General features: G+C 35.8%; 5 protein-coding genes and 1 long non-coding RNA gene across 6 annotated transcripts in view; 2 read left to right on the top strand and 4 right to left on the bottom strand.

The window, feature by feature from the left end:
- LOC145587910 (uncharacterized) overlaps nt 1-420 on the bottom strand; it is a 3140-nt gene extending 2720 nt beyond the window's left edge. Inside the window, exon 1 of the long non-coding RNA XR_014101487.1 lies at nt 86-420. This is a non-coding gene — a long non-coding RNA (uncharacterized LOC145587910). The remainder of the gene's footprint in view (nt 1-85) is intronic.
- A 2049-nt stretch (nt 421-2469) lies between these two features.
- Nucleotides 2470-3093, bottom strand: LOC145588926 (uncharacterized). The gene has a single exon (XM_081645511.1). It carries the CDS (start codon nt 3091-3093, stop codon nt 2470-2472), a length of 624 nt encoding a protein of 207 aa, XP_081501637.1.
- An 11756-nt stretch (nt 3094-14849) lies between these two features.
- On the top strand, nt 14850-19949 carry LOC145589640 (vacuolar protein sorting-associated protein 32 homolog 1-like). The gene is made up of 7 exons (XM_081646301.1): nt 14850-15003; nt 15139-15245; nt 16593-16692; nt 17089-17174; nt 17413-17504; nt 19326-19440; nt 19576-19949. Exons 2-7 carry the CDS (start codon nt 15150-15152, stop codon nt 19762-19764), a joined length of 678 nt encoding a protein of 225 aa, XP_081502427.1. The 5' UTR covers nt 14850-15003; nt 15139-15149; the 3' UTR covers nt 19765-19949.
- Nucleotides 19950-23546: 3597 nt separating this feature from the next.
- Nucleotides 23547-25545, top strand: LOC145587909 (patellin-4-like). The gene is made up of 4 exons (XM_081644565.1): nt 23547-24523; nt 24635-24759; nt 24847-24991; nt 25093-25545. Exons 1-4 carry the CDS (start codon nt 23648-23650, stop codon nt 25348-25350), a joined length of 1404 nt encoding a protein of 467 aa, XP_081500691.1. The 5' UTR covers nt 23547-23647; the 3' UTR covers nt 25351-25545.
- A 1090-nt stretch (nt 25546-26635) lies between these two features.
- Nucleotides 26636-37402, bottom strand: LOC145589639 (putative LRR receptor-like serine/threonine-protein kinase At4g29180). The gene is made up of 13 exons (XM_081646300.1): nt 36689-37402; nt 30936-31482; nt 30069-30544; nt 29837-29975; nt 29682-29753; nt 29518-29589; nt 29262-29342; nt 28994-29152; nt 28676-28892; nt 28458-28584; nt 28050-28106; nt 27752-27941; nt 26636-27328 (listed from the first exon to the last, which is right to left on the bottom strand). Exons 1-13 carry the CDS (start codon nt 36825-36827, stop codon nt 26920-26922), a joined length of 2685 nt encoding a protein of 894 aa, XP_081502426.1. The 5' UTR covers nt 36828-37402; the 3' UTR covers nt 26636-26919.
- A 272-nt stretch (nt 37403-37674) lies between these two features.
- LOC145588924 (putative LRR receptor-like serine/threonine-protein kinase At4g29180) lies at nt 37675-71174 on the bottom strand. The gene is made up of 13 exons (XM_081645510.1): nt 71036-71174; nt 41405-41942; nt 40763-41220; nt 40531-40669; nt 40335-40406; nt 40183-40242; nt 39917-40021; nt 39628-39807; nt 39331-39535; nt 39110-39236; nt 38965-39021; nt 38672-38861; nt 37675-38265 (listed from the first exon to the last, which is right to left on the bottom strand). The coding sequence occupies exons 1-13, from the start codon at nt 71172-71174 to the stop codon at nt 37857-37859; spliced, it is 2679 nt and encodes an 892-aa protein (XP_081501636.1). The 3' UTR covers nt 37675-37856.
- Between the last annotated feature and the right edge of the window lie 543 nt (nt 71175-71717).

The raw sequence follows: 71717 nt of genomic DNA, 5'->3' as shown, positions 1-71717 counted from the left end.
ATCAGAAAAAAAAAAATCAAAATAAAAGATAAGCATTAAAATAAAAAACCTTAAAATCAAAATCTACAGAGAAAGAAGAGAATACCGAAGAACAATTACAGTTTATACCAAATATGATGAAATCAAAGAGCATCTTTTAGTTTAATTTGCTGTGGGTTTGAAATTTTGGAGAACAAATTGATGAGAGAATTTTACAGGACGACGGCTAGGGTTTAGTTATTGGAGAGTAAAGATGACGGTTTTGATGTTTTCCCCCAAATATGTTAAAGTTCGTATTTCGTAAGATATAACATGTGCTTATCACATGATTAATATGCTAGACGCTTTTTTGGGTCAACAATAAGTGAGGACACTGAAAAGCATCGTGAAAACACGGGAATTTAATTTTCCACTGACGCCCTATTGACAGCGTCGAAGACATAGCGTCGAAAAACAATGGGTTTTGTAGTAGTGGTAGCTTTATTACCACTCATGCTGGTAAAAATGGATCTGCCGGTCCTTCTAGTAACGAAGCTGACAAGGAGCCTGGTAAGGCGGCTGAGAAGGTAGCAGAGTTCAAGAAAGACTAGTGGGGCAGGCGATCGCTATCGGTCTATGGGTCATCTATTTTATGTATTAGTTATTGTATCTGTTTTTTTTTTTAAAAACAATATCTTTGCTGTCAGATTAACTTATTTATGCTTTTATCATACGACACTTACTTTCTTGCTGTCGTTATTTATGCTTCACTGTAATCTTTACTTTATCGTGCGCTTTATTTTGCTTTGTTTGTTAATTCTCCAATTTTTATTTGATGGCTATATACCCTATATTGCATTCTCGGTATTTTAGGATTATCCAGTTCCCATACTCCCCGACCTTTTCGGCAAAATTTTTTCCAAATAAATTATGTGGAAAAGCTCTGTAATACTGATATTCGCTATCGGATATAAAGCATACCGAGTTTACATATCCAACCTTTATCAGGCCAAGCAAAGGCAGTAGATCAGACTGTTCTTTCAACTTGCCTTGAGGTCCATTGTCACTTCATTTCTATTCTTTTTCCCTCACTTGAACGACCGAGTCAGCTAGCTAGGCTGTGATCAGATCGTATCGAAAGTAGGTAGAGTGATTTGTATTTCATGGAAACTAAAACAAATTACAATGCTTGTAAGCACGATAGACGTATGCATGACTACATGTCATCTAGATTTATAATACACAAAATAGAACACATTAGACTTTACATGAAATATTTCTTTAGCACACTAGCGTTCCAAACATTCTTCAGGGGAACCCCTTCTAGGGTCATTAGCAGATAAGACCCTTGCCGTAAGGTTTCGTATATTTGATAAGGCCCCTCCCAAGTGGCAGTAAACTTTCCTTCTGCGTTTCCTCTGCCGGTTGCGGCCGTTCTACGCAAAACTAAGTCTCCATCTTCCATGTGTCGATAATTGACGCGCCGATTATAGGCATGACTCATCCGGTTTTTATATGCAGCAGATTTAATGGCAACCGTCAGCCTTATTTCCGGTAGAAAGTCCAGTTGCTGTCCAAGCAGCAAATCATTTTGACTTTCACAAAAATGTTGTACGCGGAATGTAGGTAGTCCCACCTCTACCGGAATCACTACTTCCGAGCCGAAAAAAAGGTTAAAAGGTGATTCCTCCGTAGTCTCCCTTGTTGTCGTACAATTGGCCCACAAAATCTCAGTTATCAGATCTGCCCACAAGCCTTTGGCGTCTTCCACTTTTTTCTTAACTGCCCCAAGTATCTACTTATTAGCGGCCTCGGCTTGCCCGTTTGATTGCGAGTGACACACCGCCGCATACGCAAATTTCACCTTATATATGCTGAGAAAGTTTTGTACCGGGCTGCAGTCAAATTGTGAGCCGTGATCAAACACCATTGCAGTTGGCAACCCGAACCGTGTAAAGATGCTCTTCCAGATGAATTTTTTCACCTCATTCGCTGTAATCTTTTCTACCGGTTCCGCTTCTATCCACTTGGTGAAGTAGTCTATCCCTACAATAAAAAAACTTACGGCCACCCGTTGCTGACGTGAACGGCCTGATAATATCCATTCCCCATTGAGCGAACGGAATTGGGTTAAGAATAGGTGTTAAATCATTCGGGGTTTGATTAATTACCGACCCATACTTCTGGCATTTATCACATTTTTTAACGTACTCCATGGTGTCTGCGTTCATTGTCGGCCAATAGTAACCCCGTTTCATTGCCTCCAAGGACATTGACCGACCCCCTGCATGATTACCGCAATCACCCTCGTGTATTTCTTCTATCAGCCTTGCCGATTCATACGCTGTTATACACCTTCGCAATGGTAGCGAAAACCTCCGTTTATACAATGTGCCCCGAAACATAATAAACCAGACGCTGTCTTTCTTGATCTTTCTAGCCTCAATCTTATCGGTGGGCAGAACGTTGTGTACTTTGTACGCTAAGATTTTGTCATACTATTCTCGACCTTCACTTGTACAAATGTACATCCTTAGGGGGCTGGTCATCAATACTCTTTTCTTTCAAAATTTCCACCATTACCGTCCTCTCCAAATCATTAAAGCTTGAACTTGCGAGTTTAGCCAGCGCGTCTGCCTGCGTGTTCATTGCTCGAGGAACCAACTTTATTTCGAAATATTCCAGATTGGTTGTTATACTTTTGAGTTTTGGCAGATATGTCGTCATGGTCGGCTCTCGAGTTTCGTAAGTGCCATTGAACTGATTTGCCACCAGTTGCGAGTCAGTTGTCATCTCAATACGCTTTGCTTCCGCAGATATGCATAGCTGTATCCCTGCCAAGGCTGCTTCATACTCTGCCTCGTTATTCGAGGCCTTAAATTTGAACTTGACAGCATACTCGAACACATCTCCTTGGGGAGAGATCATAATTACTCCAGCCCCTGAGCCGGTTGAAGCAGATGAGCCGTCAACTGATACCTTCCATGTGTCGGTACCCTCCTCTTCTTCATAATAAGATGTTTCTACAATGAAGTCAGACAAGGCTTGGGCTTTGATTGATACCCTTGGTTTATACGTAATAACGTATTCAGACAATTCAATCTCCCATTTAAGCAGGCGACCAGATATTTCCATCTTCTATAAAGACTTCTCTAACGGCTGATTCGTCAGAATATCAATTGCATGTGCATCAAAGTAAGGCCGTAACTTTCACGCAACCACAACTACTGCGTATGCTATTTTCTCCACTAACGGATACCGTCTCTCGCCAGCGTTTAAGACGTGGCTCACAAAGTAAATTGGCAGTTGGGTTTTTTTTCGTTCTACTAGGAGCACCGCTGCTACCGTCTTTGCTGACGCGGAGATATACAGATATATATAATATTTCTCCCTGTTCCAGTCTTGCGACAGTGGGTAAGGACCTCAAGTGATTCTTCGCGGCCTGTAACGCCTTGGATTGCTCCTTCCCCCATACAAACAGTTTGTTCTGGCGCAAGATCACGAAGAACTGTAAGGCTTTGTCAGCTGACTTGCTGATAAATCTCGTCAATGCAGCCATTCGACCAGTGAGCTTTTGTACATCTTTTATACACTTTGGTTCTGGTAAACTAAGAATTGCCTCGATCTTATCGGGGTTAGCGTCTATCCCCCTTTTGCTTACCATGAACCCGAGAAACTTTCCTGACCGAACGCCGAACACACACTTCTCCGGATTCAACTTCATCCGGTAGCGCCGAAGAGTTTCAAAAGTTTCTCTCAAATCGGCGACGTGATCTGTAACCAAACGACTTTTCACAATCGAATCATTCACATATACTTCTACATTCCTTCCTTTCTGGTTCGCGAATACCTTGTCGACCAGCTTCTAATACGTGGCCCCTGCATTTCTTAACCCAAACGGCATAGCCCTGTAACAGAAAACCCCGGTATCGGTAATGAATGTCGCCTTGGTTCGATCTGGCTCATATAAGCTGACCTGATGATATCCGGAGAAAGCATCCATGAAACTCAATAGCGCGTGACCGGAAGTGGAATCTACAAGTCTGTCTATCCTCGGAAAGGGATAGCAATCTTTCGGGCATGGGAAGCTTGTTATTATCAATCAAATGTTGGATAGCATCCTTTAGCTTCCAACAACTCTCAGTAGTATGACCCCTACCTTGATGGTACTTGCAGTGTTCGTCTGGATTCCAACTAGGCAATCTCTTTTCAGGTGCGGGATCTTGAATAGGTCCAATTGGAGTAATGATTCCTTTGGCATGAAGTCGATCGAAGGCAGTATCATAGCTCATCCCAATGGGGGTGAAGTCTTTCCTTAGTTGCTTCTTAGATCCTTGGTTATCTATGGCTAAAATTTCACTGAGATCAAAGGTACTAACATTGTTACTAGAGTGGGCGTTTTCGGAAGAAGAAGGATTGTCGTTCTTCTTTCCTTTCCAGCCACCGTGGTTACTATTGTTAGTAGCTTTTTGCTTTGCGAGGTCATCTTCGATTTCAATTCCGATGTCATAAACGGCCTTGAAAGTATTCAAATTGTGTTGATATTTTAGGTGCTTCGAATACTTTTCTTGGAGATTCTTGATAAACATCCTCACAGATTCCTTTTCGGTGGGGACTTCAATCAACTTAGCGGAAGTTTCCCTCCACTTATTAAAGAAAGAAGTAAAGCCTTCATTTCCTTTTTGTCTTAGCATCTCAAGTTGTCTATGGTCGGTTTCAACTTGGATATTGCACTTGTACCTATTAACGAAAGCGTTTACTATCGATTCCCAGGTAGAGGTTTTCTCCTTGTCATACCATTGTTGGCAAACGGTTTCAAGAGATAGTGAGAACAGAGAGGGAAAAACCTTCTTATTGTTGGCTAAATTACTTGCATCAAGGAAACAAGAGTACTTCAGGTTGCAGATGGGAGTATGCAACTTTGAATCAAGGGGGTATGTTGGCTAAATTAGTGGAAATTATGCTTCAAAGTTGTTGTTTGACTTTTCTATTTTTAAGCATGAATAAGTTAGTGGGTAGTCATATGCTTAGGATTTCCAGTTTATTTTCCTAAGACTTAGGAGTAAGTATCGTAACGTGGGTAGTTTAACATTCCCACTTTCTTTGCTTTCTTTTAGCTTTAGTCAGTTAAGCAAGCAATATCTTATTATTCTATTAATTTACTCTAATACTTTTATCTCTTATCGATACCCTTTATGTTCATTATAGTTTTGAAAGCTCTTAGATGGAAGTAAGGGTTATCTGTTGCCTTGAATTTAGGGATGTCAGTGGCGTTGAACTTATGTGAAAGAAGTTCCTTGTCCAGCGAGACCCCTTGTGACGTAAGCTCTTGAAACTTGTAGTCGCTAGACAACTTGCTTAAACTCTCTTGCATGAGGTCCATCTGTTGTTGCTTCACGGGATCATCGATCTTGAGTACGAGTAGCTTCAGTGTCTCAGTCACGTTAGTCAATTGACTCCTAAGTTCATTAACTTCCTCTTGAGTTTCCATTATCTTCTTATCCTTCCTCTTTTGACGAATCGGTTTATTAAAAAGTAAGACTTGAACAAAGGTGTTGTCCTTGATTAATCGCCCTTCTCTCCTCGACCAAGTATTGTGGAAAAGGAATTTGGGGATATTCATTGTTAATTATTTGACTCAAACTTTATTCAACATGCAATGGATGGAGTAAATCAAGAAATATTGGAATAGAATGTGAAGAAAAGTGATGAAGATGGAGGGATATGAAGAATTAGGAATAAAATGTACCCCCAACTCAAATGACGGAAAAAAACCGACTCATGCATGAACCTAAGACATGGTCATGGTGATGTGTAAAAAGTGTGTGCTATGACTAGCGAGTGTATGTGACATGTTAAGACTTGTGTCATGACCATGTGGCTAGACTATGTGACTAGACTCAAACAAAGACTAAGTTAAGACTTCACGTATATGCATTAAACTTGTCAGACTGTGGTATTTTAGTCATAACTTTTTATCTGCGACTCTGATTGGGATGAAACCAACGCCAAATTAAAGATAAAACTCGGGGCTACAGATCCATAGGCTGTACGACTCGTATTTCTTTCTAGAACTCCAGCTATGACCAAAACAAGTTGACGTTTGTGCAGTATACGGGAATAAAAATCCGGGTTGACTTAAAGGAACTATGACTCGATTTTATATTTATTTATTAGCTCTAATTAATTAATTAAACAAAGTCCTTAGTCATTAATTAGTTTATTTAGTCTTAACACAAGTCAAACCAAACGGTTAGTTTAGTCACATAATAAGTATGCACAAGTAAGAGATGCACAAGTAGTCAAGTAGTCACAACATGATGCAATGAGTTTGCAACCTAACCATGGCTCTAGTTCTCTAAAGTTCGGGATATGGGTTAGTCAATAGAGGGTCCATGGTTAAATGTTCGGATGCACCGCACGAAAGCCTAACCGTGAAGGGTTGGCGCGAGTGGATGGGACACCGCGAGTTTTAGAAAAAACTCGCTTCCATGGTTTGGTGAATTCAACATCTCGGATGTACCCTTTGTTGCACAGAGCGTTCAATCAGGTAGATGGAGCATGAATTCCCAGAGGGTTATGTCCATATGTAGAACACGTATGAGTTTCAGAAAAGTGAGAAAAAATTCAATCAGGAAGTAGGATCGAGCAAACAATACGAAAAACCGGTCGAAATTAGAACGCATATTTCTGGCTCGGTATTGGGGGAAATTGGCGCCAGCAATCAGAGACTGGCGCCAGATTTTAACTGTAGCGCCTGGCACCAATGCTGGCGTCTGGCGCTACGGCTAAAAAACTGGCGCCAAGCTCTGGCCCCTGACGCTACTTCCCACATGCCTCAGCAGCTTTCTGTGCTCGATAAAATCTTCCAGTTTCGTGCGGTGTTATTTCAGTCCTAGTTGTGAAAGACATTCCTCAAATTTCCTACGTGTAAAATCCTATGTTTTTGACTCATTACGGATGGTCTTTCCAATGAGATCCTTTTTATGAATATGACAATAATGTTAATCAAAATTACGCACATGAAATACTTAGAACTTTTCGAGTCTCATCCACTCATTCTAAATCATTGCCGAAACAAATTCAGGAATTAAAATAGAAATCCTCCCCAGTGGAGTCGCCAAAAACTGTAGGGAATAATTTCAAGCCTTTAAATCCCACTAGCTTGAACCCCACTGTGATCATACACTAAAGTACGGTGGCGTCCAAAAGGGAAGAAGATAGAGCAAAAGAGTCGCCAACAAGTTTTAGGAACTTGTAAACTGTTCACAAGGTGAAGGTTACACCCCTTAATGATCCAAGAGATCGTCAACTCCATAAGGTCTTGAACCAAATAAGGGTTCGGGGATGAAGGTACAAATCCAACCTAAAAGAGATTGAACCTGCCCTAATAATAGGCCTCTACTTTATTCAGATCGTATTCATGTGCGCTTTTTGACTAACATACAATCAATAGGATTAATCCGAAACCTGTTTATCTATGTTGGTTGAATTTAATGCACAAATAAATCTATTATTGGCGATCACTTGAATTTTAATCACATTAACCTTAAACAAGATTATTAATTATCTTATTAAGCGTGATTACAAGTACAGATTCCCTTTAAACATACATAAAAGGTGTGATCAAGCAATAACAATAAATATATCAAGCAACATAATAAATAATCATCATCATAAAATTATAATCATAATCAAAATAAATTATAATTAAAACAATCATTATAATCATAATAATAATCATATTAAAATAATAATAATGATTATAGTAATCATAATCATAATAATAATCATCATAAATAAAATAATCATCATCAAAATAATAATAATAATATTCATAATAACAATTATAATCATAATCATGTTCATGTTAATTTTAAAGCATAATAATAGCAAGATCCTAGGCATGATACTAACAAGATTAATAGGCAACTCTCCTAGTACAACCTATTACATAGACCTTTGCTTTGCAAGTTCCACCACGGACACTTGCCTATATGATAGGACACCTCCTACCAGACCTAAGACACCTCCTAGGACCCTTTTCTCTCTTTACCTAGGACATTTCCTAGGTAACCCAAGACACCTCTCAAGTTCCTTTCACTCACTGTGCACTCACAGCTACCACTCGAATTTTAGAGAATTCAAACTCATACACAAACGTGAATTTAAGAGAATTCACAATCTCACCCCAAAATACAAAACACTCAAAACCCTTTTTCCCATTACAAGATCTCATTGAATATCCCTAAATACATATCTATGAAAAAAGATATAAAACTAATATGTTGGACACTCGAGACCTATCTGGAACTCACTGGACGTATTGTAACCAAAACCTGATAGGAACTTTGACCAGGAGAACTGTGGGGAATAAATTTCAAGCATTACCCCTAGCTTGAACCCCACTGTGATCATACACTAAAGTACGGTGGCGTCCAAAAGGGAAGAAGATAGAGCAAAAGAGTCGCCAACAAGTTTTTTTAGGAACTTGTAAACCGTTCACGAGGTGAAGGTTACACCCCTTAACGATCCAAGAGATCGTCAACTCCATAAGGTCTAGAACCAAATAAGGGTTCGGGGATGAAGGTACAAATCCAACCTAAAAGAGATTGAACCTGCCCTAATAATAGGCCTCTACTTTATTCTGATCGTATTCATGTGCGCTTTTTAATTAACATGCAATCATTAGGATTAACACTAAACCTGTTTATCTATGTTGGTTGAATTTTAATGCACAAATAAACTATTATTGGCGATCACTTGAATTATAATCATATTAACCCTAACAAGATTATTAAATATCTTATTAAGCGTGATTACAAGTATAGATTCCCTTTAAACATGCATAAAAGGTGTGATCAAGCAATAACAATAAATATCAAGCAACATAATAAATAACCAATCATTAGAATAAACATGAATAATAATAATCATCATCAAAATAATAATAATAATAACATTCATAATCATCATAAATTATAACAATTATAATCATAATCATGTTCATGTTAATATTTAAGCATAATAAAAATAGCAAGATCCTAGGCATGATACTAACAAGATTAATAACAAACCCTAGCATGTCACTAAGCAATAAAAATCAAATCTTTAACCCTAACATGATACTAACAATCATAAATATTAGGAAGAGCATATGAAGCATCGCAGGAATCATACTTAATATTAAAGTTACCCTAGACATGATACTAGGAATATCATAATAACAATAAAAACAAGATATCTACATCATAATATCAATTAAAACCATTAAAACACTTTCTTTGATGCCTCGTATCTCTTTTTAATAACAAAATACACACATTAGTAACTTCAAGGAAAATAATAATCAAAACAATTAAATCAAATAATTGAAAGAGAGATTTGGGACCAAACCCTCAGAACTTAAAACCTTTCACTTCTAGGGCGAAGGCAACTTCGAATATGGCTAGGTGTATCTAAGTCTTGCGAATGCGGAATTTTGTATTTGAAAACAAAGTTTAGAAAAGAGAAAGAGAGAGGGAATAATCAAGAAAATCTTGATGAGAGTTGGTGTATGAAAACGGAGTTTTTAATACGATATTTATAGGGAAAATTAGCCAAAAAAGATAATTTAACAAAACAGAGTCTAACGCTCAAGAAACAGAGCTGGCGCCAACCCTGGCTAGCTGGCGCTAGGCACCAATGGCTAGCGCCAGGCGCCAAGGCCTGGGGTTGGACGCCAAGCTTGATTTCGACGCGTTTTCAAAAATCTGATAAATTTACCGTACTAGAGGATAAAATAATATAATTTCTTCGAAAATGCTATTCGATTTTAATTAAAACTCTGAAAAGTCAACAAAGTCAACTTATCAATGCTAATTGAATTAGGAATGAAAAGAACCTTCTAGAAGAATCTAGAAGACTAAAACCAATCCTAATTGTATTAGGAATGATAAATCATATTAGGCCCTCCCCTAGATCATTGGGCCGTACATAAAGCTCAAAACGGGCCCAGTTTAGTAAATTGGCTATAACTTCCTCAATATTCATCGGAATTGGGCTTATAATATATCATTGGAAAGGTCTTTGCAAGCCCCATCCAACTACACCATTATTGGACCCATATCATGGACCAACCAAACTGGATTGACTGTTTTCTTAAAATAAGTTTTCAAAAACAGAGAGAAGAGAAAAGAATTAAAACTATCCGCAGCACTAGACTTTCCACACTTTCGTTTCATTTGATTATGATTCGACGCAAAAGGTACTCATCACTGGATTTGGTTTTGGGGAGACACAAATGGGTTTCTACAACTGGCGTTAAGTATTTTCGGCCAATTCTCATGGCATCAAAAGCTCTAGCAAATAGGATATTGGGGGAGCTTCCGCCATCAACGAGTGCCCGCTTGATATCTGCTCCATTAACCGTCAATACTAGTACCAATGGATCATCATGAGGGAAGACTATTCCCTTAGCATCTGCCTCCGAAAAGGATATCGAAAGCATGGGGGAACGTCGAGGTCGTTCCTCTACGCTCAATGCGTTTACTAGGTGCCGGTATTCCGACAAACTTTTCTTCGCTCCGCTTATGGAACCCCCGTATACTGGTCCGCCGGTAATGACATCGATTGTTATTTTGCGCCCTGTCGGAATACTTCCCTGTCTAGATGTTTCCGCATGATTCTGTCTATAGGTGTCATCTTGCATTGATGAATCTCCCTGCTTTCGGTACTCGGTTTGCCTAGGTTGTGTACTTTGTTGCCGGCTTGGACCTGTTTGAGTATGATACTGAGACAATCGCCCATTCCTTATTAGATCTTCGATGTTCTCTTTCAATTGAACACATTCTTCGGTGTAATGACCGACATCTCTATGAAACATGCAGTATTTCTTCACGTCCCGACCTTTTGTTATCATCGGCGCCAGTCGACTCCAATCTTCTTTATTCTGGTTTACCGAGTATATTGCCGCTCTCGGGGTATTTAACTACGTATAGCTGCTGTAACGGCCCAATCCTCTTGCCGGTCTTCCAGATCTCTGTTGGCTCTGCGGCTGCAACCTGCTTACCCTGCCCGTCTGGGCATTTGGGCTATTATCATTCTGCCTTCTGGAGGGCTCTGCTGACGATATCTGACGGCTCGTTCTCAGCAGCTCCTCACTTTTTATGTATTCGTGAGATTTGGCAAATGCTACCCCTAAATTTGGGAAAGACTTTCGCGACATGTATTTTTTGAAATCGTTGTCACCCAGCCCATTCATCAATGTCATCATGGCAATTTCTTGCTGTAACTTTGGTATGGTATTAGCCTCGTTGTTGAAGCGCCTAATGAAATCTCTGAGCGATTCCTCTTTTCGTTGCTGAATGGCCATGAGCTCACCAAATGTCCTTTGTCTTGCACTATTACTTATGTATTGACCCGTGAACAACTCCACCAGAGTCTCGAAGCAGTCAATTGACCCCGACTCTAAATTGGAAAACCAATCCGAAGCTGCCCCGGTAAGGGTTGTAGGGAAAACTTTGCAGCACACAGCATCGGTGTCGGTATATAGCAACATGTGACTCTCAAAAGCTACTACATACCGCTTAGGGTCCCCCTTATCGTCGTAAGTACAGGATGACATCTTTATTTTCTCCATCTGTTGGTCAAGTATCACTTGTGTGAATGGGGATATCCTGGGCCTGATGATCGCCCTGGCTGTCCGCCTTTCCAATCCGCTGGAAACCTCATGCCGATAAGAACCTGAATCCCCCACTTGGGCGCCCCGTGTGATTTGGCGCTTAGCCGGTATGGTCTCTCGGCCCCGGCTCCTTGACGGGGGTTGCTGTCCTGCCTGATTGAACTGACTCTCAAGGTTCACTATTAGCGGCTTTGGCGGTACATCACCCAATACCTCCCTTGCCGTTAACTCGACTTCCTTTATTTTCTTAGACATAGCCCGCATAACCTTAGTCGTTATCTCCAGTTCCTCCGGGGTAAACCCTTCTAAAGGATCTGGGGTTACTGCTCTATTGTGGTAAGGCGTTATTGGCATGTTTGTTGTGTTGCCTTGAAGGAGATGAGTTTCATCTTCGACCACGATTTCTGGTAGGCTGTTTACAGTTTTATTTGTGTTAGCATTAAAGATAATGTTATCATATTGTCGGTTTTCAACTTCCGGTACTGGTACTGTAGTTTCTTTACTTCCTTCCATGAATGTGGGAGGTTCTGTTGGACGATAGAAGTTAATATTATCCCCTCCTTCTAGCGCCAATTGTTCCTGCTGAATTCTGCTTCTGTCAATGTCCGAGGGCTGGTAATGGTTTACCGTCCAATTGCTCACCTACACAGCCAATACATATTAGCTAGCCCGGGGGTTATCCGGGAATAACCACTCCGATGGTAAAGTCAGTACCTTTGTGAGAAGAAAGTGAAAGAAGAGAGAGAAAGTGTTTTAGAGAGAGAGAGATTCTACCTTTGAAATGGGGATTTGCTTGGGTATTTATAGAAACACAACCAAGCAGGTGCCACCTATACAGATAGGTGGCACACCGACCTTATAGGCAGCAGGTGCCTACGCGGCACCAAGCAACTCTCCACGTGCCAGAGGGACATGCTACGTGACGAGAAGCAGTTCTCCACGTGGCATAGACTGATGCCGGTAAGGACATGGTTTATCCACCGATTAAAGAGGGCTTAAACTGCACAACACTCTTTTACCGGTATATCCCGTACAATTTCTATGCGCACAATAATGCCGGTGTGATACAATGTATATAGACTATATACCCATGGGCGTAGAATAGCGAGTGCAAAGTGCTCCCTAGAACAGGGCCCCGATTATTAGAGAGCCTATTGTTTTATTTTCAATTCTTATTTAATTTTTTTTAATACTACAACTCTCAAGAGGCTCCTTATTTGTAATGCACAACATATTCCCTCTATTAATCCAAGCTCCCATATTAATTTCTAACACTTTTCATATTCTTCTATCAATTTAAATTAGTATATTTTCACAATTACATAAGTTCCATTCCATGAAATTATAATGTATATTTCTACATTTCAAAATTTTCGACATAAAAAAAAATTAATTTCAACCAAAGTAAAAATAAACGATTCGTATTCCGTAACAACAACAAAGCATTTAAGTAATTAATTTTAATTTTTCATAATTGTTCTTATCAAGCTACTAAATAATTTTTAAATAATTTTCCAATATATAAGGGTTATCTAAGTGTGTATGGCGTAAATAATTGGTTAAAATTAAAATTTTGTATGTTTTCAAATTATTAAGGGCCCATTTTTTCATTTTAGAACAGGGCCCCAAAATCATTGCAACGACCCTGTATATACCAAATTGTTGTAATCAAGATCAAACAAATTTGTTGAAGGTTCATTATTGTTAATCAAAGTTGATAGATCAATAATTTTTTTCTTTGGGAGTAATATTCAGATAAACTACTATTAGCCGTGGTAGACTGGTAGCAAGGATATGCGCCTTGTGAGCTCGTTTTCTTTGAACATTGTGGATGCTACACCATGTAAAGGCGTTTCTAGTTCGGCGAATATCATCCATCGTCAATCTAAGACTGACATCAGTTACAGTTTCCTCCCCGAGCATCTTTACGAGAGAAACATAGTCCGTGTAAATTGTGATACCTTGCAATAAATGTTTTGCTCCCAACTGAAGACCTTCAAGACAAGCTTTCATTTCCGCATGTAAGGCCGATTGAGCCAAATCGTGAACCGCTCCCCCCAACATTCCATGAATACCAAACTCTTCTTTTTCTAGACACCACCCCAATCCCGAACCATGAGTTCGTTTATTCCACAAGCTATCTACCAATATAGTCGTTGTAGAACTCTTAATTTTTTTGTTGATAGAATAAGGTTACAAATAAAGATTGAGAGGTATTGGACCTTAATTTGATATATTTGTTAATAATTAAAATTTTAAAAGTCAACTCTTTCAAAAAAAAAAAAAAAAAAGTCAACGACATAGATATTAGGTTAGCATTTCTTGAGTCAATTAGTCATTAATTTGTTTGGTTTTTTTTTAAACCGTTTGTCATTAAATATTTCATACTTTTAAGTAGATGATTGAGCATTTTTCAAGAAAAAAAAAAAAGTAATTGTAGATGATTGTGCAAATGTAATGTTACTTACTTAATTAGTAAATAATATTTTCACATTTTTCAGTCAACTTAAAATTGACTTTTAACAAATAATTTTTTAAATGTGTCGTGACGTTCTACCAGATCGACACTGATAATCACAAGTCAAACCTACTCGGGCAATACCCCTTGGGAGGGTTGGTGGGGAGGCTGGGAGGGTAAAAAAATCCCCACCCCCAACGTTTCTCTAATTGTATTGATTTTATGATCTCGTGATGATAAAATAACACTCTTAATCACTAAATCAAATACTATTTTTTTCGATAGTCTATTTAGTTTACATTAATTTCTAAATACTACCTCTGTTTATATTATTTGCAACGATTAAACATTTTATCTCTACTTTATGTCAAATCGTTGTAAATAATATGAAACAGAGACATTATATAAAACGAGTAATGTTCAATAACCCAGCACAAAGGAAGAAGATAATTTATGTTGTGTCCATTCAAAAATCAAGAACTTTCCTTCCATCTTCCATTCTCCCAATTTCTCATCTCAATTGTTTTGGATACTATTTTATGTTGGTGAAAATGATTTTTGTATTGATCGACTCTTTCTTGTGGTCGACACCCTCTTACTTCCTAACGAAGTTATATCACATTTACACTCCTCACCTAAATAAATCCAAATTAAATCACCAACAAAAATACAAAATCAAAATTAAAAAAAAAAAAAAACAAAATTAAAACAAAAAATACGCAGTTTATTAGCGGAGAAAGATAACAAAAGGAAGAAACTTTCAAGTCCCCCCACAAGAGGGCGAGCCGGCGAGACGAACTACACTTTCTCTCTCCTCTAAATCCCAATTTTCTCTCTTCTCGATCTTCGCTTACTCCCAATTTTTCTGTTCGTAATCTAGATAATCGATTTTTTAATTATCTCAATTTTTTTTCTGGTGATTCAGGTTTGTTCAATTTTGAATTGATCGTCGATTTTTTTTTTTTTTTTTTTTGAATTTCTTGATTTTGAAAGGGTTTAATGTTCTTTGATGGTTTTTAGGGTTTTTGGAATTTAATTTGCTGTGTTTGATTTGTTTTAGGGGAAATTAAAATGTCGTCAAGTGTGTTTTCGAGGCTTTTTGGTGCGAAATCGAGGGAGGCAGCTAATACTGAGAGTACTTTGTCAACGTTGGAGAAATTAGATGAGGTTTGTTTTTTAATTTTATGATTTTGTGTAATATGAGCTCTTCAATTGTCAATTTATGCAGAAAAAAGTTAAATATTGTTTGATCAAATGTAGTATAAGAATTTTTTATACTCTTTATGTTATTGTGGATGAATTTGAAAGAACTATTGTTATATAGTGATGAAATGTGTTGAAATAAGGGATTATGATGTTGAAAGATTTATTAAAGAGCTTAAAATTGATTAGAGAGGATGATCTTGGAACTAATTATGTGTTCCTTTGAAATGTATGGTTGAATTGTGTTTGTTATTTGTGGAGTCATTGGGTCGAGGCGACACGGCCGGTTGCGGTTGCTATCTGGTGTTTCGTAGCTTCAGTAGTAGTGTTGTGACTACGCTTCTTTTTAAAGAGAGGATTCGGGTTGAAGTGACATTGATTAATTTAAGTCGCGTAGACTTGTGATTACGACATTCTTAGCTTGAGTAGTGGAATTGTCAATTGTGATTATTCCTTGAAGCTGAAACTGTGAAATTCTACAAGCTTGCTGACTTTGATTAGAAAATTGTTTATCTTGGAACATTTATGGAGCTGTTGGTTGACTTGTGATCACTTCAATTGCTTATACCCTTTTGTTAATTGTTATAGCTTTATACTTTATTTCATGTTACATTTGCCTTCTTGAGTTTTTATGGATGGGAAGCACTATGAAGAGAGGTGGAATAGAGGTGTGGGGTCTTCTGTACTCCCAAGAACTTTGCGCTACGCCCGTTTTCTTGCCCCTATCAGGGGAGTTCCATCAGAGGGGCAAGCTTCTAATGTATGCAGGATATGTGTCATAAGTTTTGAACCACCAGTCTTTTCAACAAAGAACTTGGCTCTTACACTCATATTATTTTCCATTTTCTTCTTTCTTCACATCATATCTTTTTTTTTTACGAAGTATCATTTTTTTGTCTCAGTAGTCTGTACGCTTTTACTGGTTTAATAATTTTAATTCAACAATTACTATTGAATTCGTGGTAAAGTCAGAAATTTATTATTGGATGAGGGGAGTGCTTTCACTTTCTGCAATTTGAAGCTGATTATGCGAGAACATAATCCTTTATTTGATCACAATATTCAATGTGTTATGCACTGCCTTTCCTCTTTGTTTGCCTAGGAGTCCTTCTACAGATGTTATACTGAAACATCTGAATGAATTATATTGCTACTTCCAAAGTTACAAGCAATAAGGTTGTGAATTTGTGATTGTTTGTGTGAAAAGTTTGTATATCATTGTTGCTTGCATGTCTTATTGAAACTTTGATCTTGGCTTTGCTCCTTCCCCACTCTTGGCTGATTAATTTTTTGCTGTATTATTTTCTGCAGACACTTAAGATGCTAGAGAAGAAAGAGCAAGTGTTAATGAAAAGGGCTGCTGCAGAGGTTGAAAAGGCAAAAGAGTTCACAAGAGCAAAGAATAAACGAGGTATGTTCCTGGAAATTTCAGTACTTTTCAAGATTGAAATATTATCTATGTAATCTACTGATTTTATCCTCTCTAATTACATAGCTGCAATGCTGTCTCTCATATTTATATAGTGGTGTTTGTCATTGAAATTTAGGCCTAGCATTTTTAGAATTGGTTCTTGTTTCTGGGATTCATGGCCTGTGAATAGTCCTGATAAAATTAAAATTTGAGCATATTAACATTATGCCTTTGAACTTTTAAATTGGAGCTTCAGGATGGATTGGTAATTTTTATTTTTGGTCACAACCTATTGGTTATGCAATGACTAAAGCAGGGCATCCATGCCCTCATTTGTGATGGTCTTTGGCTCTGTGCATTTTTTGTCTCTGACATCATTGCTTCTATTCTGTGAAGCTGCCATACAATGTTTAAAGAGGAAAAGGTTATATGAACAGCAAGTGGAGCAGGTTGGAAATTTTCAACTGCGAATTCATGATCAGGTTAGTACATAGCTACATTCTCTTATTATTTTCAGTCTTTTTTTACTTCTTTCTCCACTGCTTAGTGTACAACTCTTTAAATTTTTTGTGTCGCGTATAAATGTTTGTACTATTTAAAGGTTTCAGTTCTCTTGTCCGATATGGTCATTGTTTTTTAATTGTTCATATAGCTTCATTGAGTTGCATGCTATGACTAGTCCATATTTTTGATTTTTTCTGTTGCTTTATTGGCTTGCAGATTATAATGCTTGATTCTGCGAAGGCAACGACAGAGACCGTTGCCGCTTTAAGATCTGGTGCTAGTGCTATGAAGGCCATGCAGAAAGCAACGTAAGTTCCAGCTTCCTTCAATCTGAATTCTAGCATTCCTCCAACCGTTTGCTCTTATTATATATTTATTAGGAAGTCTGATGCCCCTACCGATTCCCTCGCAAACAAAAAGTTTGTGATTGGACAAATGCCCTGTGAAATGTCATTGCAACTTTACAAGTTAGAGCTTTGACATTTTAACCCCTTTTTAGAAGAACTGTTTAGCCCTAGATTAAGAAGTGGTGACGAAGAGGTTTATCTCTGCTCGAAATCAGTTATATAAGTATCTAACTAGGTTTAGGTATAATCATACACTGGGAAGGCTCAGTCCGAGCTTGGCTAGTCTTATTGGCCCAGGTGTCTTAGATTTAGATTTGCACACCTTGTATGAAGAGCCAGGTGTGCCAATCTAAATCAGCATGGTGCTTAGCTAGTCAGCCTGGTGCTTCCTTAGCCAGACTGGGTGGATATAACTATATAAGGCATTTCATTTGTTAAGTTCAAATCCCCTTCTTCCTCCCCACCTCACCCCACCCTCAAAAAGAGTAAGGATAGGAATCTATAAAGAGCTGTTCTTGCCATCTGCTATAGCCATGCTTGTCCCATTCTATTTTTATTATCATTACCTGATTTTACTAGCTATGTGGTAAAAGAGGCTGGTTAGGGAATAGGCTGTTGAGTGTGACTATGTGGGCACATCGCACATCCAGATTTGATTTGACAGTCAGAGCTAGCCTGTGTCTTTAGTTCTTCACCAACTAATTTTCATATCTATTTACAAAGTTGAGCTATATTTCTATTTCTTGGGGTGGGTCTAAAGTCTCTAAACCTCACTGTGGAATCGTTTTATATGCACTATACTTAAGTGTGAAGCGGTTTGATTATGACAAATAAGCCCGTTGTCCAAAAGACAGTGACAGAAATTTTAGTTAAAGATAATTGTTGATATAACCTGGATCTTCCTTAAATTCAGCCCCCCACTGTGGATTACATCTTTGATGCAATGTTGGATTGAAGGTACTAATGTTTTCATGAAATAGGAGGCTAGCTATATTTTTTGTTACACTGCTTACTGTCATTACATTGATCTTATGTCTCTAACCAGCCAATGGAGTCTTGATTTTTCTGAGCAAGCTGTGTGTGCACTTGCATGTGTTTACTGTATCTTGGCTGTCCCATTTATGTGTTAATCCAGTAATTTTCACTATAAATGTTTTTGTGCGTTTGGTGTTTATCATTTCAAACCTTTTTCTGGCTAATTGAGGTTGTGGGCTTTTGTTTGATGTACCGTTTATAGAGTAGACAGAACCTATCAGTTAACTAATTTTTGAGGTTTGGTGGAATTTGGTATGATGTATCTATCTCCACGAACCTCTTTGGGGCCAGGGTTTCAGCAAATTGTAAATGGATGATTAAGGGAATGTCTTGTCTTGAATAAGGGATTGTTACTGTCATTTCTAGATCTAATGTGTCGAAGGGGCCTAGGAGCCATTGTCTAAAACAATTAGTGTTTTTTTTTTTTTTTTTTTTTTTTTTTTTTTTTTTTCCAGGCATACTTTAATAATAATCAACTCAGCTAGTTTGATTTAGATTCAAGTTTTAAAATTGTCCAAAATGAGCTTAAACCAAGTCGGAAGATGTTCCATAGTCAATATTCAATATATTGGCTTTCAACTGAAATTAGTTAGTGATCTTTCCTTTATACAACACAGTTTCCTGTAGATGCAATAGATTATGGGATTCGGTACATTAGTAAAAGAAGTTCTAGGCGGAACTGCAATTTTTATCTCTAAATTTTGGCGTGGTTGTGGTTTTGAGGAAGTTGCTCATCTTATGTTGCAGGAACATTGATGATGTCGACAAGACAATGGATGAGATCAATGAGCAGACCGATAATTTGAGACAGATACAGGAGGCACTAGCTTCACCTATTGGTGGTGTAGCTGATTTTGATGAGGTAAAGGTTTTTTCTAGTCTTTATAATCACAAAGTACTTGTAGAAAAAGGTATAGCTCAAGAAATGCTGTATCTCATTTACTCCGTAGTATTTACCAACACTCACTTTTTTTTTTTTTTTTTAATGTTTGTGAAGGATGAATTGGAAGCCGAGCTTGAAGAACTTGAAGGAGCTGAGTTGGAAGAACAACTTCTACAGCCAGCTATAACTGCCCCTATGGCACCAGTTCAAGTTCCAGCTGGCAATCCACCAAGACCGACGCCTCAAAAGAACTCTGAGGAAGATGATGAACTTGCTGCATTACAAGCTGAGATGGCGCTTTGAACATTTTGCTTATTTTTTATGTTTATAATCACGCTCCAGAAAAGAAAATGGCTGAAAAGAAAAAGATTAAAATTGGCTTATTGATTGATGGAGGTATATTGAAAATTCCGAGTGTTGATAGCATCTTGTTGTCATGTATATGACCTCATTTTTCTTGCTACCATTAATGCAAATATTATTTATTCCATTGGTGAGGAAATGTGGTTTGTATAACTTTTGGTCTGGTGTTAGGATCCTTTTTTTTTTTTTTTGAAAGATGTTAGGATCCATAATTTGCCAATTACTACTGTAAGTTAATACTACTTTGTAAATTACTACCGCAAATTAAAAAAGTTGTGAATTACTACCACAAAAATTTTTAAGATGTTGCGATTACTACCCAAACCCCCATTAAACCCAACTATGACGTCATTATATCCCTTTAACCTGTGTTTGACCATGGTTAAGGGCTTTAAGGCTTTAACCAACCCCAAAGAAAAAAAAAAATGGGTTAGGGATATAATGACGTCATGGTTAAGGGTTTTAACCATGGGTTAAAGTGATATAATGACGTCATAGTTGGGTTTAATGGGGGTTTGGTAGTAATTGTAACATCTTAAAAAAATTTGCTGTAGTAATTCACAACTTTTTTAATTTGCGATAGTAATTTACAAAGTAGTATTAACGTGCGGTAGTAATTGGCAAATTAAATTAACTTATAATCACCTATTTTGACTTAATTCAGATAAAATAGATTTATGCAAGTTCAAACAAAATAAGTAAAAAAAAGTTTTCTCTCAAAAAACAAAAAAGGTAAAAAAAGTTTAGGTAAATAATCTATCCTATTGTAAGAATAATATTTAAGAAATTTATAAACTATGTTTCTAACTTATGTTCGGGGAAAACATGTTTAGCTATAACAAAAATGAGTTCAAATTATTTAAGTTAAAGCAATTAAGGCAATGTATAATTCAACTTATTTCAGAAAATGTTGTTTATTTCATAGTTGATCTCCTGATCATTTCAAAATAAGCTTAGATCATACTCTGTATTTTTTTAAAAATCTGTTTTACTTTGTATTTATCAGTAATAAGTACGGAGTACAAATTCTTAAATAGAATTTTTGTTATGAAATTTTTAATATAATGGTCAATATCAATAATAAAGATCACTATATTAAAATTAGGTCACACTATTTAACATAATGTCGTATTTTAAGTTCATAATAACATTAAAGGTCACACAAGTTTAAAAAATGTGACTATGTTAAAAATAAGGTTACTATATTAAAATTAAGGGTCACTATCTGCATAAAATGTTAGTTACGTGGGTATAAACCTTACAATAATATTTTTGTGGACTCACTTTTATATTTGGAACAGGAGACCTAAACAATTTGAAGGTGGGGGACTCAGTTTACGGACACCAAACCTTTTTTTTTCCCAAGCATTAGAGTAGAATTGTACAATTAAGATTAATATTTGATTAATTAATTGTATTAAACCTGGTTAGATCAAATCAGATGTAAGTAGATGAACAGTGGACATAGCATGAGCATAATGGAGCCATAGTAGTAAGATATTCTTGGACTTGAGAGCTGCTAGTCAATAGACCATGTCAGACTGTCAGATATGTTGAGATATCATATCTGCAACTTGCATACCGGCATTTCGCTGTCCTGTTTTTCCAATCCTGGTCAAATACTGAAGATAGCTTCAAATTTTATTCATGCTAACTAGAGTAGTATTCAATTTTATCCGGTGTACCAGTTTTTATTTGGACCAGTACAACTTTGTAATAATTATGGATGGTTCTCAGTAAATTAAGTACACCATAAATATATGGTTAATGATATACGTAACCTTACGCCTTACGGATATCAATATTATTAAATTATTAAAATATTACCTCCGATTCTTATTACTTGCAACAAAGGGATATTATTTGTGATATATAAAATATTCCTTTGTTGCGAGTAATAAGAACTAGAGGTAGTAATTATACAATTACTAGTTTATTGCTCTAAGATAATGACAGCCATTAAATTTAACAAAATAAACAATTGATCTCTACGATTGAGGAATATGACAAATCATCATCATATAGTTGTATCTATCAATAGTAGTATAGGAGCACATGGTATGATCCAACCAAGATATCCAAGTTGCTGTTAGTGATTTAGGCATGGATTATATTCGAGCGGCTTAAATGCCAATCATCTCTGTAGACTGTAGGCAAATAGGCAATGTGCCAAAACTCCCAATCTATACAACAATATTATATATTTTTTTAATTATTATTTTTAAATTGATCTAATTCATTTATCTTGTTTGCAAATACAATGTATATGTTTAATCATTGTTCTTTAACTCCCAGTAAGTAACTTTATATACCAATAAAAGTGTTGGTTTAGTGGTAAGGAATGAATGTTAAATTTCGATTAGAGACGCTTTAAATGTGTGAATTCCTTTTCATTGTCCTTCGAGCTTACGTTACAAAAACATTTAATTTTTTTTTTTTTTCACTCGTCTCAAAAATAAATTTATACAAAGTATATCTTAAAATAAAGAAACAGTGTGAATTAATATCAAAGTGAGATAATGAATCGTGCAAAGTTAGGAAATCATAAAAATATGAACACTAAGTACACTAATTTACGCGTGTTTTTGTTATGAATTATTAATTTTACAACTTTCAAGAGTTATTAGGGCCTGTTCTCATAGACTGAACTTAGCTGAGCTGAACTGAACTGAACTGAGTAGAGCTGAGCTGAACTGAACTGAAGTGAAATGAATATTTTATATGAGAAGGAAATTAGGAGTGGAACTGAACTGAACTGAGCTGAACTGAACTGAACTGAACTGAACTAAATTTCAACGTAAGAAAACAGGCTCTAAGGTTCTGTTCATATTTACTTAATTTCAGTTCATTTCAGTTCAGTTCAGTTCAATTCAGCTTCAATCAGTTCAGTTCAGCTTCTAATTTCCATCTCTCATAAAATATTCATTTCAGCTTAATTCAGTTCAATTCAGTTCATCTCTAATCAGTTCATTACCTTTTTTAAATCTATGGAGTACTTGTTTTCTTTTGCTCTTTTCAATGCACTTTTTAATCGTAAAATATGTTCAATTTTGCAACTTTATATTAGCAAATTCATACAAAGTAAAATTTAAAGATATTATTACTTCCTATCCAAAGAAAAAAGAAAAAAAAAAACAATTTAAGAAGTATTTTTGATGAACAACGAATCAAGTTTGACTGATTCACTTTTAATGTTCTTGAACCGAGATTACAATAACTGGGTAGTAGAGATGTCAATTCAGGTATTTTGGTCAGATTTGATTAGAATCAGATCCGTTCGAATATATCTTAAAGTACAATTATACAATATTATCATGTTCATATTAATTAAAATCTAAATCGAATATTTTTCGAGTCGGAGTAAATCAGGTGAATTGAGTCAGTTTTTAACACTATACAAGGTACATTAATTAGAGGAGTAGTTTTTTCATTTTTTGACAGAGGAGGGAACAAAGCTTATGTTTACCGTTTTGTATCCTTAAACTTATGAGACAAACACAAATCATGTGGAGTTTGTGGACCCAAAAGAAGGCTGTCCTCCAGCCTAGCCAACCAAGCCCTAGGCAAAGGAATCCTCTTATTTTATCAACGACTCCTCTTTTCATGGACCCACCTTAAGTAACCGTTGAATTAAGGGACCACTAAAATTGTACCGTTTTCAAATTATATAACCGTTACATCCTCCATTCCCCTGTTTCCTCCAACTCAAAACCCTTCATTTTTCTCCAAGAACACCCAACATTTTCATCTGAGTTTTTGATTCCCTTCATTTTCATCAAATTTTACCCTTCTAATTTATAAGATTAGTTCTTCAAATTTCAATATGACTGTTGAGGTTTCATCAGTCGAAGAAACCCAGAAAGAAGAGGTTTTAATCTCTGAAAAAGATGCTAAATTAGTCGATTTAGAAGAACCCCAAAAAGTTGAGGAAAATACCCAAAATGTAGAGGATACTCCTAAGCCAAATTTGGTTGAAAAGAGTTCATCTTATAGGGAGGAGAGTAATTACCTCTCCGACCTAAAAGACGGCGAAAGGAAGGCCTTATCCGACCTCAAATCAAAACTCGAAGAAGCCATTTCAACCAATTCCCTATTTAAATCAGAGGAGAAGAAAGTCGATAACCCGGCCGAGGAGTCGAGCAAAGAAGAGGAAGGTGAGACAAAGATCGAAGGAGATTATGAGGGTAATATTTCCATTTGGGGTGTACCTATATTGCCTAGTAAAGGCTCAGAAGGTACTGATGTAATTTTATTGAAATTTTTAAGAGCTAGAGAATTTAAAGTTAATGATGCATTTGAAATGATCAAGAAAACCCTTGTTTGGAGGAAAGATTTCAAGATTCAATCCATTTTAGGGGAGGATTTAGGGGAGGATCTTGCGAATGCGGCTTATATGAATGGTAAAGACCGCGAAAATCACCCGGTTTGCTACAATATTTTTGGGGTGTTTGGTAATCAAGAGTTGTATCAGAAGACTTTTGGGAGTGAGGAGAAGAGTGAGCAGTTTTTAAGGTGGAGGATTCAGTTTATGGAGAAAGGTATCGAAAAGCTCGATTTTAGGCCAGGAGGTGTTACATCAATTCTTCAAGTTTATGATCTTAAGAATTGTCCTGGTCCTTTTAAGAAGGAAATTAGAAGTGCTACTTCTAAGGCTGTTGGACTTCTTCAGGATAATTATCCTGAATTGGTTGCTAGAAATGTGAGTCTTAATAGTTTCGCGTAATTTGTTAATTTATATACTGCATCGTTTTGATGTAGGATTATATGGTCTAATTTTTGCTAATGTTATATGGTTTATTTTATGTGACAGGTATTTATTAATGTGCCATTTTGGTACTATGCTTTTTACTCCCTTATTTCACCTTTCTTGACTCAAAGAAGTAAGAGCAAGTTTGTTGTTGCAAGGCCAGCTAAAGTTACTGAGACTCTTCTCAAGTGAGTCAACTTTAATTTTTTTGTTAAATAGATTTCTTGATTTGTCACAAATTTTACAAGATGCTTAACATAATTGTTTGTTTTTAGGTACATCCCATTTGATGAAATTCCAATTCAGTATGGTGGCTTCAACCGCGAAAATGATATTGAATTCAACTCGGAAGAGGGTGTAGTCACAGAAATTTGCTTGAAACCCGGATCAACAGAAACAATTGAAATCCTAGCAGAAGAAGTATGAGAAAAAAAAAAGTTCCTATTTTCTTAATTTTACATTTTTACTGATTTGCTGTCATTTTTTTGGTCTGACATTGGTAATTTTTATTCCTGTAACAGGCTGGTGCAACATTGGTATGGGACTTGGCTGTTTTGGGAGGGGAAGTGAGTTATAAGGAGGAATTTATTCCAACAGATGAAGGGTCTTACACCATTATAATCCAGAAGGAGAAGAAGATGGATTCGTTCGAAGAGCCGGTTCGAAATTCATTCAGAAACAATGAGCCTGGGAAGGTTGTGCTTACTGTTAAGAACAATTCCAAGAAGAAGAAGCGCGCCTTTTATCGATACAACAATCAGAAATGTTGTTCTGCTTGAGAAATTTAAGGACTGATATAGGGTGTTTGTTTATATGTTTAAGTTATTATGTTGATTTGTGGTTGTTTGTTTAGTAGAAATTCTTTTAGGTTGCTCTTGGTTCATTCTTTTGTTAGGTGAAATTTGATGTACTCATTGGGCTGATTAATTCAATTCTTTTTAGTGAAATTGTGGATCTTTTTTCTCCAATAAATATATTATTGCATTATTTCAAAAACCCTTTATATATTTCTTGTTCAATGAATAATTACTGTATCATAAACATTATCATTTGAAGGAAAAGCAAAATTAAATCAAAACAAACTGGGAAATTATACAATTTATGCCAACCTGTTGGGTACAAGTGTGAGTAGTGTCACACATTGAAATACAAAGTTAAAAAAATTAATTTATAATTCCGATGAATGGTTTTAGGATGGAACCTCACTTGGGCTGTGTTAACGAGCTGCAGGAGCCATTGCTGCTGTGTAAGTAATAGCCGGGTTCATCTCGATTGAATTATTATCAGATTCTATTATTCAGTTTATTCCATTCAGTTCCATTTCTAAGCACTCTTTCAGTTCTGTAACAATGTGACTTATTGTTGGCCTTTCAACTGCAGTTTGCGTAACATATGCCAGAGCTATGCTTGTGACTCTTCAAAGATGATTGGTTTTGTGCAATTCTTGCAGCCTTTTGTCGACGATGTTCCAAATGTCACCTCTTTCAAGTAATGGACTAACCAACCCATCTAATTAAACTAGTTTGCTCATCATCTTTTTTCATGATTGCTGTTTAGCCTGTGTTTAACTCCAAGACGACAACCACAAAACTGTATAGATCGCTTTTCTCATTCAGCTGTTGTGCAATATGATACCTTAACAAAATGCGCCTACATATCATATAAGTTGGTAAAATGCATTCAATTCCGTTGTGCTAATGACTCTTGTTAATACATAGGATCTATTTCATCAAGACTAATTTTGGACAAACCGAAATCTGCTTTCCTTGAGGCCTGGGAATACCCACAGGCCACAACTGTTTCTTTTGAAAGTTTTGCAGGTGTAATTGGGAATGGATCACATAATTTTGTCTAGTTTTTTGAGATAGTTGTTTTACTACTAGATGCTTGTAAAAAACCTTCAGGTATACACTTCAATGAGAAAGAGACGTACTATATGTGTGTATAAACATTTTATTTAGAGAGGATAACATTTTAAACCTCTTAATAACTGTGACATCTATAGGGTTTGAGAATGCAGAGGATTGCAGAGATCTAAATAGCTATTAAGCCTGTAAAACATCAAAAACAACAAAGCCTTAGTCCCAAAATGATTTGGGATCGGCTAACATATGTATATTTGTAACCAAAGGAAAAAGAAACCAACATATGTATATTTGTAATCTGATTTTACATCATGGAAAGTATAGGTAACGAAAATTACTAATTGTGTTTCACACAAAGGAATGGAAGTTACCTGCAGACTTAATAGTTTGTAAATGCATGCATAGAATGCAGCAAAGCCAAAGTAGAAAAGCAAATGTCTGCAATGCAATTAAGCAAATAACAAATTATGTGTCTCTTATTGTTTATCTTACTTCTGGAGCCATTTCTGTGTTCGCGGTCACTAGGCACATTTCTGTTGAATCATCAGGAACTGTTGTATCATGTTCAGTGTTCATCTCCATAGCTAAGCACTCTTTCAATTCAGTGACAATCTGATTCATCGTTGGCCTTTTCATTGCAGTTCTCTTCACACACGCCATAGCTATATCTATTACCCTCCAAACAGAATTCGTGTTCTGAACTTCCTGCAATCTTTCATCCAGTATTTCCCTCAAATCCCCCGTTTCAAGAATGGGGATCACCCATTGAACCAACGTTATAACTTTTTCTTGAATATTCACCGTTGCCTCTTTACCTGTGATTAACTCCAATAGAACCACCCCAAAACTGTATACATCACTTTTCTCTTTCAAATGCTGGGTTTCATGATACCTAAACAAAGAAAATTGTTAATTTATACATCACTCTCAATAATTTGATTAATTCCTAGCATGCTTTGGTTCAAAATTTATTAAATATTTCATATGCACTAGATTAGAATCAAAACACATGTTCATAATGGTATTAGCTGCTTAATATGTAAATCAATAAACAAGTATGAGATATACATGAATGAACTGCTCATGCCATAAACGGTTGTGTTTCATGTAATAGCAAAGTAGAGGTTATACATGTGTAACTACTAATGGCAATAGCATTGCACTTTGCACGAAAAAATGTCAATAGCCAAAGTGATACATCAGTTTGAACCTACTGTCAAAATTCTAGGAAATTTTTATCTTGCCTAACATTTTAGCATCAGTTTGAACCCAAAAATGTTGCATAATAAAGGGCTGGGTTTTAGGATGTGCTTACTGAGGATCGAGATAACCTGGTGTACCGATCACCCTTGTTGATACATGGGTTCGAGTTTCATCTGGGAAAATTTTGGACATACCAAAATCTGCTATCTTTGCCTGGAGATTTTTATCCAATAAGATATTTTGGGTTTTCACATCTCTGTGGACTATAGGGGGGCGGCAACCGTTGTGCAAGTATTCCAGTCCTACAATTAAGATTATGTTTAAACAATGTTATGATTAAACATAGCTTAATATAGTCTCTAATCTCCGAACAAAAATTTAAGTATACACTACAGATACTGCTTGCTGACCTTGTGCAGAATCTAATGCTATCTGGAGCCTCAATTTCCAACTTAGTGGCTTCGAAGCTGGTGGAAACAAAAAATGAAGAGCACCATGAATTTCCCATAACACAAAATGTTATAAGACTTATAACACTTACTTCCTCCGTTTTCTTTTATTTGCAACACTTCCCTAAAAAGGAAATGTCACAATACTTGCAACACACTATAAAAGGAAAGTTACTTTAGGGAAAAACTATAATATTTCCCTAACTTAAAACACATGACCCACTAAATTACACTCCTAACAACCACTTATCCCATATTAAAGTGTATTATATCATGTGAACCCCACATTTCTTAAATACCGTGAAAAAGTGTGTGTTGCATCTAAAAGAAAACAGAGGAAGTATAATTTTAGCAAGGTATACAGCATACCTGAGAGATTAGACTGCAAGTTTCCACCAGCCATATATTCATAAACTAGAGCTAAGGTTGTTTCTTCTTCACAGTATCCAATTAGAGAAACCAAGTTTTTATGACGAATATCCATTAAGAGCTCAACCTGTTGTTAAAATGAATGCGGATTAATTAGGAAAAAAAACACAAGCAGCCATGACCATAGATATTTAATTTCCAACTTGTTCTGATCAAACCTCTGTTGTGAATTGTTCAGAAGCGTGGATTGACTGAGACAACATTTTAACAGCCACTTCCGTGCCATCATTTAGGCGACCATAGTAAACTACTCCAAATCCACCCTTTCCAAGCTCTCTTTGGAAGGTATTGATCATGCTTGTTAACTCGGAATTAGTAAAACGTGTGAATTCACCCTTCCTTTTGCCGTGGTATGGACTTGGTCTTTCATACAGTCTGTGAATAAAGGTTCACTCATTAACTAAAGATTCCGAAGAGTATCATGATTTAAATCACATCATCATTTAGTAATGTACTTAACATATGCGGAATTGTACCTAGCAATACGTTTCTTGTATATAAAACAAATGATGAAACCTGCAGCAAGTAGAACCAATAAAGCAGAAATTGATGCTACATGAGCTACGAGTGCTTTACTTTTCTTCCTCTTCAAAGTACAGGATTTGCTCGAACATAGAGCTGGAATGTTTTCCATACTTAACTCGGCCAAAACAACATAAACAAGTCAGAGACATATGCTTATGGGAAGAGGAATTGTCAAAGAGAGAAAGCTATAAGCTCGTGAATATCTTTTGATAATAATACCTTAAAGACAGAGTTCCTGCTGCAGATTTTTCTAGCAGTAGCTCAGGAACTGAACCAGTGAAGTTATTTTTTGAAATGTTTCTGCAATCAGTGATTGTCTTAATACTTCCACATACTTTGAACATATAATGTACCCTGTTGTCTGAATTTAGCTGTCACTTTGCTAGTCAATTACGCCATCATAGTCACAATTAATTTCAGACGGAGGGATCTGAGAGGGGAAGAAAACGAGAGATATAATGAAAAGTATACTGACAAGGTTTTTAACATTGGCAAGTCTGCAAGAAGCTCAGGTATCATCCCAGTGAGGTTGTTGTCTGACAAATCCCTGAGATTCACGATATAATCCACGGGTAAGAAACTTTAAATGACTGAAATCATGCAAACCTCAAATCAAAACACTGTTGTAAAAAACATTACAAGATTTGTAATGATGTAAGATCTGCAAATGACGCTGCTATATGTCCTGTAAGTTCTTTTGAACTAAGATTCCTGATCACAAAATTAAACGGATTAACTTCAGAACTCGTTAACTGAAAGCAACTAAAATAAGAAGTATGATCATAAGTTCTTACACTGATGTTATTCTGGAGAAATTGGAACTGTCATAGTTGCAGACAACACCAGCCCATGAGTAACTCTTTGGAAAGCATGGATCTCCTTGCCAATCGTTCATCCGCTTATAGAATGACTTGATTTGGTTGAGAGCAAGAACTAATTCAAGTGTAACCAATTGACATCATATCAAAACACAAACATTCACTAATCATTCCGCGATTATGATAGATTGTGTGGGTAAAAAATTACCATCTTCTACGTCAGTGGACAGTTCTGAAATTTTTTTGACAGCAAACACTTCAAAGGCGTTCAATATTGGAGGAAGGGTAGAATTCTTAGTACTTTGGATGGTAATATTAAGATAGGAGTCAGTAATTGGTTTCGGGTTGAAAATGGTTATAGCTTGTAAGTAAGGCAGTGTATCGATGTAGGTTTGTTGCACGCTATTTAAAGTGATAGCAAGTTCCCTGACTTCACCTTTACGAAGTTCTGAAATCTCAGCAACATGGAGGAAGAAGTAAAATTCTGTGCTTATTCCACTTGCTAGCTCGTAGAATAATTTTATAGATTGATTAAGATCTTTTGGTACAAAGGCTGTTTTCATAACTGGTGATGGCAATGAAAAATCATCGTGGCTCGAGTCAACTTCAGACATGGTCTGAATGAAGCTCCCTGGAGTTGGCTGTTCAGGTTTCCAAATGCGGTCAAAGACATCATCCTTGTATCTGAAACAAAGATTAATTAGCCCCAAAAATCATAGATTAAAATAAAGGTTATAGACATATAGTTATTGTAAATTTGTAACACCCTGACCCCAAACAAATTAGGGAGGAGCCTATTGTTACGAAATGCACATCAAGGGTCTTAGCCAAGCATGCTTAACTGTGGTCAATGAAGATGCATCTTGTTTATATGAGTATTATATTAAATCCTTTTAAAGCAATCATGAGAGGTTTTACCGTTATACTGTATAATTTCCTTTTTTCACTTTGATCATCACATATATATAAACTCTACTTTGCACTAGTTTAAACTGACTATCATCCATTTTTAATGCAATTTATGTATTACAATCAATAGTCAAAAAGTAAAAAGAAACCCATATGCTTAACTTACCTTATTTTATTCGAGTTCAACGAATTTGTGATATAGTAACTTCGTTTTAGTTTTTCAAGCGAGCCAGAGTCCCTTTTATAGATGGAGTCAGGCAGATGCCTTAGTTCTAATCCTGATATAAAAGGTGTTCCTGAATCTGTATTCACGACGCAGACATACAAGAAATCCGTGGATGGTGTGTGTATGATTTCTTTCCTGATTCTCAGAGATGAACTATCTAATTTGACAGTGCCCCATAAATCAACCCCAAGGAGAAGATCAAATGTTGGAGGTTTATTCTGGGAATCGTAGTTTCCATACATAAAATAAGCTCTGATCAAATAGTTTCTGCCTTTCCCTTGAGATGGTTTCAGAGTGTAGCAGTTCTTGGTTCCCTCAGGAAAGCTTCTGAGATTTGTGTACTGCTGCTTGAAGCTGTCTGATTTGTATTCTGGAAGAATGTCCATATTTATTCCGCTGTCAATATAATGTTCATCTGGTGTGTAATACAATGTTGTAGAATTATCTGTATAGCTTGCATTTGTCCCACAATCAATGCTTATAAATCCTGTTACCAGTCAACACAAAATTAACAACAGATTTGTTGGAATATTTGCTACAAATTGTTAGCATTTGTCCCAATTGTTAGTACTCCTTTTGTCCCTTGTCTAGTTATCTTTTTGCTTCATTTGACTTTTCATGGTCTCCTAGACACGTGTTTGAACGTATATATCTCTATTTCTATTTGAATAAAAATCATAAAATTTTGATTTTAATAAACATATACAATGAAATCATTCTAACAAGAATCCACATAAAAATATTATCACTACAGATTAATGAGGATTCATGGTCAAATTTTTATAAACTAGACCCTTTTATTTGCAATTGGGCTAAAAATAAGAGACGGAGGGAGTAGCTAGTCAACTCCTACTCTATAGGAATATGTTTTCTTAATAAGTGATAAAATAGTTTGTGTTAGTAGAGTCATAAGAGTAGGGTGTTTACTAACTCATCGTTATGGGATCATGTTCCTTTTCTTTTAGCTTAATTTTGCACTATATATATGTACACTCTGTTGTTTGTTGTGTGTTTCGTTTATAATGGATTGAATACAAGTTTGGTTTTCTTTCTTTAATACTCCCTCTATCCCATAATATAGTTCTCGTTTTCCTATTTTAAATAATCAAAATATTGTTCTTGTTTTTATTTTTGGATAATATGTAAAGACAATTATACCCTCAATTTTTTAACTTTATTAGTTGTACTTCCTAATTTACCCTTGAATTTTGCACATGTCATGTACTTTTTTTCCATTTTCTCTCTCTAACTTTTGTCTATGATTGTATTTTCACATTTATTAATGTACTCTATCCACTTTCTTCTTTTATTTCTTAAATATTGTGAAAAAACACAAATAAGAACTATATTATAGGACGGAGGAAATAATAATTTTAACAAGATTTGAGTCCTACAGTCATCCAGTTGCAACAATGCATCTATTCTTTTTTTTTTTTGTAGATAGAGCCACATGCATAATTGCATATGACATGGCCAATATGTAAGTGATGTAAACAGGATTTAAATTAGATCTAACTACCACAAACATTAATCTTTTGTTTTTAATTAAACGAGTTCACTTCTACTTAGAAGAACCTTTATTATTGGATACAATCTCCGACTGTTTGCATGTTTGATAATTATTATAGTTGTAGTTGAAGTTCCGACATATATTTTAGATTTTTAATTGCATCATACTAATATCTTTTATATTCATATAAATTAAGCATAAATATAAGTCATAGATTAGGCATAAATTTACATACATTTTTTTTTTTTTGAAACCTAGTATTTCCCATGTTTTTGTTTACTTGTTCCATTTACCTTTTTTAACACAATCTTCAATTCACATATATATTCAAAGAATAAAGTATTATATGAGATCCAACTCACCATGAGTCTAGCCTATAATAACATTACATACATGTTGTCACCATATCCCACAAATTACATCTAGTTTCTCTCTCTCTCTCTCTCTCTCTCTCTCTCTCTCTCTCTCTGTTTTTTTTTTCTTTCCTTTTTTAATGTTTAAAGAACCAAAAGACAATGATGATAATCAATTATCTTCTCCTTAAATCGAGAGGAAAACTCTAACTAATAAAGATATCAATTACTCACTCTCTCCCCATTTGTTACATATTTTGACCATCTTTTGTGATTAATACTTAAATCAAAATATTTTTAAGTGGAATTTTGTTAGACTTGTTAAAATTTTTACTTATTGGTATATTCTGTTTATATTTTTACTTACTAGTAACTAAAGCTGTAAATGGTTGAACTAATGCATTATTATTGTCAAGCATAAAAGTCAGAAAGTAACAAGTAATGTAAAATAGAGCATAAAAGTCATAAAGTAACAAGTAACATAAAATAGATAACGTGTTACAGAAACTGTTGTTGGATACATTTTTGTAATATTAACTTTTTACATAGTATTTATTAATAAGAGTTATATATAATTTATCGACAAGTGGGTCATTCAAAATAAAAATTCTTCTTGTTGATAATAAAATACGTTTCTCAAATGGTAAAGTGGTTAATAAATTTAACTAATTTCATTGTTCATCGGCAACACCACTACTTCATCGGCAATTCCGCTACTTGAAATAGCGGTTTTATCACTAAACCGCTACTTCAAGTAGTAGTGATTTGGCATGTAATATTACTAATTTGGCTTGCATAAAAAAGATATATATATATATATATATATATATATATATATATATATATATATATATATATATATATATATATATATATAAAACAAATTTGTCCCTTCCATAAATAAACTACTTTGTTTTTCAAAAATGAAAATTGGGGCGGCCTCCATTCAAAACAATGCATTTATTTAGAAACAAAAAGAGTACATACTACTCGTACATTGCGTGCATATATAAATATATTATACTATGACTCTATTCTCTTCACCTTAATAATATGGTATTTAGTAAAAAAAAATTCAATAAAAATAAGTTAATCTCATTAAAAATAAGTAACTTGAAAGAACAAATACAAGGCCTTGTTCCCTTTACCTTATTTTTTGCTAAATTGAAATTTACCGAGCTAAAATTATTTTGAGTAGGTATTGTGTCAGTTCGGACTGACGAAATGTTTTTTCAGTCCGGACTGACAAAATGCATATTTTTGATATCCTCAATTGGCGGGATGATATCCTCTATTGGCTGGATGACATCCTTTGCTGGATGATATCCTCTACTAACTAGATGATATCCTTTAATTGGCTATATGATATTCTTTTGTTGGCTGAATGATATTTCTACTGGCTAGATGATATCCTCTACTGGCTGGATGATATCCTCTACTAACTGGATGATATCCTTTATTGTCTATATAATATCCTGTATTGGCTGGATAATAATTCTACTAGTTGGATGATATCCTTTATTGGATGGATGATATCCTTTATTGACTATATGGTACATACCTATATTGGTTGGACGATATTTCTACTAGCTAGATGATTTCATCTATTGGCTATATGGTATCATATAGCCCATAGAGGATATCATCCAGCCAATAAAGGATATCATAGACACAATCATAAACAAAATCATATAGCTAATAGATGATATCATCCAATCATATATTATATAGCCAATAAAGGATATCATTTAGCCAATAAAGGATATCATAGACACAATCATAAACGATATCATATAGCTAATAGAGGATATCATCCAACCATGATATCATATAGGCAATAGAGGATATCATCTAGACAATGGAGGATATCTATGTCTAACTTGTTTGAAGATATATATAATTTGTTTGATAATATGTATAACAATGGTGGTACCTCCATTGATGAAGTGCTCGTACTAAGGTCATGGGCATAACATAACTTGCTCATTTCTCAACCAAAATACATGCATATGTTATCAAAATTCTCAAAATTCAACATACAATCATATGGGACAATTAATTTCAACAATTATACATCACATAAGAAAGCCCCAATTTATTGATTTTTAGGCATTTTTCAAAAAATCCGAGAATCTCAAGTTTTCTCTCTCTTCCGCCATGGATGATCCCGCTACTCTCCTTCGCCGTAACCACCACTAACTTGTCATTGGGTGAAAACTTGTTCTTCATCGCAAGAAGATGACGGTGATCTAATACTTTCTTGAGTCTTGATTGACGAAACATCAAGCCGCACCCAATACTTTGTGAATTATTTTTACTTATTAAAATTTATCTTCATTAATTCTCTATTATATTTGTTTTTATAAGTTATTGATTATACTGATTAACAATTACTTTTATTGAAGTGAAATCTTTTTTTATGAATTGAAATTAATTTCCTTCACTTAAATTATTTATATTGAATATTATTAAGGTAAAGAGAACATGGTGTAATAGCAAGACAATAAAATTATTTAAGTTTAGTATAAATCTATTAAAGTTAAACAAAAATAATTTTAGTAAAAATATTTTAAATTAAAAAAAATCAGAAAAAATCAGGTAAAGAGAATAAGGTTTATCTCCATTTTGAAATAAGGATCTTGCTAACGAGCGCCCCGGGGCGTTAGATAAACAGTAATTATATTGGTTGAAATGATATTAAGTTAGGAATGCATGATAAAATCACGCGTCGTTCGGTGTAATTAATGTTAATTTTACTCTAATATTTCCACTTTCATTCTCTTATCTAACGTCCCGGGGGCGCTCATTAGCTTTTGCACCATTTCTTTCTAGCGTAAGATTTTAGGATAAAAATGGGAATTATGTTACTTTAATGTTTTGGAATTGAATAAATAACGGTATTTCAAACACTTTAACTAAAAGGGTTTATAAAAAAAGGAAGGAAATTTTTTGGATTTAATGACCTCAACTTTAAGCCATTTGATTTTAATAGTCCCAACATTTAATTATTTTCTAGCAACTCAAATTTAAGGGGTATTTGATTTTGTTGGGCCAAATTATCAAACCTGCTTTACGTGGTTCCTTAACACATGTTAATGCCTAATTTTTTTTTATTTTAAATTTTAAAAAAAGTAAAAGCTAATGAGTGCTCCGAGGCGTTAGATAAGAGAATTAAAAGTGAAAATATTTGAGTAAAATTAATATTAATTACACCGAACGACGCGTGATTTTATCATGCATTCCTAACTTATACTATCTCAACCAATATAATTATTCCTTATCTAACGTCTCGGAACGCTCGTAGCAATATCCTTTTGAAAAAATACACCACCTCCCATCATGTACTACCTTCCCCTCCACCCAAAATTTTTAATGGATTATTAATGAATGACATAAAGATCGGATTATTAAAACTAATTTTTGTGCAACTATTTTGAAACCAAGGAAGTACTCCATTTGTCAAATAATTAAGTGCTCGGTTTTTCATTAAGGGAATTAAGAATGGTGGAGAGAATATGTAGTATTTTTTGAAGTATTGGAATTCTATATGGGAAAGGTAAAGGAAAAAATGAATACAATAACATTTAATAAAGATTTAGTTGGTGTTACGGAAAAGGTTTTTTAAGAAAAAAAAAGTATTTGATGACATAAAATTTAGAGAAATATTGGGATAATTTATTTGAAATATATATAAAAATAGATATATTAGGATAACAATTTATGTACATTTTCTTAGAAATAAAAACTTAATTTTTTTGACATCGGGAATCCAATCATTTAATAATGAGACGGAGGGAGAACTACGTGGTATGGAAAAATAAATGAGTTACCAGTTGTGTCCCGTGCATTTGTAAGGTGCCTCCTTTGATGCCGGTATAGATGAATGCCTTGTGGTTTGGTAGTGGTGACGACAGTTGTCGTGGTGGTGCCAAGAAATAGAATCAAGCTTATAATATTGAGTTTAAGCATTGTATAAGAGCTGATGAACTTGTAATAACAATTTGTTATGGAGTTCAGTTAACAAGCATTGTATAGCTAAAGAAATTGGGAATGGGCTTAACATCTATAAGCTGGCGAAAGCTACACGCTGCAAGAGAAGTGAAGTCATGTCCTTGAGTCAATGAGTAAATTTCCAAGGACTAGAATGGCCCAAGATACAACCTGTGAATTTTTGTTTTAGGTTGTTGTAGGTCACACCAATTTGCATGCAACTTGACCAACTTGAACCAATATAATTATTGTTTTTGGTACGACTAAATTTGGCAGAAAAGTTGTACTACTCGTCCAGTCGTCCTTCCCAAAACAATAATACCTCTATTTTATTTTAGGTGTCTTTAATTAAAAAAGAAAAAAAAAAAAAAAAAATTAGTTTTAGTAATCTCAAATTTGATCAGTTTTGTTTTAAATAATTTCAACTTTCAATCAATTTTAAATAACCCAAAATTTGAAGGTATTCATTTTTATTAATGGGCAATTCTAAATGGTGACCTTCAAATTTTGCAAATTTTGACGATTAGTTTTAGGATTGAACCTCATTTGGGCTATGTTAGCAAACCGCAGGAGCCATTGCTGTGTAAGTATTAGCCGGGCTCAGCTCAATTGAACTATTATCATATTCTATTATTGAGTTTCTTTCAATTCTGTAACAATGTGACTTTTGTTGGTCTTTCTACTGCAGTCAGCTTAGCAAATGTTGCATTATGGATCAATGCAAATTGACTGGTAAAATGGAAATCTTTCAGGTCGTGACATTGCCACTCGTTTAGTAATCTATCACAGAGATCTAAATAGCTATTAAGCCTGCACAGCCACCAAAGAAAAAAGAAACCATCATATGTATTTTTGTAATCTGATTCCACATCACAAAAACTATAGGTAATGAAAATAGTACTAATTGTGTTTTACACAAAGCAATGAAAGTTATGCAACAAGGCCGAAATAGGAAGACATATGTCTGGAACGCAATTAAGCAAATAACAAATTATGTGACTCTTATTGTTATCTTACTTCTGGAGCCATTTCTGTGTTCGCGGTCACTAGGCACATTTCTGTTGAATCATCAGGAACTGTTGTATCATGTTCAGTGTTCATCTCCATAGCTAAGCACTCTTTCAAATCAGTGACAATCTGACTCATTGTTGGCCTTTCCATAGCAGTTCGCTTCACACACGCCATAGCTATATCTATTACCCTCCAAACAGAATTCGTGTTCTGAACATCCTGCAACCTTTCATCCAAGATTTCCCTCATATCCCCCGTTTCAAGAACGGGAATCACCCATTGAACCAACTTTATAACTTTTTCTTCAATATTTACCATTGCCTCTTTACCTGTGATTAACTCCAATAGAACCACCCCAAAACTGTATACATCACTTTTCTCATTCAAATGCTCTGTTTCATGATACCTAAACAAAGAGAATTGTTAATATACTACTTTTCTCATCACTTTCAATTGTTAATTCCTAGCATGCTTTGGTTTCAAAATTCATTAAATTTTTCATATGCACTAGATTAGAATCAGAACACATATCCTTAATAAACAAGTATGAGTTATGCATAAATGAACTGCTAATGCCATAAACGGTTGAGTTTTGTGTAATAGCAATGTAAAGGTTATACATGCATGTATAACTACTAATGGCAATAGCATTGCACTTTGCACGAAAAAATGGCAATAGCCGAAAAATGTGATACATCAGTTTGAACCTACTGTCAAAATTAAAGGAAATTTTTATCTTGCCTAACATTTTAGCATCAGTTTGAACCCAAATATGTTGCATAATAAAGGGTTGGCTTTTAGGATGTGCTTACTGAGGATCGAGATAACCTGGTGTACCGATCACCCTTGTTGATACATGGGTTCTAGTTTCATCTGGAAACATTTTGGACATACCAAAATCTGCTATCTTTGCCTTGAGATTTTTATCCAATAAGATATTTTCGGTTTTCACATCTCTGTGGACTACAGGGGGCCTGCAACCGTTGTGCAAGTATTCCAGTCCTACAATTAAGATTATGTTTAAACAATGTCATGGTTAAACATAGCTTGATATAACCTCTAATTTCCAAACAAAAATTTAAATATACATATACTGCTTGCTGACCTTGTGCAGAATCTAATGCTATCTGGAGCCTCAATTTCCAGCTTAATGGCTTCGAAGCTGGTAGAAAGAAGTAATAAAGAGCACCATGAATATCCCTTAACACAAAATGTTATAACATGAATGTTACAGATTTAGCAAGGTATACCTGAAAGATTAGATTGCAAGTTTCCACCAGCCATATACTCGTAAACTAGAGCTAAGGTTGTTTCTTCTTCACAGTATCCAATTAGAGAGACCAAGTTTTTATGACGAATATCCATTAAGAGTTCAACCTGTTGTTAAAATGAATGCGGATCAATAAGGATAAAAAAAGAAACAAGCATCCATGACCATAGATTGTCAGTTTCCAAATTTTTCTGATCAAACCTCTGTTTTGAATTGTTCAGAAGAGTCGATTGATTGGAACAACATTTTAACAGCCACTTCCGTTTCATCATTTAGGCAACCATAGTAAACTACTCCAAACCCACCCCTTCCTAGTTCTCTTTGGAAGGCATTGGTCATGCTTGTTAACTCGGAATTAGTAAACCGTGTGAATTCACCCTTCCTTTTGCCGTGGTATGGACTTGGTCTTTCATAAAGTCTGTGAATAAAGGTTCACTCATTAACTAAAGAATTCGAAGAGTTTCATGATTTAAATCACATCATCATTTAGTAATGTACTTAACATATGCGGAACTGTACCTGGCAATACGTTTCTTGTATATAAAACAAATGATGAAACCTGCAACAAGTAGAACCAGTAGAGCAGAAATTGATGCTACATGAGCTACATGTGCTTTACTTTTTTTCTTCTGCAAAGTACAGGATTTGCTCGAACATAGAGCTGGAATGTTTTCCATACTTAACTCGGCCAAAACAACATAAACAAGTCAGAGACATATGCTTATGGGAAGAGGAATTGTCAAAGAGAGAAAGCTATAAGCTCCTGAATATCTTTTGCTAATAATACCTTAAAGACAGAGTTCCTGCTGCAGATTTTTCTAGCAGTAGCTCAGGAATTGAACCAGTGAAGTTATTTTTTGAAATGATTCTGCAAACAATGATTGTCTTAATACTTTCACATACTTTGAACATATTATGTACCCCTGTCTGAATTTAGCTGTTACTTTGCTGGTCAATTACACCATCATAGTCACAATTAATTTCAGACGGTGGGAGCTGAGAGGAGAAGAAAACGAAAGATGGAATGAAAAGTAAACGGACAAAGTTTTTAACATTGGCAAGTCTGCAAGAAACTCAGGTATCATTCCAGTGAGGTTGTTGTCTGACAAATCCCTGAAAATGACGATATTACTCATAAATAAGAAGCTTGAAATGACTGAAAGCATGCAAACCTCAAATCAAAACACTGATTTAAAAAACATTACAAGTTTTGTAACGATGTAAGACCAGCAAATGATGCTGCAATATGTCCTGTAAGTCCTTTTGAACTAAGATTCCTGATCAAAAAATTAAACGGATTAACTTCATAACTCGTTAATTACCTATTGAACAGTACGAATAACTGAAAGCTACTAAAACAAGAAGTACGATCATAATTTCTCAGCTAGCTTCAAATCTTACACTGATGTTATTCTGCAGAAATTGGAACTGTTATAGTTGCAGACCACACCAGCCCATGAGTATCTCTTCGGAAAGCATGGATCTCCTTGCCAATCGTTCATCCTTTTATAGAATGACTTGATTTGGTTGAGAGCATGAACTAATACAAGTGTAACCAATTGACCTCATATCAAAAGACAAACATTCACTAATCATTCGGCAATAATGATAGATTATGTAGTAAAAAATTTACCATCTGCTGCATCAGTGGACAGTTCTGAAATTTGTACGACGTTAAACACTTCAATGGCATTCACTATTGGAGGAAGGGTAGAATTATTGGTACTTTGGATGGTAATATTAAGATAGGAGTCAGTAATTGGTTTCGAGCTGAAAATGGTTATAGTTTGTAAGTAAGGCAGTTTCACAGTGTTGGATTGTTGCACACCATTTAAAGTGATAGCAAGTTCCCTTACTTCACCTTCACGAAGTTCTGAAATCTCAGCGACATAGAGGAAGAAGTAAAATCCTATGCTTATATCATTTTTTTGCTCGTAGAATAAATTTATAGATTGATTTACAAAGGCTGCTTTCATAACTGGTGATGGCAATAAATAGTTATCCGAGACAACTTTGGACGTGGTCTGAATGAAACTCCCGGAAGTTAGGCGTTTAGGTGTCCAAATGCGGTCAAAGACATCATCCTTGTATCTGAAACAAAGATTAGCCCCAAAATCATAGAATATAATGAAGGTTATAGACTTATAGGTATATTATATAGTTTCCTTTTTTGAGGTTATAAACTCTACTAGTACTTGTTCAAAGTGAGTATCATCCATTTTTAATGCAATTTATATAGTCAAAAAATAAAAAGAAACCCATATGCTAAACTTACCTTATTTTATCCAAGTTCAATGAATAGTAATGTCGACAAACAATATCAAGCGAGCCAGATTCTCTTTTATAGATGGAGTCAGGTAGAAGCCTTAGTTCTAATCCAGATATAAAAGGTGTTCCTGAATCTGTATTCACGAGGCAGACATACAAGAAATCAGTGGATGGTGTGTGTATGATTTCTTTCCTCACTCTGTCAGATGAACTATCTAATTTGACAGTGCCCCATAAATCAACCCCAAGGAGAAGATCAAATGTTGGAGGTTTATTCTGGGAATCGTAGTTTCCATACATAAAATAAGCTCTGATCAAATAGTTTCTGCCTTTCCCTTGAGATGGTTTCAGAGTGTAGCAGTTCTTGGTTCCCTCAGGAAAGCTTCTGAGATTTGTGTACTGCTGCTTGAAGCTGTCTGATTTGTATTCTGGAAGAATGTCCATATTTATTCCGCTGTCAATATAATGTTCATCTGGTGTGTAATACAATGTTGTAGAACTATCTGTGTAGCTTGCACTCGTCCCACAATCAATGCTTATGAATCCTGTTACCAATCAACACAAAAGTTAACATATTTGTTTGGAATATTTGCTACAAATTGTTAGTGGTTAGTTATAAACTAATGTGTAGGAATATGTTCTTCTGATGTTAGATATGATCTAATAATAATTATTGGATCATGTTCCTTACTTAGAGAGAGAGAGAAAGAATGATGACAAATTGACAAGTATAAATGTACGATCTTTATTTTAGCAAAAACAGGACAGCAACAAATATGATTTTAAGCAAGATCTTTTCGTTGAGCATTTTTGTATCATTTCTAAATGACTGCTAAAATGATTTTTTCACCTTACACAAGTCACCTTTAGATAAAAACCTAGTAGGTAAAGCCATGCATCACCACCAATTATCTTCTAGCTCATACAAAATAGACAAAAAGAAGGAAAGATGCACAACATTATTAACAGACAAACAACATAAAGAAAATATTCATATTCTCTATTTCATCACTCCCCCTCAAGAGTGAAGAATGAGACTGAAGTCCGAGCTTGGTCATGAGTTGATTCATTTGTTCAATATTTAGAACTCTTAGATAACATAAACTCCTTGATTTGAGTGATTTCCATTGATCAATATTTATGCTTAGAGTGGATCTGAATCACGCATCTAACGTTAAGGATAGTATAGTAACCCATGATCAAAAGAGAAGTACTCCCTCCGTGTTTTTTTAAGTGTTACAGTTTGACCGACACATAGTTTTAGGCAGTTTAATTAACTTAAATAAAATAAGAGGTAAGTAGGGTAGTTAGAGTATTAAAAAATTGTAAAAGAAAGATAGTGGGTTTAATAGTTTATTGAAAAATAATGAATGTGAGAGGAAATATAAGTAATAAAAAAGTAGTAGTGGGTTTGGGTGGGGACCATAAGAGGAGAGAGATATAATATTTTAATGTAATTTTTTTTCCAAAAAAGGAAGTGTAACACTTAAAAAAACACGGCCGGAAATGGAAAGTGTAACACTTGAAAAAACACGGAGGAAGTAGTAGACATGTGCCGGTGATGACGATGAGAAGCAACAACCACGACCTACGTATAGTAAAGATATGCGCTTTTAGGCCGGAGGAGAAAGAGAAGAGTCATACATATACTTGGGCCAAGTTGCAGATCCAGAGAAGATTAATCTAAGGGAACAAACCATCATCGGGGAGAAGACACTACACTACTACGTGAAATCACATTTGAAGAAAAACAAATAAAATTGCGCAAGAAAAGATTAATTTCCACCGCTTGAAATCAATCAATTCTCAAAAGAGAAATCAGGTGGCAAGAATTAATACTCTACAAAAATTCCAAGTGATGCAACAATAAGAGGACCAAACTTGATAGCAAAAGAGATGTGCAAAAGTTGACCTTATTCTGATATACCACCACCCAGTGGCGGATCCAGGATTGCTGTACATGTGAGTCACCATTTGAATCCACCTTTACCTACCACCACTGCCCACCCTAGAATCTCACCCATTTACCGCAAAAACCACATTAAGACACCACAAAAGCCACCCCTTAACAAAATTTACAAGAATACAAACATGAAATTCCAACAAAATTAAACCCAAAAAATCAACAAATCATATCCAAAAATAACAAAAATCAAACAATTTCATCTCGAAAATCAAACCTAAAAATTAATGAAAATCAAACCACAAATTTACCCAAATATAACACGAAAATAAATTAATCAAACCCAAAATTTGCCATAAAATCAAACCCAAAACTCAAAGAAAAACAAATCAAACCCAGAAATTAACGAAAATCAAACCCACTAAAACAAACAACAAAAATCAACAAAAAAACCGAAAGGAAATAAACTTAAAAAAAAAACGAAACCAAAAAAAAAAAAAAAACACGAAACACGAAACCATACCTCAAAGTCTCAAACCTCTAATTACCTCGAATTTGGTTTAATAAGGCCGAATTCGACCATAAAAATTCTAGATCTAGATTTTTCATGGTAGAATTCGACCTTGAAAACCATTAAATTTATCACCACCACCTAAACATTCGGAAATTTCCGAGACAAATAACTGAATAAGGAGGAGAAGAGAAGAGGAAAGTGAAGGAGAAAAGGAAAGTGAAGGAGAAGAGAAGGAGAAGCGTGAGGAAAGAGAAATGAAAGAGGAGAGAGAAAGAAAAAAGGAGGAGGAACGGCCGTGAGAGAGGGATTTAGGGTTGTGATGTTTCCAATATTTTAGTTTCACGCGTTTTGGGCCTTTGGCCATTTTCTCTTATTTTTAGTTTTTTTTTTTTAATTTTTTTTTGGCACTGCTGAGTCACGTGACTCAGTGTGCACACATGTAGATCCGCCACTGCCACCACCAAAACAAAATCTATGTGATTATGTGTAGAAAAACCAATGGGGGAATGTAAGAATCATTGTTGGTCATGGGGAGGTGGAAATAGAGTGCGGCACATGGAGTAGGTTGGCATGTGTGGTTATTGTCAGTAGTGGGAGGCGGTAGTGTATGCAATTGCCACCAGGAGGCGGTTTTCGCGATTGCTACTATTGGTGGGAGGCGCAAGGTTACATAAAGATTCTAAAAAAAAACTTTGAGAAAAGAAAAAAAAAACTATATGTGTGTGTTTGCGAAAGCATAAAAAATTTGTGTATATCCCGCCGGTGGGTTTAATTTTCTAACCCACCAGCAGGGTGAGAATTTTTGTATATGTAATCCCCCGTATTTTTTAAATATTTTATAAATGGAATTTTATTTTATTTATAATATTTATTTGTTATTTTCCAGAATTTAATTTCAAAAGTTTCAAATTATTAATCTGGGTCGAAAATTATTTGAACAAATTATTTTATGCACCTTTATTCTACAATTTATGTCCAATCAAACAAGCCTAACCCATTTGTTTACTTAATTAACCCATTATTTTTATGAGACCCAATCTTCCTATTTACCCTACAATTATCTCCTATAAATACCCCATGAATCCCCAAAGATTTCCCACACAAAAAGGTTAGTCTTATTTTCTTTCCCCTTTGTTTTATTAATTTGTGTAATTATAATTATTGATTTATGGATTTTGATTTAACTGTTTGAAATTAATTAAATTAGTATCAAATTGTATTTTGATGAATTTTCAGATTTTATAAATGTCATAATTTTCAGATTTTGTAAATTTTATAACCTAGGGTTTTTAATTATTGAAAATCATGATTTTAGAGTTTTTATGAACAATTGATTTACGGCTTTTATAGTAATGATGTTTTGAAATTTTGGTGATTATAAATAATGATTAGTTTAACTTAATTCCAGATTATTTTGAACATGTAAATTCGTGTTTTAATTTTTAGATTTTCGTTCGTTAATAGTAATCCCGTTTTAATCCCGGTCAGGTTCTAAACTCATCCGATTTTGATAAAAAAAGTACAGTTTTCCATGTAGAAACAACGTTTTAAGAAAGAGTCATACCTTTGGTAATGAGCACCACCCTATCGTAGCCAAATTCAGCCTTTAAATATGATTTTCGGGCAGTTTTTTATTTTAACGAAGTTTTTTTTATACTTAAAATATTATCCTTGAGTTTGATTAATAAAATTAATTATGTTTAAAGTTAATTAAGCATAAATATATGTTTTTATTGAAGTTTTAAGTGTTGGAAATAGTTTCTAAGTACTACTTTTGATGTTTTATAAAGAGGGTTTAATCACCCATTAAAAAGGGAGATTATTAGGGGTTTTTAAATAATTTTAAGATTTTTTATTAAACTTTAAACTTGCTGTAATTTCACGTATAAGAGTGTATTTTAAGGTTTTTATGATGAAAATTTAAAGAACTATATATAAGCCTTTAATTTTAACTAAAGGGAAGGTTTTAAAGTGTTGTTTGATTTGGATTTTGAAGGTTTATTTTAAAGTAAGTTAGTATTGCTGTAAATTTGATTGATTGAGTATTGATTGAGATGTTATTGTTTGGTTTAGGAGAGGAGTTTATTGAAGGTGATTTCTAGATAGTAAAGTGGCATACCAATTCGTTTACTCAAGGTACGTACAAGTTACGAAACCTTGCTTGTAGGTGCATGTTTAAGGACGGATCGAGAACTTAGTATCATGTATAGGATTGACTAGGTTAAATTGTTTGGTTATACATTGTGAATTTCAAATGATGTGTACTAGTTTATACTGCAAGTATTATTTGTGCTCTAATTATGCAAGGTACGCTTAAAGGCAAAGGTATGCTATTGGTGTAAAGATTAAATTATTGCTCATTCATGATTATGCAAGCAGGATGAGTAAAGGAAGAATTTAAGTCTTATAAGACGAGGTTAAGGTTTTGGGGTGCCTTATGCACTCAAGGTGTTTATACACCGAGGTAGTTAAAGAAATAAATAATAAATCAAGAATTTCTTGTAACTAATAAATCAAGAATTGAAATTGAAAAGTTGTTTTACTTGATTGAATTGATATTGGATTGATTGTATTTGTTGGACTTAATGATTTTGATGATGACACAACCTCACTTACTTACATACTAATAAAGGCTTGATTGTTTGAGTGTGTGATCAGTGCAAAGACTAGGAGAATTAAGTGTCGAGCAAAGATACCATGAGGAACAGGAAAGCCAGAAACAAAGCTATCCAAAAAGAAGAGTTCCCTCACAGGAACTGGCGCTTCAGAAATGAAGACTGGAGAAGAGAAGGTTCCCTCAGGGAACAGAAGCTTCAGAGAAGAAGCCTCATCAGAGAAGAGAAGTTCCTTCCAAGGAACAGAAGCCTCGGAGTAGAAGCTTCATCAGAGAAACATGAAGACTAAATATATTTTTATATTTTAGGATTTATGTAAGTATAAGATATTAAATGGCACTCGAAAAATCTGTGTGGAATTGGTCTAAGAAGATAAAACTGTGCATGCTAGTTTTTAGGAAAACGGTTGCAATCTAAAACGTTTATCTTTTGAAAGGGATTTTATTTCTTTCTGAATTTCGAAAATATCTTGTGCAAAAAGATTTTATTTTATTTTCTTATTTTCGAAATTATCTTCTGAAAAAAATAAAATCACCATGTTTTCCAAAACTTGCGGCCTACTCTCCCACGTTCTTCTTCAAGTCGTGGTTCTGCAAAATTGAGGAGTTCATGGTTCCTTAAATTAAGGGACATGATCTTCTTAGTGGGCATGAGTAGTGGCGTAATGGGTTTGCAGCACAATGAAGTTTTTCCAAGGCGTTTTGTGATCTATAAATAGCTCTTGATTTCTGTTGGAAAAACTTGTCCTTGCTCACATAAGTTTTCAAGCTTTTAATTGAGTCAAGCGTCCAATTCCACATAAGTTGATTAGAGTGTTCTTAATGTTCTTATACTAGAGTTTGTTTTTCTTTCGAGTTGTAATTGGGGAATGGGGAAGTTCGAGTGAACATTTGTGTATGAGAAAGAGAAGAGAAAGAGAAAAGAGAAAGAGAAGAGAAAGAGAAAAGAAAGAGAAGAGAGAACAGAGAAAGAGAAGAGAGAACAGAGAAAGAGAAGAGAGAACAGAGAAGTGAGAAGAGAGAAAGAGAAGAGAAGAGTAACAAGTTGGGTGACTTGTTCCTCAGGGTCTCAAGTTCGTAGCGCAACTTGAGTTTGAGTCTTTAGCTTGTAATAGGATCATTTGCCCTATTCTAGTGAAGATTCTTTTCCCAAAATCCCAAGTGGTCGTGGTTTTTCTCCTTGTTAGGGCCAAGGAGTTTTCCACGTAAAATCTCTCTTGCATTCTTTAGTTCCTTCAGTTAATCTCTCAGTTCCTTTAGCTAACTTAATTTTAATTCCGCAAAAAGTTTGGCTAAACTCTCATACTACAATTCAACCCCCCCTTCTTGTAGTATTCATTGAAACAACAATTGGTATCAGAGCCTAACTTCTAAGAGAATCAGGAAACCCTGAAGAAGAAAGGTCTTGGAGAAAATGAATACTCACGAAAAGCTCGAGGAAGGATACTCAACTCAGAGACCTCCGATGTTCAACGGGAAGTTCTATACCTACTGGAAGAACCGTATGGAGATCTTTATCAAGGCGGAGAACTACCAAGTATGGAGGGTCATTGAAGTTGGTGATTTCGAAGTCACCAAGACAAACGCTCAGAATGAGGTAATCCCTAAGCCCATGTCTGAATATGAGAAAGAGGATTTTGACAAAATGGAAATCAATGCTATGGCTGTGAAATTGCTCCATTGCGGGCTTGGACCTCATGAGCACAATCGTGTTATGGGGTGCAAGAACGCTAAGGAAATCTGGGATTTGCTGCAAATTACTCATGAAGGAACTAATGAGGTTAAACGCTCAAAAATCGATCTACTTATGTCTAAGTATGAAAGATTCGAGATGCAACCTAAGGAAACCATCCAGGAGATGCTAACTCGTTTTACTAACATCATAAATGAGCTGGTTTCCCTTGGTAGACAGATTCCTACAGATGAGCAGGTTAGGAAGGTTCTCAGAAGTCTTCCACAGGACGAGAGATGGAGAGCTAAGGTGACAGCCCTACAGGAAACTAAGGACTTCACCAAGTTCAACATCGAGCAACTTGCTGGCTCTCTCATGACCCACGAGTTGCACCTTGGAGTCAACACTGAAACCATGAGGAACAAGGGGTTGGCTCTGAAAGCAGAGGAGGAGGAAGACTCAGAAGTGGACGAGGATGAAGCTGCCATGATCGTTCGAAGGTTCAAAAGGATATTCAAGAAAGGCCGCACCTCAAGGAACTTCGGGAAAAAGAACTCCAATGCCAAACCTGACTACAGCTGCCACAAGTGTGGATCCCCAGATCACTTTATCAGGGACTGTTCCCTTTGGGAAAATGATAAAGGAAAAGGAAAGGGCAAGGAGCAAGGAAAGGAAAAATTCAGCAAAGCAAACTTTCAAAAATCGGACATGAGAAAGGCCATGATAGCAGCTTGGGGTGATTCTGACAGTGAAGAAGATGAGGATGACCAACCAGAAGAGGAGACAGCCAATTTGTGTCTAATAGCCAAATCAGATGATGAAAAGGCCTACCTTGAGGAACTCCACAAAGAGGTATTTCTTGATCCTAAACAGCTTAAAACTCTCTCTAAAGATGTCTTAATAGATTTGTGTCTAGAAGAAGAAGAATTCTTTAGAGAAACTTGTGTGAAACTGAATAAGTGTGAGAAGGCTCTTAAGGTTTGCAAGGAACATGGCACTTGGTTTGAAACAGCATATGCCAAGTCCCAAAGCAAATTGCAAGAGCTGAATATTAAGTATAAACACATAAAAGAGATAGCTGATAGAATCAAGAATGAAAGTATTCTTTTGAATGTTGAATTAACTCAGTATAAGCTCATGAACTCTGATATCAGTTCTAGCAGTTCCTCGAGTGATCAGTTGCTTAAATTCAATGTTGATTTTGAAAATCTGAAAAATGAACTTTCGACTTTAAGGAATAAAAAGGATCAACTTGAAAATGAACTGAATGCTAGAAAGGATAGGAGTATTGACCCAAAAGTTATACCCAAATGGATTGCTGAAGCTCAAGGAAAAAGAACAGAAGGACTTGGTTATATGACCAAGAGAAAAGGAAAACAAAAGAAATATGTTGAGCTTCCTAGCATGAAGATGTGTACCTTTTGTGGTAAGACTGGACATCTCTATGATCAATGTTGGAATCGAGAAGAAGCTAATCAAAGGAATATGAAACAAGTGTGGGTCAAGAAAACTGATATTACATCCACGTCAAAGGAACCCAAGGAAACCTGGGTTCCTGATTCTAATTCTTAGTTTTCTTGCAGGTTCTAGTGAGGGGGAACAACTCGTGGTATCTCGACAGCGGGTGTTCAAAGCATATGACAGGTGATAAATCAAAATTCCTCTCACTAGAAGACTACCCTGGAGGAACAGTAACCTTTGGGGATAATAAGAAGGGCGAGATCATTGGAAAAGGAAAAATTGGAAGATCAAAATCTCATTCCATTGATAATGTGTTCCTGGTCGAGGGCTTAATGCACAATCTGCTCAGTATATCACAATTTTGTGATAAGGGAAACTCTGTAAGTTTTACTTCTGATTCTTGCAACATCATCAACAACAAATCAGGAAAGGTTGTTCTAGAAGGAACAAGAAGAGGGAATACATATACTGTAGACCTCAACTTAATCCCAAGGAACAACCTTACATGTCTAAGTGTTGTTGAAGATGATCCCCTGCTATGGCATAAACGTTTTGGACATGCTAGCTTTTCATTACTGGACAAACTAAGGTCAAGGAACTTGGTTGTTGGACTTCCTATTATCAAGTTCCTACAGAATAAAGTTTGTGATGCATGTGTGAAAGGCAAGCATGTTCGTTCATCTTTTAAATTGAAGAAAATGGTGAGCACTACAAAGCCTTTGGAACTAATCCATATGGACTTGTGTGGTCCCATGAGAATTCAAAGCAGGAGTGGCAAAAAATATGTTTTGGTTATTGTTGATGATTATTCCAGATTCACTTGGGTTATTTTCCTTGCAAGTAAAGATGAAACTTTTGACGAGTTTGTTGCTTTTGCTAAGAAAATACAGAAAATCAGTGGTTACTCACTAGTCCATCTCAGATCAGATCACGGAACTGAATTTGAGAACTCAAGATTCGATGAGTTTTGCAGGGAAAATGGCATGAACCATAACTTCTCAGCTCCAAGAACCCCCCAACAGAATGGGGTTGTGGAAAGGAAGAATCGAACCCTTGAGGAAATGGCTAGAACCATGCTGATTGCAAGTGGATTGCCAAGGAACTTCTGGGCTGAAGCCGTGAATACAGCATGTTACATTCTTAACAGAGTAACAATCAGAAGCATCATCAACAAGACTCCCTATGAACTTTTCAGGGGAAGGAAACCAAACATATCTCATCTTAGGGCCTTTGGTTGTAAGTGCTTTGTGCATAATAATGGTAAGAAAAATCTAGGCAAATTTGATGAGAGAAGTGAAGAGGCTATATTTCTTGGATATGCCTCTGACAGCAAAGCTTATAGAGTTTACAATAAGAACTCAATGTGTGTTGAGGAAAGCATTCACATAATATTTGATGAAGTTAACCAGTTTGTGAGTGTACAGGAACAGGAAGAAGATAATGATTTTGAAATAGGATTGATCAGAGACAAAGATGAAGAAGAAGATCAAAAGCAAGCCAAAGAAAAGCATCCTGCAGCAGAAGAAGAACCTCAAGAGAATGAAGACGTTCCTCACCAAGATGAACAGGTGAATGAGGAACAAGCTGAAGAGGAACAAGCAGAGGGAACAGGACAAGAAGCTCCTCAAATTGGAGTTCCAGCAAGGGAATTTCATCCCAAGCCATTCAGGTATAGAGGTTCCCATCCTACTGATCTCATAATCAGTGACATTGGGAAAGGAACTCAAACCAGATCACAAATGAGGAACTTCTGTGCGTTCCAAGCATTTCTATCCATCCTAGAGCCTCGAAATCATCAAGAAGCCTTGGGAGATGCTGACTGGATAGTAGCCATGCAAGAGGAACTAAATGAGTTCGAAAGGAACAAAGTCTGGCACCTTGAGCCAAAGCCTAAGGAAAAGAAGATCATTGGGCTCAAGTGGGTGTTCAGGAACAAGCTGGATGAGCATGGTACCATTGTAAGAAACAAGGCAAGGTTGGTTGTGAAAGGCTATAACCAACAGGAAGGTATTGATTTCGATGAAACCTTTGCTCCAGTAGCTAGATTAGAAGCTATTAGAATTCTAGTAGCTTTTGCCTCTTTTATGGGTTTCAAACTCTATCAAATGGATGTGAAATGTGCTTTTCTAAATGGTTTTTTAAATGAGGAGGTGTTTGTAGAACAACCTCCAGGTTTCGAGAATCCTAAATTTCCAAATCATGTCTTCAAGCTTGATAAAGCTCTTTATGGGCTTAAGCAAGCTCCAAGAGCCTGGTATGAAAGGCTCTCAAAGTTCCTCCTGAAAAATGATTTCAAAAGGGGAAAGGTTGATAAAACTCTTTTTCTTAAATCTAGAGGAACTGATTTGTTGGTAGTACAGATTTATGTTGATGATATTATATTTGGTGCTACTAACAATGGTTTGTGCAAGTACTTTGCTGAGCTAATGGGTGGTGAATTTGAGATGAGCATGATGGGTGAACTAAATTTCTTCCTTGGACTCCAAATAAAGCAAACAACAGAAGGAATAATGATTCACCAGCAGAAGTACATCAAGGAACTTCTGAAGAAGTACAACATGGAGAATGCCAAGACAAATCACACACCTATGGGAACAGCAACGAGACTTGATGATGATCCACAAGGAACAAGTGTGGATCAAACGACTTATAGAGGTATGATTGGCTCATTGCTATATCTAACAGCCAGTAGGCCTGACATCTCTTTTAGTGTTGGATTGTGTGCTAGATTTCAGTCTAACCCTAAGGAATCTCATCTAACGGCTGTTAAGAGAATTCTGAGATACCTCAAAGGAACAGATAACCTGTGTCTGTTCTATCCTAGAAGTGATGACTTTATGCTTAGAGGATTTACTGATGCTGACTATGCTGGTGACTTAGTCAACAGGAAAAGCACCTCAGGTATGGTTCAGTTCCTTGGCTCTTGTCTAGTTTCTTGGGGTTCCAAGAAACAAAATACTGTTGCATTGTCTACTGCAGAGGTTGAGTATGTAGCAGCAGCTGCTTGTTGCTCTCAAGTCCTTTGGATCAAACAACAGTTGCGTGACTTTGGTATTAAATTTAATTGCATTACTATCTATTGTGATAACACTAGTGCAATTTGCATATCTAAAGATCCAGTCCATCATTCAAGAGTGAAGCATATTCATATAAGGCATCATTTCCTTAAGGATAATGTTGAAAAGGGTTTAATTAAGTTAGATTTCTGCCAAACTGACAATCAAATTGCAGATATATTGACTAAACCCTTGAATAGAGAAAGGCATGAGAAGATGAGAATGGAACTTGGGATGATTAAGTTATACTAAGAGAAATGCATCAAGTTCCCTCAGGTATGACACTCAAACTGACGTGCTTAAACTATTGTATACTGTGCACAAGTGTTATATGTTTAATTACATAGTTAAGGCAAGTTGTGAGCAGGAGTAACATTTACTAATGGGCATGTAAATTTGAAAGTCATAGATATTAGAACTCCAAAATTGATTGCATGAGCCTTGTTGAATTGTTCCGTGTATCAAGTTGTATTTGCAAGCAATTTCATTGAATTCAAAAGATAAAATTGTTGTGTTTATCTGATCTTCAAAATTCCAATTTTTTTAATCTAAACACTAAATTCGGATGAATATATCAAAATTCATCATTATCTTTTGTTCAAAAGTTGCCCACATCCATTACTCTCTTGAAACACGGTTTACGTTTCCCTAAGCAATAAATAGGAGTGTCAAATCAATTAAATTCACCTCACCTCCCAAACGACACCTCACTCCCTCAAGTTACCTCCACCATAAAAGCATGTCAGCCTCACCAAAAATTACACCTCACAAAAATTACCTTCTCACTCATCACTTCGATCAAAACTTCTCACCAATGTCTGTCTCACCAAAAACCCAAGTTGAAGCCGAAACAAACACCAACCCTGTTCCAGAAATTACCATGGAAATCATCCCCGAAACTCAAAATCCTGAGCCGCAAAAGAAAGAATCTCCTACTGCGTCCAATTCTTCCCGAAAGAGAAAATTCGAGGACATGCAAGAAGAGGAGGAGAGCATTTCGGAGATGGGGGTCAATTATCGAGACAAACCTGCCTCTATGAAGAAACAGGAGAAAATTGGCGATCACTTTGTGACAGGTTTGGCTCTTAATTTACCTTGGTGTAAATCTGTTAAGCTTTATGAATTGTTGGATTTGTTTGAAGCTCAAAATTGGGTGAATTTGTTGGGTGAGTGTTTTAATCGGAGTATGTATGTTGATGCTATGAGGGATTTCTATAAAAGTTTCAAATACTCTAAAGGTGTTATTCGCTGCTGTGTGTATGAAAAAGAAATTGAGTTTGATGCGATGTACTTGGCTGAGTTGTTTGATGTTCCTAATACTGGATATGACTTGTATTTTAAAAGCAATGTGATAAGGAACCCTCTTCCTGATGCAAACATTGATGAGATTGTGGAGTATCTAGGTGGAGACCCTGAGGAAATCTACATAAACCACAATGACCTAACCCCTCTTGACAAAATCCTGTTAAAATTCGTGTTCAATGACATTATCCCTCGTTCTCAAAAGAGAGACAGTGCCAACAAGCTTGACTCTGTCTTAATCTACTGCCTAGCCAAAAAGATCCAGATCAACTTCCCTTCAATCATGATCCAACATCTAGCTCATTGTGTTCCTAAAGGCTGGAAAGTTGGATATGGTAACCTACTCACTTATGTGTTTGAAAGTTTTGGCATTTCCTTTGCTAATAAAGAACCCCTGCCCCTCAAAAACACCGAATATATACAACCTATTTTCCTTGAAAACCATAAGATGAAAGTTGTAGATGGATGTTTTGAAGTTGTGCAGGAGGAAAAGAGGCCAAAAGAAGTAGGTGGTCCAGTTGAGGGGGAAGTAGGAGAAGATGAGGCAAAAGAGGCTATAGGGAATGTGGTTCAGGAGTTACAGGATCAGGAGGAGGAAGAGGAAAAACAGGTGGAAGAGGTAGTTGAGACAGGGGGAAGGAAGAAGAGGAAGAGTTTGAGGTTGATGAAGAAAAAGGAGACCCCAGCACCAATATGCATTGATATATCTGAGGCACAGGAGGAACTGCAGAAAGTTGCCCCCTCTCCTACTTCGGGAAAGTATGCATCTGCAGGAACAGGTTTTGCAGCATTTAGTTCCCCGCCAAAGGTTCCCAGCGAAGATGTGAAGGAGATAAAGGAGATGCTCCAGAAGGTGCTGAAGGAACAAGAACAATCAGCGGTGAAGATGGAGGAACTAAAGAAGAGTGTTCTCACTCTTGATGCTGACCTGAAGGAACTGGTCACGAGCTCAGAACAGGGGAGACTGTCCACAGTGAAGGACATTGTGTCTCAAATCAGCAAGAAGCTTGAGGATCTTGCTGTTGATGATGACCAAAGCACTGCTTCCTAACCTCTCTTTCCTTGCAGCCTTTTATGTTGATGAAACTTTTGTTTATTTGTTTTTGGGAAACAATTTTATTTTGGTCTGTAATATTTTGGGCACTTTGGTTTCTTTTGGTTGAACTTGCAAATTTGGTACATTGGCCGATGTTTTAAATCGGTTTTGGATGATGAATGTCTATAATGCTTTTGCCTATATGCTTTGTGAATGTTTTCTCTATATATGCATGCTTCTTGTCTTAACACTAGACCACTTGATGGTGCTGTGTTATGGTATACTATGCTTGTATGTTGGTTTTTGATAATGCCAAAAGGGGGAAAAGATGCAAACTATCCAAGGAAACTTAATCATTCTATGGTCTCTGTTCGAAGTCTTCTCAGCAAGCCTACATCTCTACAGGCAGGTATATGTAAATACAAGTTTTTCCATTTTTGCAATTTTTCTTCTTTTTGTTTTATGTCTTTATTTTTATTAAGTAGTTCCCTTTTTGCATTGCATTATATTTTTGCATTTTCTTTCCTTAGTTTACGGTGGATTATCTTTGTTTCCTTGTAAGTAAGTTTGGATTGTTTGTCATCATCAAAAAGGGGGAATATTGTTGGACTTAATGATTTTGATGATGACACAACCTCACTTACTTACATACTAATAAAGGCTTGATTGTTTGAGTGTGTGATCAGTGCAAAGACTAGGAGAATTAAGTGTCGAGCAAAGATACCATGAGGAACAGGAAAGCCAGAAACAAAGCTATCCAAAAAGAAGAGTTCCCTCACAGGAACTGGCGCTTCAGAAATGAAGACTGGAGAAGAGAAGGTTCCCTCAGGGAACAGAAGCTTCAGAGAAGAAGCCTCATCAGAGAAGAGAAGTTCCTTCCAAGGAACAGAAGCCTCGGAGTAGAAGCTTCATCAGAGAAACATGAAGACTAAATATATTTTTATATTTTAGGATTTATGTAAGTATAAGATATTAAATGGCACTCGAAAAATCTGTGTGGAATTGGTCTAAGAAGATAAAACTGTGCATGCTAGTTTTTAGGAAAACGGTTGCAATCTAAAACGTTTATCTTTTGAAAGGGATTTTATTTCTTTCTGAATTTCGAAAATATCTTGTGCAAAAAGATTTTATTTTATTTTCTTATTTTCGAAATTATCTTCTGAAAAAAATAAAATCACCATGTTTTCCAAAACTTGCGGCCTACTCTCCCACGTTCTTCTTCAAGTCGTGGTTCTGCAAAATTGAGGAGTTCATGGTTCCTTAAATTAAGGGACATGATCTTCTTAGTGGGCATGAGTAGTGGCGTAATGGGTTTGCAGCACAATGAAGTTTTTCCAAGGCGTTTTGTGATCTATAAATAGCTCTTGATTTCTGTTGGAAAAACTTGTCCTTGCTCACATAAGTTTTCAAGCTTTTAATTGAGTCAAGCGTCCAATTCCACATAAGTTGATTAGAGTGTTCTTAATGTTCTTATACTAGAGTTTGTTTTTCTTTCGAGTTGTAATTGGGGAATGGGGAAGTTCGAGTGAACATTTGTGTATGAGAAAGAGAAGAGAAAGAGAAAAGAGAAAGAGAAGAGAAAGAGAAAAGAAAGAGAAGAGAGAACAGAGAAAGAGAAGAGAGAACAGAGAAAGAGAAGAGAGAACAGAGAAGTGAGAAGAGAGAAAGAGAAGAGAAGAGTAACAAGTTGGGTGACTTGTTCCTCAGGGTCTCAAGTTCGTAGCGCAACTTGAGTTTGAGTCTTTAGCTTGTAATAGGATCATTTGCCCTATTCTAGTGAAGATTCTTTTCCCAAAATCCCAAGTGGTCGTGGTTTTTCTCCTTGTTAGGGCCAAGGAGTTTTCCACGTAAAATCTCTCTTGCATTCTTTAGTTCCTTCAGTTAATCTCTCAGTTCCTTTAGCTAACTTAATTTTAATTCCGCAAAAAGTTTGGCTAAACTCTCATACTACAATTCAACCCCCCCTTCTTGTAGTATTCATTGAAACAACAGTATTGTTTGCATATGAGTCATCACCAAGTCTAAACCTGTAAATCACGTAAAGTGCAAGATCGATGAGCAATAAAACTTTGGATTGGTGCACTTCTGGAGTAATGACAATCAGGCACTAGTAGAAAATAAGTGATGGGAAGCCCCAAATGGCAAGCGGTTTTTAAAATCCGCTTGCCATTAACCTTTTTTTTTTTAAATCCTGTAATTTCAAATGGCAAGCGGTTTTGGCGCGAACCGCTTGCCAATATATATAATGACAAGCGGTTTGGGGTTGAACCGCTTGCCATTAGATATATTGGCAAGCGGTTCAACCCCAAACCGCTTGCCATTTAAAAAAAAAACCCTAAATGCGCGCAATTCACCTTCCCCTTCTTTTATTTCTCTCTCTCCTCTTTCTTTACTCAGCTCTCTCTCTCCTCTTTCATTTCCGCCGAGTTCCATCTCTCTCCTCTTTCATTTTTACTCCCGTTTTTCCTCTCTCTCCTCGTCTCTTCCCTAATTCGCCCCTTTCTTCTCTTTCACTTTCTCTTTTTCTTTGTTCTTTCTCATCTCCTTAAATTCGAACCAAAACCAGGTAATTTCGAGCAAAATCGAACAAAACCCCAAGTAAAATCGAGCAAATTTCGAACAAGATCGAGCAAATTTGTGCATGTGTTGGTGTTCAAGTTTTTTAGGTCAAATTCGACCATGAAAACCCTAGATCTAGAGTTTTTATGGTCGAATTTGACCTTTAAAACCATAATTTCAAGCCCAAATCGGCTTTTTCTGGTTGTTGTGGTTAGATGGTATGTTTTTTTAAGGTGGGTCGAATATTTTTTGTCCAAATCGGCGTATTCTGGTCGTTGTTTGGGTGGGGGTCTGGTCGTGGTGGGTGGGGGTTGTGGTTTGGATTAGGGTCGTGGTGGCTGTTGTGGTTTGGGTTAGGGTCGTGGTGGCTGTTGTGGTTTGGGTTAGGGTCGTGGTGGGTGGGGGTTGTGGTTTGGGTTAGGGTCGTGGTGGGTGGGGGTTGTGGTTTGGGTTTGGGTGGGGTTCTGGTCGTGGGTGGGGGTCTGGTTGTATTTTCTACTAGTGTTGTGGTGGCTGTTGTTTGGTGGTGGCTGTTGTTGTGGGTGGTGGCTGGTGGTGTTTGGTGGTTGGAAATCACAAATTGTAATTTTTTTTGTTGTTGTTGGTGATGTGGGGTGGTGGCTGGTGGTTGGTGGCTGTTGTTGTTGTGGGTGGTGGCTGGTGGTGTTTGGTGGTTGTTGTTATGGGTGGTGGCTGGTGGTGTAAAGTAAATAATATTATAAAAATTAATTAATAAAAATATTAATGTTTTTACATTTGGTTTGATTATGTATCAATTTAATTGAAAAAAACCAATTTTTTTTTTAATACCCCTTAAGGGAAGCAGTTTGGCGCCAAAATCGCTGCCCTTTCACTACAATTGGCAAGCGATTCTGAACCGCTTGCCATTTTAAAGACCAATTGGCAAGCCCCCTAAGGGCATGCGGTTCAGAACCGCTTCCCATTAGGGGGTTTGAATTGCTTGTCATTATGTATTTTCTACTAGTGAGGGGTTGGGGTACACGACGGGGTATTAGCCGTGTATTTTTATCGAGGCCGCTTGATCTACGAGTCTCCTATTTCAAATGTTAATTTTTTAAAACTAGGAGTTAGGTGAGATCTCATACTAACTATGGTCACGGAGTCGCGCCCGTGGTCGTTGGATGTTTATTGATGTTTCCGAAAGGAGGCATGGGGTTTTTCTTTTATTGATTTTCCAAATGGAGCATGGGTTGGACAACCTTGTCTATTGCTAAATCCAATGAATAAAAATAATGATTTACCTATTAATAATTAATGGAGTCTTAGTAATGTAAATAGTTGAGTCATGTGTCGAGTCTATAAACTAATGATGTGTGATGATTGATTATTAGTAGGATGTTATGGATTTCTTATTTGTTTCGCAGCTTGTATGTACTCAGCTTTACTGATTGCGTGCTTTTGTGTGTGGCTTTCTTTGGTCATGGCCTTCTCCTTTCAATGACCCTGTGACGATCCAATTTTTACACTTGTAATATTGGGGAGCAGATTAACCACAGGTTCTTACACACGCAACATTCGCATCAGGGTTGTGAGATTTTGAGTGGAGAGTTGGTTATTATTTGCAGTTTATTTCTTTTTATAAGTTTGAATTTTATTAAACTCTAGTTTATTTATTTACTACTTTTGTGGGGTTTTTAATAAGGGCCTTAATGGTTCCAAGTTGTATGATTTAATTTGGTTTTGGTTATCGGTTTTGAAACTTATTTATAGCTGAATTAGTTTTTCCGCTGCTATTTTCTGATAAAGCCTTAACGTTTGAACACGTGGCGGTAGCATGCCAGTAATTCTCTTGGATTTTGTACAGGGTATTCATAGGTTTAAAGAGAGAATTATTGGGGTGTTACAGTATATGATTCCAAGATCTCACCTAAGCTGTGATACCATGTTAGAGGACCAACTCAACCAAAAGCTTAAGTTGATGGTTGAGGACCAGGAATATGTTTTATACTCTATCAGTTTAAGCTTTTGGTTGAGTTGGTCCTTTAACATGGTATCGGAGCCAGGGTGACACAAAGGTCATGGGTTCGAATCTCATCCGCCCCTCCTTTAAAGTGGAATTAATTCGCACCAGGTATGGGTGGACTTGTGTTGCATCCACATTTCAAGCTCAAAGGGCCTTTCATGTGAGGGGGAGTGATAGAGTATAAAACATATTCCTGGGCCTCAACCATCAGCTTAAGCTTTTGGTTGAGTTTGTCCTCTAACAAGAACCTAAGAACTTGAGTGAACATATCTGCAATTTGTTGAGATCTGTGAACATAGGAAGGAGCAATAATCCCTTCACTTGACTTGTCTCCGATGAAATGACATTTCAACATGTTTGGTCCTCTCATGATGCACAGGGTTAACTGTAATAGCTAAAGCAACTTGATTACCACCTAACACTGATGTTATTTCCAACTTTTTCATTCCCAGATCTTTCAAGAACTGCTTTAACCACATCACTTCACATAGTGTCAAGGCCATTGATCTGTATTTAGCTTCTAAAGTGCTTCTTGCAACCACAGACCGTCTCTTTGATTTCCAAGAGGCTGGAGATTTCCTAAGGAGAATGTAGAACCCTGATTTTGAGCTTTTGGTGCTTTGACACCTTGTCTAGTCACTATCACAGTAGGCTTTCAATTCAATTGAGGCAAGAAGTATTCCTTGTTGAGTTGAGCCTGAAAAGTATCTAAGCACTCCTTTGGCACACTAGTAGTGAATATCAGTTGGTTTTGTGCATAACTTTATTTAGCAAATGAGCAGTTTGAGATCTTTGGCCTTGTGAGTAAGAGATAAATGAGATTTCCCACTAACTTCAGGTATGGCTCAACGTCACTTAAAGCATTCCCACCTTCAACTGTCAACTTTAGATGTGGATCCATAAGAAGCTTGAGAGGCCTCACATTCACCGTATCATACTCTACTAGTATATGTTTGGCAAAACTAGCGGTAGTGGTTAGCTTTTAGCGGTCGAGTAGTGGGTAGCTCTTAGAATAGCGAGTAGCTGTCAATTAGTAGTGGGTAGAGTTAGCTATCAATGTAGTGGTAAATATTATGAGTGTTTGGGAAAAATAGTGGTTGAAATGTTAAAATATAGTAAAAACTCGTGCATAATATTTAAAAAGTAAACAAAATTTGTCAAAAGCGATTGTGCTACGTTTCAAACGCTAATATTATTAATGCTTGACAAAAGCTACTTAAAAGCTACCTCTACTACTAACCTACCGCTACATGAATCACTATCTTACCAAACGCACTTATATTTTACTTTTAGTGTTTTGACTTGATTCAAAGGCTAACCACTGCCTAAACGATACTGCCAAACAGGATCTATGTTAGCAATGCACTTTCTTTGGGATAAAATGCCTTGTTCATCTATGTCTAATTCAATCCCAATAAAGTATCTCAATTCACCCACGTCTTTCATGAGATAGAAACTAAGATGCAAACAAGTTTGCTTCAGTATTCTCCTTTATATAATTTTCGACATCAATCAAGTCATCTACATAAACTAAGATGACTATAAAACTTCTACCCTTTTTCTTCAGAAATAATGAGCAATCATACTTTGACTGGGTGAACATATTGCTCTTCAAGGGAACATTTAACCTTGCAAACCACTATCTAGGACCTTACTTGAGCCCATACAGAGATTTCTTCAATTTGCAAACTCCGCCAATTCTCAAGTCAATTTTCTCTCCCTCTCCTTGAACTTTAATTCGGATGCCTGTTCCATTAGATCCTTGTGGAAGCTTCATGTACACATCTTCCTGCGTGCAATTCACCATGCAAAAAAGCATTTTTAACATCCATTTGATGCAAAATCCAATCTTTAGAGCATTCACAACAATGATCATTTTTTTTTTTGTTTCCTCATTCGCTCTCTACCCACTTTCTATTTCCTCTAATCTTATTTTCCTCATGAGCATTTTTGGTGGTCATATTTTATCTCACCAATGATCAAAATAATTTTTCTCATCATTCTCTCTCCTAACTTTTTCAATACCCACAAACATTATTTCTCTCTCTTATACATTACCATATTTATATTTAATAATCTTTTGATTAATGAATTTCAACCTTGGCCCACTCGTACTATTCATCTAAAATTTTGCTTATAGTATGAGCATTTTATAAAATATTCATGAGCATTTTAACTTATGCTCATTGATGAGATGAGGCATTTTATGCTTTTTTCTCATTAAAATGCTCATGAGCATATTTTTACTCACTGTGGTGAGTGCTCTCAAGGGTATCAAATGCAAGCAAAGACCTTACAATGGTCATTTTTTCTACATGAGCAAATGTCTGATCATAGTGAACTTTATATATTTGCTTGTTTCCTTGAACAACAAGTCTTTATATAATTATATGTCGTATCTCTTTTTCTCTCCAGGTTTGTATCCAGTTTTGTACACCCATTTACAACATATTGCCTTTTACCTTGTGGAAAATCAATTTTATCCCAAATAGCATTATCCTCCGGTGCTTCTCATTCCTTATTAATTGCATCTACCCCATTCCTTTCTATTCAGATAGATATTGTTTAAAGCGTTGCTCTCTGGACAAAGACAATGGTTTTTATTTTTCTGGGATAGGGCTTAACACAAATATTTGATAAGGTGCTTCCCATCACATATTCTTCGTGCCAAATTGGTGGCACATGAGCTCTAAAGCTCCTTCTTACTGGCTCTTCATCACCAATAAGGGTGTGATCAAGTTATTAACCTCATTAGGTTGATCAACTCCTCATGATCAATTTCCTCATTAATTTTACTATATATCTTCTACTATCTTCTATTGCTCTACTATTAATGCATTTGCCAATGTTTAAAATTTCAAATGCGGATTTTACTATGAGGATAGAATATTTTGTAAATACAGATGAGTTCATAGAACTTCACATCCCTATTCACAAAAATTTTGGCTGTCAATTTCCAGGATGTTCTTATGCTTTCTAGGAGTGAGCAAAAATTCCGAGTACCCGGAATTGGAATTAGATTTGGTTAGGACCCGGTGGTTCCGGAGCCGGAATTGGACCCGGTGGTTCCAATTCCGGGTAATAAATTAAGGAACCGGTTGCAACCGGTTCCAATTCCAATTCTTGATTTTTTGGACCCGGAACCGGTTGGGTACTCGGTTAACTAACATATGCCACACTAAATAAGTTTTTTTTTTTAAATAAAATTATGTTAAATGTATCTAGTTAGTAAAATTAAAAAATTATTTTTAATACCTAACATAAATAAAATATCTTAATGTACATAAAAATATAAGTGTTAAACGCTAAAAATGAAAATAAACTTAAATAAGTATCATAATTTATATTATATTTTAATAATTATTTACATAAGTGGAAACCCGGAACCGGAACCGGTACCCGGTGGTTCCAATTCCAAGTCCTAAATTTTAGGACCCGGTTGAACCAATTTCAATTCCGGTTCCGAATTTTAGGAGCCGGTTCCAACCAATTCCGGGTCCGGGTCCTAAAATTTTGACCGGTTTGCTCACCCCTAATGCTTTCTTTCAACTCTTTCATTTCATTGTGGTCTGCCCACACAGCTTATCTAATGAAAAATTCCCATCTTACAGCTTGCATCATCACACTCTAATACATTGTCAGATCTTATGGCTTTCACTTCCTTTCCATACTGATTTTTTCTATATAAAAAAACTCTTCTATAGACTATAGCATTGAATGCTTGATATTTCTCTTTTAGAAATTTCACCCATGTAATTTTACAGAAGTCATCTACTGTTGTCAAGAATTACTTCTGATTATACCTAGTTGCCACTTTAAGAGCTCCCTCGTATTAGCTTAAAGGCATGTTTTTGTCCTAATTAAAGATGCTCAAAAAGTATAAGGCGGCTTTGTGAACTTTGCAACAAGATATGTATCTCGTGTTCATACACTTGTTATCAATTCCTTTTGGCTCTTCAATTTTTCAGATTTTAGTCATGGGGATATGACCTAATAGAGATTTGGAGTGCTCAGCTTGTTCACATTTCTTACAATTAATTGTTGATGTTTCATTCAAGGCCAATTTCTCACTATACTTCTTCATTTCAGCAAGCTTCTTAGTTACACTTTTCATAAATTCCTTTATAAGATAGTACATACCATTTCTAGCCTTGCATATTCCTCTGATCACTACCTCTTCTTGTCCTATATCACATAATAGTGGGCATGAAAATCTACTATGCACAACTCATTTCCACCAACTTCTATACAAAGAGCAAATTATATGCTTAATAACTGTAACTTACAGAACTTCTTTGAGTTTTATCCCATATTCGTTCTAGGCTTACAGATCCTTTGTGAGTTATCCCTGATGTGTGGCCTGTAGGAAGATTGAATTTTGCCTTACTTTGCATTTCTTAGCATTCTCTAATATCTCAAAATTGCTTGTCATATAATCAGATGCCCCTGAATCAATGATCCTAGTTATACTTGTTGTATTTGCATAGTGACAGCTCACCATGCCTGCATATATTAACTCTTGATCATCTTCTTCTTCTCCACTTGCTCCAGGCCTCTAGCGTACTTTCCTACACTAGGCCACATATTCACCAAATTGCACTAGCTGACTTGCATTAAAAGGCAAGGTAGTTACCGCTAGTACGTGCTCGCGCACATATGTAGTTGTTCTATCAATCTTCCTATTTATCCTCCTTTATTTCCACTACCACCTCCGAATCCACCTCTATTATTGTTCACTCTAGAGTATTTTTTTTAGCTATTTTTGGATGTCCACTTCCAAACCCCTTCATGTATTAACACTTTTCCCTAACTTGACCACATTTTCCACAATAAGTACATGAAAATTCTCCTATCATATGTTCATTTCCCTTACTGAGCATTGCTAAAGGTTCACTTTCTTCGTCTTTTCATAGCTTTCAAGACTGTTCTCTAATTTTCATCTTGATGGAATGTATTGTATGCCGAGTCTACACTAGGTAAACACGTTTACATAAGAATATGACTCCTTTGTTGACTATAAGTGTCATTTAGTCCATTCAAAAACTAAAATAGTTTCTAATCTTTATTATGTCAATTTAGGGCAGTGAGAAATGCAGATAATAACTCTGCACTCGTAGTAGTGATAGAAGGTAGGCTAGTCATGCTCTCTAGTTCCTCCGAAAAAATCTTCAGGTTTGTGTAATATCAGTTGCATATTTCCCAAACTGCTTTGTCTCATATATTTCTTTATTAAAACTGATACTTTCTGAATCAATTTGCAATTGCAAACATTTTCTCAAGTTGTGTCAAGATTCAAGGACAATTATTAATAAACATTATAGAGTTTTTGATGAAATTAGATACATTTCCCAGTATCTAGGCTATGATGATGTTGTTACAAGTATCTCATGCTTCTCGTTCTATTCGATCACTCAGAACGGATGAAGCTTAAAAAACTCTGTCCCCATGATTGCGTCATAGTCATCTCCCGGTATTTTGGGGAGAGCGCACTTGCGACCCAGAAGGTCAGGTTTCTTATTGTACCGACGCATCTCCCGGTTCTCTTTATGGGTTGGGGCAGACAACAAATAAAACCGCGTCTTCCAATCGTCGTACTTGGACACCTTGTCCAATGTCATCCGGTACTTTGGAAGGGTGGTCAAAGTGTACCACACCCTTCAGCCACCTGGGTTGTGACTCAAGTAATGCACGTGGGTAAACGCCTGCCAGCTGGGGTTCAAGTTCTGCATCTCACAGGTGGCAACATACCCCAGAATGTTGCCCCATGAGTTTGTTGAGAGTTTCCAGGCTCCTAAGCCATAAGCCCTAAGAATAGCTCTCACCGCATGGTGAAGAGGGAAGCGGAGACCTGCCAAAAACGCTGCCTCATAACATCCAAAGTAGGCGTCGACGTTCGGCTGGTCATCCTCCCAGGCTATAGTGCCTAGAGCAGGCGGTGCCCAGATGGTATAACCTTTACCCAAGGGCCGTTTCTTTACAAAACCCTCTATGTCGTTTATCATGATTTCTCTGTCCTTAGCAGAGACATGAATTATGAAAGGATCGTCCTTATCCTCCCATTTTTTTCTCTCCTCAACCTCACTATCCTCAAGCGGAGGGAGGGGAGTTTCACTATCATCCTCAGAGCTTGACCCTGAGGCGGAGTCTTCATCGTCTCCTTGGTCACCGGCTGACCCAGAAGTGGACTCTTCCCCGTTTTGGTGTACAGGGTCAGCTTGATCAATTTCCATCTGGGAAACGATTTCTTCACCGTCTCTACCCTCATGCAAAATTGTATCGCTGGGGGTTCTTGGGATGCTAGATGGGGAATACTCCCCAGAACCTTTGTTACCCTGAGACCCCTCAACCGGGGTTACCTCTCTAGACGGTACTTCCAAAGTACCGTCTCCTCGACGCCGTCTGGTGGCCGTCTGTTTGGTTCTGGCCATCGTGTCCTGCACAGACACATAGATGGTCGGTTGGAGAGTATAATATTGCTCCAAGCACCCAGAGCTGGCACTCCCAGTCCTAGACTCAGCCGTCCCGGGTGACCGGCTGACTACTAACCAAGGCTGTGTCGTGTGTGTTGGTGATGAGTCCATTTATTGAAAGGGGTAGAGGCGGTACCTTACGTTTGTCTCTGAAAGGGGGGCAAAGAGCGAGGTCCGATTGAGTTGCTGCAAAAGAAGATCCTGCTTGCTTGAGGCACAGGCGGTCGATAACCAGCTGACGCAGACGGGAGAAATGCAAGGTTTGTGTTCACACAAAGACGATAGGTAGACTCTCTCTCTCTAGAAACTCTTTGACTTTATCTCTCTAGAATGTTTTATTAGAAACGTCCAAAACTAGAGGGGTAAAGTTAGTATTTATAAAGGGGTAAATTTGAGGGTAATTTCGTAATTTCCCCGGAATGTGAAAAGTTAAAATTTTCACAGTAAAAAAAAAACCCTTTTGAATAGCCACCTATGGAAGAGTGACATGTGTCACAGATGCCACGTGGCGCGCCACATCACATCTGTGAGGGGCAAATATTTTGGGTAATTTTACCCATGCCACGTGGCCCAATCAAGCCTTGACACGTGTCATATTTCAGTTGGTCCAAACTGGGCCAATCTCCTTTTGACACGTGTCTCTCCTTGAACTTGGGAAGAAAAGGCGGCCTTCATCGGCCCAAATCCCGAGAAAGCCGCAATGCAGCGCAGCCCATAATAATTATGTCAGAATGACCTAATTAGGGGCACATTTACCAAAGACCCTATAAATAGGGAGATTTCCCTCTTTTTGGAGAGATCTACATTTATTACAGCATACCCTACATACATTCTCTTACATAAGAAAATCCGCTGATCTCGGAATTCGAGAAGATCTTACCTCTTTTTCCGCACTTTCTCCCATTATTCTTCAAGTACTAACTTGACTGCCGGAGGCGGAGCTCCAACCATTCGGAGTCTCCCTTGTTTTGCAGATACAGACCGCGCGCAACCAATCTCTGAGCTGTAAATCTCCCGAGGGACAAAAACACCCAAAACACCTATAAATACTCCAAGGAATTATTGTTTTACATTTTATCATTTTTATATTCGTTGTAGTTTTTTCTAAAGCTCTAGTTTCTCATATCATCTCCATGGATGATTCTTGGATTTATGATTTCAATTGTTAGAAGTATCTTTTATTCCTTTTAATTTAATTATGTTTTCTTTTTTAGATTTATTTTTATTGTTTTTTCATGTTTGAGTAGTTTATTTTCTAGGGTTTGGAAATCCATATGTTTATATAATGAATCACGATTAATATTTGTTGGTGATTTGATTAAGCTTTGATATCTCCAACTGATGGTTTTTTTAGTTAATCTTGCAAATTGATCAATTTTTATTATAATGAGGGCGGCTAATGCGCGCGATGCGCGTATAATAACTAGCCATGTCAAGGAAGTTTTTTTTGGGTTTAGCGTTATTTTATAACTGTAGTTATTAGTACTTTAGTAGTGTTAATGAGGGAAAATATGTAACATAATAATATTCAGGGGTATAAACATCCACACACTATTCTTAAGATTTCAAAAAAAAAAAAAAAAACAATTACCATCAGTGAGGGAAAATGTGTTAATATACATTTTACGGACATAATCGTCTCAACACTATTCATAAAAGTGTGACCATACTTTTAATAGGGGTAAATATGTAAATTATAGTGTAAATATTTGTAGGGACTTAATCATCTCACCACTATTCATAAAAGTGTGACCATACTTTTAAAAGGGTAAATATGTAAATAATGTAAATATTTTAAGGGCTTAATCATCACAACACTATTTATAAGAGTTTACTCATACTTTTAAAAAGGTAGGGATATATGTTTATATAAGTTTGAATTGAAAAATAATACTTGATTAATTGAATTGATAATGATAATCTATACTAATATATTAAAAGGCGTTTCTCCATGTAGCTCTCCCTTCCATTTGTTTTCATTACATGTCATGCACTTATAATAATAAAAAAAATAAAAAATAAAAAATAAAAATAAAAAAATAAAAAAAAAATCACCACAAGATTTTAACTCACAACCATTTAACTCGATCTAGAACTAAGTGTCTTACCACCAAGCTATGTGATTTTTTATATGATCTTTAGAACACAAAATATTAATATGTAACAAATGATAATATAAACAACAAATTTCATTACAAGAAAATTGAATCATCAATTACAACAAATAATATTGATCAGTTTCATGTAATAATGCGGGGTATCGTCCGAGCCCAAAAACTAATTTAATATACGAAGTAGTTAAAACTAAAACCATGGTGAACAACAACCTGTTTTTATTTTATTTTATTTTATTTTATGTATTTTGTTACTATAATTAATTTAGACTATTGTTTTATTCAGATTTCGTACATGCATGATATAATTTCTATAAAAGCTAAGAAGTGTTTTAAAAAAAAAAGTCATTTTCATATATGGATTCGACTCTACTTAACATACTACATTATTAGTTGGGTCTGCTAGGATTTTATCTTTGACAGATATGACGATACATTAGAAATAATCGGAATAATTATGGCATTGGTGATATTGTGCACCTACAAAATTGCATATATATTCAAAGAACATGTAATCGCATATGCAATTTTGTTATATGTTTAATGAAATATCAGATTTTTTTTTTTTTTTTTTAATTTTGTTTTTTGATTATTGAAAGACTCACTGATATACATGTAAAATAATACTCTCTTTACCTTCCATTAATTAATGAAAGTTATGGCACTAATTTTGGTTTGCATTCACATAGTACTCACTACTCAGGTTTGTTTTTTTGGGATGATAAGAAATATTTAATATAAGAGCAATAAATGTGAGAAAGACAATGTATCAAATATTGTTATCTAGCGGGAGCGCCATTTTGCTTTTTAATATTAATTTATCCTTAACTATGTATAGAATTAGGATCAGGAAGGATGATGATGTATTCTTTTGAGATCTCCTCTTTTGATGATTGTTTTTCAGATCTAATGAACATTCGTAATATTAATAAAGAACATGATAATTATATATATATATATATATATATATATATATATATATATATATATATATATATATATATATATATACATATATATATATATATATATATATATATATATATATATATATATATATATATATACCTTACCATGATCCAAAAACAAAACTCAAAAAACTAACGAACGCTCCGGGGACGTTGGATAAGCTTGTTAAAAGTAGAAAGATTAAATTAAAACTAACACTAATTACACCGATCGACGCGTGATTTTGTCATGCTTTCCCAAATTAATACCATTTTAGCTAAGATTTTAAATACTTATCCAACGCCCCGGGGGCGTTTGTTAGCAAGATCCATATATAATTGGTGAAAAATATGAATGAAATAATATATATATATATATATATATATATATATATATATATATATATATATATATATATATATATTTGAAAACTGAAATTTTGAAAATAAAATTTAAAATTTTGAATTTTGAAATTTAAAAACGAAATCTTAAGTTATTTTTGGTGAAATAATTTCAGAGAATAAAAATTATTAAGAGAAACTGTATTTTTGGAGAGAAAGCAAAACTGATTTTGGAAAATGATAAATTTTGATATGATTTTATCAGGTAATGTGAGCCATGGGTAGATCTTTTCCCGTAATTAAAGGTTTTTGTTGAGAATATCTCGCGTTCTTTTTATCTTAACTTGATGTTCCTTAAAATATGCATGTTCATTATTTACTAACATGATGTTCTTTTCGCTTTTTTAAAACTTGTTTTGTACCTGTGTTTTATGAAGAAGCGAATGTCGTTGGGTGTACCATACATGGTACACTCGGGTGTACAGATCAAGCTAGCATTGTCTTCATTGTAGCAGTACGTTGGATGATATGATCTATTGGATATATGATATCATTTATAAGCTGGGCTTGTTGTTTTGAGGTTTTCCTCACGAAATTTTATGAAAGGTAAGCCTTATGACGCATAGCTTCTCTTTGAAATAATGAGGCTAAAAGTAAGAGACCGAGGGAGTAGTTAGCTAACTTCAAACTATAGGAATATGTTTTCTTAAGATATTAGTTTGTATTAGTAGAGTCACTAGGTTAGAACCCGTGCTATGACGGTTTATATAAAATCTATTTTAAATTTGTACATTTTAAAAATAAATCACTATTATACATAAATATAAAAGAATTACGTATTTTTTGTAATTTTAAAATTTTTTATTTCCATCAAAATTATGATATAGTATCTGTGTAACTTTGTCTAATTCATATTTCAATGTAGGATGTCATTTATTAGTGTGCTATTTACAATTGTTTCAATTTCCTACGATAAATTGATAAGTTTTAGTTGTAATGTCATAGAAACTTCCAATATTTAAATTTCAAAAATGTTAAATATAATAGCTCTACAAAAAAAAAATGACATCATCATTGTATCTAGGCGGGAAATTCTTTATTGAGAAAGCGGCATGTGGGCATAGTAACGTCAACAACTTCTGTTTTAGTAATAGTTAATAGATAAGAGTAGAGTGTCTATAGACTCAATGTTAGGTAGACATGATCTAATGATCATGAAATCATGTTCTTACTTTCAACTTAATTTTGCACTATATATATACACTCCATATGTTATTGTGTATTTTGTTTTCAATGGATTGAATACATGTTTGGTTTCTCTTTCCCCTCTTTCATCTCTAGTAATAATTTTAACAAGATTTGAGTCGTACATTCATCCAATTGCTACAATGCATCTTTTCTTTTTTGTAGATAGAACCACATGCCTATGATATGGCCAATATGGAAATGATGTAAACATGATTCGAATTAGATCTAGCTATCACAAACATAAACCTTTTGTTATTAATTAAATTAGCTCACTTGTACTTAGAAGAACCTTTATGATTGGATACAATCCCGGACTGGTTGCCTTTTTGGTAATTATAGTCGTAGTTAATAACAGTATTTCAAACATTTTAGAAAAATTTTGGTTTTAATAAATGAAGGAAAAATAAATGAGTTACCAGTTGTGTCTCTTGCATTTGTAAGGAGCCTCCTTTGATGCTGGTAGTTATGAATGCCTAGTGGTTTGGTGGCGGTGACGACAGTGGTCGCCGTGGTACCAAGAAATAGAATCAAACATATAATATTGAGTTTCAGCATTGCATAAGAGTTGAGTAATAGGTAAAGAATTTGGGAATGGGTTTAAGTTTAACATTCATAAATGATAAATGATAAACTGGCGAAAGCTACACGCTGCATGTAAAGTGAAGTCATGCCTTGAGTCAATTGAGTAAACTTCCGTGGCCCGGTATGGCCCAAGACACACCCTGTGATGTTTTGTTTCAGATTGTTGTAGGCCAAACCATTTTGCAACTTGACCAACTTGAACAAAATAATTTCATTTTTGGTACGAGTATATTTGGTGGAAAAATGTACTACTCGTCCTTTTCAAACTGGAAGGGTATTCACATTATTGGTCTCAACCGGTCACCCAAATTGTTATAAATCCTTATACTCGTAATAGGTTACTAGACACGTTAGAAGCACCAATACCCACCTTAGAAGTATCAGTTTCCAGCACAAAAGATATGGTAAAAAGCCGGAACAACCAAGGTAGGAGTGCTGGAGTTTTAGGTAGATAACTCTAAGTAAGTTGTGCTTCAAAAGAATTAATTTCCCATTTGTCAAATGTTGCACTGTATA

The sequence above is a fragment of the Chenopodium album genome, chromosome 17 (genome assembly GCF_948465745.1).
Source record: "Chenopodium album chromosome 17, dcCheAlbu1.1, whole genome shotgun sequence".
Taxonomy (NCBI): domain Eukaryota; kingdom Viridiplantae; phylum Streptophyta; class Magnoliopsida; order Caryophyllales; family Amaranthaceae; genus Chenopodium; species Chenopodium album.
The sequence above is the reverse complement of the archived record's forward strand: the minus strand, read 5'-3'. Positions and strand labels throughout refer to the sequence as shown.

Bases quoted from the DNA above. Each gene is read 5' to 3' on its own strand.
- LOC145588924 (XM_081645510.1), bottom strand. From the start codon at position 71,174: ATGCTGAAACTCAATATTATATGTTTGATTCTATTTCTTGGTACCACG. The intron at 40,670-40,762 runs GTAAATTTTTTA...CACTTGTATTAG, and splicing joins GTCCACTGATGCAGCAGATG to TTCATGCTCTCAACCAAATC. The intron at 39,022-39,109 runs GTATACCTTGCT...TCTTTCTACCAG, and splicing joins CTTGCAATCTAATCTTTCAG to CTTCGAAGCCATTAAGCTGG.
- LOC145587909 (XM_081644565.1), top strand. From the start codon at position 23,648: ATGACTGTTGAGGTTTCATCAGTCGAAGAAACCCAGAAAGAAGAGGTT. The intron at 24,760-24,846 runs GTGAGTCAACTT...GTTTGTTTTTAG, and splicing joins GTTACTGAGACTCTTCTCAA to GTACATCCCATTTGATGAAA. The intron at 24,992-25,092 runs GTATGAGAAAAA...TTCCTGTAACAG, and splicing joins TTGAAATCCTAGCAGAAGAA to GCTGGTGCAACATTGGTATG.
- LOC145589640 (XM_081646301.1), top strand. From the start codon at position 15,150: ATGTCGTCAAGTGTGTTTTCGAGGCTTTTTGGTGCGAAATCGAGGGAG. The intron at 15,246-16,592 runs GTTTGTTTTTTA...TATTTTCTGCAG, and splicing joins CGTTGGAGAAATTAGATGAG to ACACTTAAGATGCTAGAGAA. The intron at 17,175-17,412 runs GTTAGTACATAG...ATTGGCTTGCAG, and splicing joins AACTGCGAATTCATGATCAG to ATTATAATGCTTGATTCTGC.
- LOC145588926 (XM_081645511.1), bottom strand. From the start codon at position 3,093: ATGGAAATATCTGGTCGCCTGCTTAAATGGGAGATTGAATTGTCTGAA.
- LOC145589639 (XM_081646300.1), bottom strand. From the start codon at position 36,827: ATGCTTAAACTCAATATTATAAGCTTGATTCTATTTCTTGGCACCACC. The intron at 29,754-29,836 runs GTAAGAACTTAT...TTTTGTGATCAG, and splicing joins TTCTCCAGAATAACATCAGT to GAATCTTAGTTCAAAAGAAC. The intron at 27,942-28,049 runs GTCAGCAAGCAG...TCTTAATTGTAG, and splicing joins AGCATTAGATTCTGCACAAG to GACTGGAATACTTGCACAAC.